This window comes from Pinus tabuliformis, chromosome 3_2 (assembly GCF_031772625.1).
Source record: "Pinus tabuliformis cultivar Carrire ecotype Pingquan chromosome 3_2, CPIR1, whole genome shotgun sequence".
NCBI lineage: Eukaryota > Viridiplantae > Streptophyta > Pinopsida > Pinales > Pinaceae > Pinus > Pinus tabuliformis.
The window spans coordinates 1,074,043,292-1,074,115,380 of NC_142302.1; positions in this window are offsets into that span (position 1 = coordinate 1,074,043,292).

The following is a 72,089-nucleotide window of genomic DNA, read 5'->3' on the forward strand; positions in this document are numbered from 1 at the left end:
CAGGTTGATAGGGTATTATCGCAATTTTGTTAAGAATTATGGGAGAATAGCAGCACCTCTAACAAAATTATTGAAGAAAGATGCATTTTCATGGACTCCGGAAGCAACAAAGGCCTTCGAACATCTTAAAGAGGCAGCGTGCGAAGAACCGGCCTTAGCTACACTAGACTTGACCAAAACCTTTATTGTGGAATGTGATGCTTCAGGAAATGGAATTGGTGTTGTTCTAATGCAAGATGAAAGACCCATTGCTTTTGAAAGTCGTCGAATCAAGGGAAAGTTTTTACACAAATCTATTTATGAGAAGGAAATGTTGGCAATACTCCATGCACTTAAGAAATGGCGACCCTACCTAATAGGAAGACACTTCAAGGTAAAAATGGATCATGATAGCCTTAAATACTTTTTAGAACAAAGATTATCCTTTGAAGGGCAACAAAAGTGGGTCACAAAGATGTTGGGTTATGACTTTGAAATCATCTACAAAAAAGGGAAGCAAAATGTGGTGGCAGATGCACTTTCAAGAGAGGATGAGGACGTGGACGCACTGTTGTGTGCCATTTCTATTATCCAACCAGATTGGATAAACGAAGCAAGGGAGGAATGGAAGAATGATGAAGAAGTGTGGGAACTTATTCGAAAGTTACAACAAGATTCCAGTACGTCTGATACATTTAGCTAGCAAAATGATTCATTATGGTACAAAGATTGCTTATACCTCTGTAAGAATTCTCATTTAAAACAAAAGATTCTTATGGAATTGCACACTTCTCCCTTAGGAGGGCACTCAAGATTTTTAAAAACTTACCACAGGGTTAAGAAGGAATTTTTTTGGGATGGCCTTAAATCAGATATTCAAAAGCTTGTGGTGGAATGTTTGGTTTTCCAACAAAATAAAGTTGAAACAATTAAGACACCGGGTCTATTACAACCTTTATCCATTCCAAGCCAATGTTGGGAGGAGGTTTCAATGGATTTTATCATAGGTTTACCCAAGTCTGAGGGAAAGAGTGTCATCATGGTGTTAGTTGACAAATTTACCAAGTATGCACACTTTTGTGCATTATCACATCCATTTAAAACCAGTACAGTTTCTACTGCATTTATGGAAACAATTCAAAAGCTACATGGAAACCCAAAGATTATTGTAAGTGATAGAGATCCCATTTTCACTGGAAATTTTTGGACAGAATTATTTTCTTGTCTTGGTACTCAGTTAGCTCATAGCTCATCTTATCATCCTCAATCTGATGGGCAAACTGAGATAGTAAACAAATGTTTGGAAGGATATCTTCATTGCTTTGTATCTGATAAACAGACACAATGGGTCAAATGGTTGCCTTTGGCTGAATGGTGGTATAACACTTCCTTCCATACAGCAACAAAAATGACCCCATTAATGGCACTTTATGGGTATCATCCACCATCCATCACATCATATTTAAGAGAAAATTCTAAGGTTCAGGCAGTGGAACATCACATCGAACATCAACAACAAGTCTTCCAACTCTTAAAGGATAACCTCGTGTTGGCACATAATAGAATGAAACAATAGGCAGATCAACATCACAGCGAAAGAAGTTTTGAAGTAGGTGATTGGGTATTCCTACGGCTACAACCATATAACCAAATGTCCCTCAAGCAAGCTAAGAAGGATAATAAATTATCACCAAAGTATTATTGTCGATACAAGGTGTTGCAAAAGATTGGTACTATGGCATACAAATTGGAGCTTCCTGTAGCTTCTCGATTGCACCCAGTTTTCCATGTTTCATATTTAAAGAAGGTTATAGGCGACAAGCATCCAGTTCAAACAATATTTCCAGAACTTGAAGAGGAAGGAAAAATTATATTGGAACCGGAAGCAGTCACAGAAACAAGAACTCGACAGCTACGAAATCAATCAATTTCAAAGTATCTTATCAAGTGGAAGAACTTATTCGCTGAAGATTCCACATGAGAGGATGAGAATTTTATACAGAAGTATCCAGAACTACTCAAGCATTGAGGAAAACACTCTTTTGGAGGAGAGGGGCATGTTGGGTCCCTATAATACTAGTGATTAGCCCATTACTATTGTAATTGTACCCCTTATTAATATTGTTGTGTCCCTATTATCCCCATGTTTTTATTACTGTGCCCCACAGAATCCCTCTATTGTTATTTTTGTGGCTTTATATTATTATTGTTAGGTTGGTTGGGTTATATTGTGACTCCTTAGACTCCTATATATAGAAAGGAGGTTTTGTCACTTGTATCATCCAAGAATTGTTCATTTATGTAATGTAAAGGAGGTTGCCCCCTCGAAGAGGCTAAATTCTAAGGCGTTGATCTATCTTTTCTATCTCTTCTTGAGCTGGGTTCATAACATGATGCTTCACCTCCCTTGTGACTCTTTGACTACCGTCATGATTGTTTGACTTCCTATGACTTTAAAATTTACATGACTCTTCATATTCCATACATGTGATTTGAACTTCCACTTTACAATATATTTTGAAAAAGAATTTACATATTCCACAAAAGTGATGTGGCACATGGTGACTCATGACATGACTTGACATGACATTGATGAGATGGACTGCATGATGACATGGAAATGTCAATTCCTCTTTCTTCTTCGTTCTATGTGTCTTCTTGAGAATGCTCTTCTATCCACCTCCATATGGCTTGGAGATGAGGAGTCTTCAGTGTTATCTAATATTGAGTAGTGATCACACATTGGTGTCCCTTTGCTTTCTTCTCAATGATCAACTTTCATATTCAGCTACAAAGGTATCTTTTTGTATGTTCCCCTTCTCCATATCCTTCTTCCTCATCCTGTGATGGTATGATAGAGTACTTACATCTGCAATTCACTCATGACATGACGACATCATTTTTATGAACCCCTAGTCAAACATGTTATATGACAATTCACTGATTGAGATGAACCTAGGTGGAAAACTGAGGGAGAGGCTTAGTGTTTACAAAATTGTTCAACTTAGGAAGTCATGGATCAAGCTTGATCCTTGAGATTGTGTAATGTGAAGTCTGGGTTGGACTAAGAAAGAAAATTGTGTAGTACGGGACCTAAGGGAGTTAAGATGAGGGATTGAGCTCTAATTTTTCCCATTGCGTAACTACAAAAGGAAGAGGAGGCTAGGTGATTGTAGATTTTCATAGTTCAAGGGCTCAGGGTTGAGTCTTGAGCCTCCTTCTTGCTCAATGCATACTACTGACTGGGCAAGAGAGAGAAATTGCATATTTTTTCGGGTCAAGGGTTAAGCTTGAGTACTGTGATGATGCAGTGCACAATTCTGGGAGGAATGAACTATACATTCTACAATGCCAAGATACGGGGTTGTAGCTTGAGGGTTTAGACTATGCAATGTGAAGTTCAGGAGGGTTGGAGGAGTCTAATTTGCTTGGTGATAATTTTTCCCGAATTTGGCTAAGTGTGGTATTGATGAACTTGATGTGAATAGTGATAAGAATTGACTATGATCACACACTTAGAACAGTTGAACACACAACATATATCATCCATAAAACATGAACAAGAAACTTCCCTTAATGTGACAACTTTGCAATGACAAGTGAGACACTAAGGATGCACTTTGCGACGACCATGATGACACTTGTGCAACATTTCTTAAAACTGTGGGAATGAGTGCAACATGTGTTTACATAGTAAGCACAACTCATTTACACAAATATATCCCCTTGAAACCCCTGAAATAAGAGCTCATATACCATACAACACTTAACATGTAAAAAGATGACACCTTGATTTTCTTCCAAATGGGACCAAAACACTCAGAGAAAAAACACGCAATGAGTCACAGTGCTTGCAATGATAGTATGCAAGATCAAGGTAGGCTCTAAAATTTGCGTGCGTGCCAAACTTTTGGAGGATGTTGTAGCAGCGACAACACTTGGCGACACACTGGTAGAATTCTAGCTTCTCTATCAGGGTTTATTTTTTTGTGCAGGGTATTAGTTCTTCAGGGAGTATTGATTCTTCATGCAAATTGCTTGGGCTTTCCCACTTACCCGGTGAATAAACATGGTCCTCATATTTTACATCTCGGTTAAAAACAAACATAAGATGAACCATATCAAAATGTTTTGAATTGGAAGGGTAGTATAGTTCATGAGCTTTAGATTTTCAAAGTATTATTTTTCATCTCTTATATTGCTCCACTATCAGCAGGCCTGAAATGTAGCTTGGCAAAGTCACTACAAGAGCACAAACATTTCTCTAGTGTCAGTGATCTTGGATAGTACCCCACAAAATTTTCTTGCTTCACCTCTCTGTGAAGGAATCCTTTCTCTTATTTTGCCCTTATTTATATATTTATATAGGATTGTGCATATGAAATTATTCATTCTATGTGCAGAAGAGGGATCTTAACCTATTGATATCATAAGAGGTTTCGCCTTTAGAGAACCATATAGAGACCTACGATTTAGGTTTTCTCATTTGGTTTTTTCACCTTTTCATCCTTTATTGATTGGATAAGCATGAAAATACCAAAACATAAGGAACTTAGTATGGGTATAAGGTTTCCATAATAAGCACAGGTATCATGGTTTGACACAAAACTCTCCTTACGGATGCATCATATATTTTTCCAAAACGTGATTGGCCAAAAAATGTAACCAACACAGTGAAGGAGGATGAGAAGTAAACCAAATGTTGTAGTGTCACAAGACTCTTTTCAACTTAGCGACGCGTGAGGAAACCAAAAAACATGTTCACACTTGACACTTATTTACAAAATGAAAACAAGAACAAGACCAAATAAACAAAGAAGAAAAGAAACTATGTACATAAGGCAGGGCACAACCCCAGGTATTCATTGAAAATATTGTTTAAAGTCTTGGCCATTCACATGAAGAGAGTCAATATGCTAACTTACCATTTAAGATGATATGTATGTTGGTAAAACTTTTAGCGGGTAGTGAATGGTTTGATGTAGGGGGATTGAAAATTAGTGTGTTTACCTTTGTCCTGATGGGATTTCTCCCACATTGAATTCATTCTTTTCTAAAGACTTCTTGCTGAGCCACCTCTTGATATGTCTCTGGTGAAGAGATGACTTTTCTTTTTCTTTCAATCTTTCTTCTTATAGATTGTGGAGAGTGTTTGTCCTACTTTGAACCAATAAGCACAACTTTCTCTGGGGTTATTGTAAATGTTGAAGGGAAGGCATAAATATGTTCGAGGGTTGGATGGATTATTTTGCACACACCAAGAAGTAAGTAGACATATTCAAAGAAGGTTTTGGCATCACTGACTTAACCCATAAAAAATTCACCAAAGCGGAGTGGAAATTCCTCTATTGAGAGAAAACACTGTTCTTGATAAAATGGATAAGGTTCTTATTAGTGGACTCAACAAGACCACTTTCCTGTGAATAGTAGTTAAATGATTTTTTCAATACAATTGCATTTTCCAATGAAAAATCATATAATGTTAACGATGAAAAGTATCTGGCATTGTAGAAAACAAGTGAAGTCAGAACTCTAAACCTGGAAATGATATTCTTCTTAAGGAAATTGATGACTTCTTGATCACTCACCTAATTGAGTGACACTGCTTCTTCCCACCACATGAAGTAGTCTATAGAAGTGAGGATATAGCATTGTTCTTTGATGTGTGGAAAAATTATCACCAATAACATCTACGCCCCATTGCTGAAATGCTTCTTCCACAAAGATAGGCTCCAATAGGGAGACTGGAGTCTTTCATCAGTCGAGACATTTATGACAGATCAAATTCCTATGGGCATATGTGTGATCATCTTTGAATAATGTGGTCCCATAAAAGCCCACCTGCATAGACTTGTGCATATTGATATCACACAATACCTTCTCGGAATCATGTGCTTCCAAGCACCTGAGTAGTATTTCATTATGCAAATTATGAAAATCACCCCATGCACCAATTGGTAAGATAATTCCTTTAATATAGATTCCCTCTTCTATTGTGTGGACAAGTGAGAGGGAAATGTGTCATGCTCAAGATATTGGCACATATGCGTACCAAGAATTTGCAATGGTAGTAGGGGAAACTCACACGACATTATACATTTCAATTTCTTACTCCTCTGGATGGATTTTTTTCTTTCACATCATTTGCTTCGACTGCTAGCTAACATAGACCATGGCCTTTGATCATGTAAAATAGTTTAAATTGTAAGTCATAGTCTTGCTAACTAGGTATCGAGTTCTCTCTTGTCTCACCCAAATCCTGTTGAACAAACAATGATATGACTGCTAGGTGCAAAAGAAAGATAATGTAATGATTCTTCAAGAGAAGGGGTTAGAATGGCTTCACCACCTTTTATATTGCATACACATGTTTATAAATGGTGGGATAGTTATTTTCAGATCCTTGTAGGATTAAACTCATGAAAGATGTTAGTCACTCATTGTTCTGATCATTTTTTTCTGTAAGCATAATGCCAAGAAGTATCAAAAGAGAAAATATAGAGCATAAAATCTTTATTGAAATCTGGGCTATACAAGGCTAGTGCTTCTGTGATAGCTTGCTTGATAGAGAAAAATGTGTCCTTTTCCCTTTCACCCCACCTGTATATTTGATCCTTCTTTACCATCTCCTGTATAGATTTGATGATCTGAGCATAATCGAAGATCCACATGCAGAGAAAGTTAATCTTCCATAGGAAGTAATGCATAGATTTATTACTCACTAGGAAGGGAATCTATGTAATAGTTCTAGCCCTTTCACAGTATACTTTAATCGCACTTTTCACGATAATATGGCCCAAGATATTATTCTCATACACTGAAAAAGTACTCTTCTTTGGATTAAGGGATATCCCGTATTTTTGACATCACTCAAAGATTTTCTTCAAATGGGGTAAGTGGTTGGATCTCTTCTTAGAAAACACCGTGACATTGTCATGACATACCACTATTCTTTGCCCAATCAGTCTACGAAATTCGATGTCCATTGCACATTGAAATGTCACATCGACATTGACTAGCCCAAATGGCATTCTTTTGAATGCAAATGTGCCCCACTTCATTCTTAATGTATTCTTTTATTCTATCAGACTTTGAGACTAGAACCTAGTTGTAGTTTCAATAACCATCCAACAAAGAGAAAATATTTAAATCCAATACTATCTGCAGTATCTATTAGATAGAATAAATAGGGTAGTTTTGTTTGTTTGAGGTGCGATTCAAGTTTCAAAAATCAATACAAAAGCGTATTTTTCGAACGTCTTCATTATTGGGACTAGATTTGATACCCAGGTTGAATGTCACACTTTATAAATGATCCAAGCATCCAACAAATTTATCAATTCTTTTTTAATCATGAGCTCAAGCATCGAATGTACCTATCGTAGCTTCTGCTGAAAAGGCTTGGCCACTTCGTTAATCGGGATAACATGCTATATTATTCACATGTCATAAGTTTTGATCTCATCATATGTCCATGTGAAAACATCATGGTACTACTTGAATAAGTAGATGAAGGGCTATTGCTCTTTGTGGTGTGCAACAAGTATGGAGATTGATAAAATTTAGATCTTTCTTTGTTCCAATATTTCTCTGTTCATGCGATAGCATTGAACTATGGATTTTTCGTTGAATGGGCCTCTAAAGAAATTACGTAAATCATACAAATTTTCTATTGATACCATGCCCTTAAGCATGGGGTTCTGTTTATTTTCATGAGTTGCATCTTGCAACTCTCTTTTGTGCTTGTCTTCATCGATAACTGCATCTTTAAATACATCAACATTTTCCATGAAGTGTAGTATCTACTAGTCATCATTAAAAACATGTAAATTAGTGATATTATTAGGGAAAAATGGTTTATAAATAATTTCAATAGAAAAATCATCCATAAGCGGTGACAACCTAGCAACATCATTTGCTAATGCATCTGCAAATGCGTTATGCATTCTATGAACACTTGTGATTTTAAAATCTTCGAAATGAGAAATCAAACGCCATACCTCTTGTTGATAACCTTTCAAATGAGGTCACACAGTGTATAGTATTACAGACCTATCATACGATGATTTTAGAGTCACATACTGCTTTGAGGACCCTAACATTGAGGTTGATGGCCTTCTATAAGCCTAGGATGAGTGCCTCATATTCCATCATGTTATTCACACACTCAGATACCAAGTGGCTTGTGATCAGGTGTTTTCTCTCTCATGGGTCTACTAAAGAAAAACTAGCTCTAGAGCCCTCCTATATCTTGGAACCATCAAAACACAAAATCCAAACATCATATTTACAATAACTATGCCTTACACTACTACTATCTACTGTACAAATTTCATTTCTGCCAGTTGGGCTAGGAACGAGTTCCAGCTATGTGTCTGGTGTGACTGTGGAAGGTTGAGCAAGGTAGCACCTTGATTCAGTCTCCAAGAAGCAATTACCAAATATTAGATCTACAAAAACAACCAGCTCATTTTCCCCCTCGATGGATGTGATAGTATGCCTCATGGAAGGCTTTGAATTCACCTAAATTTGGTTATTTCTATCCTCATATGAAAGCCATAAATGTGAAGAGTCTGTAGAAAAATATCCCTGTAATTTTTCGAACCATTCTATACTTAATAATAGACTATATGCTTCTAGAATGTACACAATTACTATATTTCTACATTGGTTAACTCCTTGATCATATGATAGTCGAATAAGCACATGACTAAGTTCACCAAAAACATGGAAAAGAGTCTTGTCTAGTTGAATGACTTGTGCATTTGGTTTGTACGATTTTGTATTGATTTTCTTAGCTACATATAGAGGCATCACGGTCACCAATGCACCAAAATTGACTAGGAAATTATGTACATTATAATTAAAAATTACAAATATTAACAAAAATGGAGGGTAAAGTGTGTTAGCTTCTAATGTTAATGCCTTGAGAATTAATTCCAGGGGACCAGAAGACTTACCAGATCCATTCTATGAAGAGGTGTTGTTACCCGAGGCAGGTTTTTCAATAGCACTGACAAGAAGTTACCACTGGCTCTTGATCCTTGTAAGCTCGAAGAGTGAAATGTTAGCGCGAATTTTATTCATGTCTTTGACTATGTTATAATCAAGCATAGTGGGCATCACTGAAGTGTCTGGAGGAGTAACTTGATCTGATACTTCCGAAGCGATGGGCCTATATTTTCCATTGGTGCATTCTTCATTGTAGCATTGTATCCAAACTTTCTCTAAGTGTTACATGCTCAGTTAGCAAGCAGTGCAATCCTTCTTAAAAAATGTTATTTCAGTTTAGACTATCTTGTTAACTCTAGGTTAGGAACTGGAGCTTGAATTCTCAAGTTATATTGGTCATTCTTCTTTTGAGTCGGGTCCTGACTCAGTGGATGTTTTTTGGCAATTTTATTTTTAGCTGTGTATACACAACTAAGTGTATTTACTGCAATCCCACCACTTGCAGTTTCTTCAGTTGTAGCAGCTTCTTCCTTTTCTTCCGCAATTTTGGTTTGCTCATCAGAATGTAATGTATCAATGAAATGTGTAGTTAGAGCATTCATGATGTTAATCCATTGTGGGAATGTTTTTTTTGAGTGATATTCTTGATGAAACAAATAATATTGATCCATCCCCATGCTTTCAACATTCAACATGACATTCGAGATATGCACAAAATTGGTTGACTGATTTTGGGTGCTACCATAGTTGGGAGCCCTTTATAGAAAGTTTAATTTACGAGTCTTGCTACTTACAATGGTCTTTCTTGACCTCTATTTTAACTCTGCCACCTCATTCGATAGAGACTTTATGGTGCAGTTCAAGCTCTCAACATTGGCAGATTTCTTTTCTTTGGCCTTACCTAAGGAGGCCTGAGACCTTTTTCCCATACCTTTGGATTCCTTTGATGATTCATCATCAATGACAAGTCGAATAACATGGAATTCATTTTCAACTGTGATTACTTGTTCGTAATTCTCTACAAAATTTTCTTTCGTAGTTCTTTTCATGAACTACATGATTCTTGTGAGTAAGGAAAACATATAATAATCAATAGTTATGGAGTCATGAGGTTTTTCATCTATAAGAAATCCATTCAATACATCATTTAAACTTTCATTAAAATCTTTAACATTTTCATTTTTCTCCATCTTCAGATTACCCAATTTGTTCAATAACATGGTAGCGGTTTTTCCATCACTATTATTTTTCAAGAAGAAACTTCTAAATTCCCTTCCAATTCTAGATAAAGTTTGGAGGGATACTATGATACCACATAGCTACTCTTCCATCTAAGTTACAAGGGAAAATAATACATTCAAAATCATGATAATATACTTCAAGCACTTGCGGATGCAGGTAGAAGTTTTTCAAATGGTCATCTACTTTCACTAGTTTGTTTGAGTCATACATTGTTAACAACTTTTCTTCGTGTGTTGATATATTATGTAAGACACGCGATAAAGAAAGTGGGCCCTGAGTAATCCAATCCAATCCAAATATTAGTCTACCATCTCTTCATCTGTGTGCTCCTTCTCTTCATTAGAATCAGATGGATCTTCATTTTCTTCTCCGGAATCTTATGGATCTTCTTCCTCTTCATATTCACCACTTGACTTGTAGAAACTATCATGTGAGATTACAACATTGTCTCTATCACCTTTGTTAAAAGAAGAAGGCTTCTCTGGTTTCTCTGTGCTTTTTTGTTCAGTTATGGTATGTTCTATGCTTATAACAGTTTACTTATTTTTCTTATTATATTGCACCGATTAGCAATCACATGTACATAAAGTAAAGTGCAGATAGAACATTAAACGATCGACAGAAAACAAGCCAAGACAAGAGACACAAGATGTGGCGGCTAGCCAGGGACAAACCCCACAATGTGTGGGGAAACCATTTGATCAAATCTTCTTTTATCTTCAATAATTCAGCAGAGATAAATAGTACAGTAAATCTGATTCATATCAGCAGTAGCAAACCCTAGATCAGTAGCATCAGCATTAGTGGCTTCATTATCAAACTAGGGCAGACCATATCTCACAAACCGACAGTCGGATTGACTTCATTCCACCACAAAAAGTTTTGGCTTTCAAAGGAGGTTCGGATGAACCTACAACATAGTTCCAAAGAGGAGATCTTCTAGGCTACGCAAGTCAATCTTTACTTCTGCAGTTGCAGCTTCAGTTTCAGCAGTTTCCGACTTCAAACTAGGGCAGTCGATATCTTGCAAACCATTCGTCGGATTGACTTCATTCCACCACCAAAAGTTGTGGCTTTCAAAGGAGGTTCAGATGAACCTACAACATAGTTCCAAAGAGGAGATCTTCTAGGCCACGCAAGTCAATCTTTACTTCTGCAGTTGCAGCTTCTGGCTTCACATGTGAGAGAGAGAGAGACCCATTTCAGCGCAGTAGAGAAGAGAATCATATCTGCGCAGTAGAGAGAGAGAGATGTGATGAGATGAGTGAGTCCAAATGAGGAAAAGTCCTCTTATATTTATACACAACGTTGGTGGGTGAATAGATGCGATTGTTGGGCTTCTGAGCCTACATGAGTTGTAGGTCGGCTTGATAATAATTCCATAATCAAAATAAATTCATATCTCCATGAATACTTATCGGAATTGGATGATCTTTATATCAATCCTACACCTCTCGACAAGAGGAATCTAATAAAAATATTATTAGCCATGAATAAGATGACCCACATGAATTTTTGCACTGCTTACCAATTTTAACACTCACTCTCAACCATGGAGAACTTCATCTGCAATCTGTCTATTGGTCGTTACTATTCATCCATCAAATGCACTGCCTTGTACAGCTTGACCCTTGCCCTACTCTGCTCTATTTTTCCTGTTCTGCTTTGTCTTGTTCTGCCCTACACTGATCTGTATTGTTTTGTTCTGTTCTGCTCTGCTCTTGCATTGTTCTGTTCTACTCTGCTTTTGTCCGAATTATGAAGAAGAAGAAATGATCGAGGATGTATTATACTGACTCAAAGTCAGTCTCAGAGTATGTACTACTGGTCCCAGACCAGTCTCAACCAACCCAAATTCAGCGTCATAGTGAGTACAACTCCAATGGTCCCAGACCAATATCATCCTCCACTGACTCAAAGTCAGTCTCAGAGTATGTAGAACTGATCCCAAACCAGTCTCAACCGACCCGAAGTCAGCGTCATAGTATGGTACAACTCCTACCACTGGTCCCAGACCAGTATCATTTATCCCAAATCAATGGAGGTCATCCTAGCGTAAGGAGTACGGTAGTTACAACGATGCGTCCGTCGGTACTACTATGGTCCCTAACTTCATTTCCCTGCTCATTGATCAGATGAGAGGTACTTCCCATGAGTCCCAGACTGCATGGGTAGGATGCCTCGACAGGAGAACTAATCAATCCTGTCCTCACAGGAGAACACACTAATCCTGCTACAATCGCCATGGAGAACACATCAATCCAGGCCGTCATGGAGAACACATCAATCTAGGCCTCACTGGAGAACGCATCAATCCTGCTACAATCGCCATGGAGAACACATCAATCCAGGCCTCACAGGAGAACTAATCATCCTGCTACACAGGAGAGCGAATCATCCTGTTCCACAAGAGAGTGAATCATCTTGTCCCACAAGAGAGCGAATCATCTTGTTGCATAAGAGAGCGAATCATCTTGTTCCACAAGAGAGCGAATCATCTTGTTCCAGTGCGCACCACCAGGGGAGGGTGAGTCACCTTGTGGTCATATGTTTCTCCAGTAAGAACCACAAGCCCTCAGAGCTCCCAGAGCTCAATGTATGCAACATGCAGGACCCTTGTACAAGGGTTTCTTGATGACTCCAAGTCGTTTGGGAAAATCACAAATTAGATCTTTCCTCAGGGCTTTGACAAGGTGTATCAACCTGTACATCATCTTAATGCGATGGAGCCTCCTTGCTCATCAACTTACCATATCCCAGATGATGTCTATCTGCTGGAGCAATCGACGAATACGAGATTCCTCAATAATCGAATCCCACCTCTGGTTGTTATAGAGAATCACAATGGTATCCAAACAGCTCACTGAAGAGCTTTTGCAACTAGACTGCCTCAGACGAGGTCATGCTAGCAACAGTATATCCTGCTTCAGCAGTGCTCAAAGTCACCGACTTCTGCTTCCTGCTCATCCAGGATATCGAAGCAGATCCCAAGGTGAAACAACACTCGGAAGTGCTCTTACGGTCCACCACACTGCCTGCCCAATCAGCATCAGTATATCCAAGTAGTCTCACATCTTCGACAGTGTATCTTAACCCATTGTGCGACGAAGATATCTCAGAAGATTCTTGGCACCAAGCCAGTGTATGTGGTGGGGTTCAACCATATGCTGGCTCAACGTGTTTACTGCAAAGCATATATCTGGACGGGAGTTCACTAAGAACATTAATGCTCCGACGAGTTGCCAATACTCGGTAGCATTTCATAAAATAGGTCCAGCAGCACTACCGCTTAACTTCTTGAAGTCAAGCTCCATCGGAGTAGTTACAGGCTTGTAGTCCACCATTCCGAATCTTTCCAATATCTTCACCACATATTTTCCTTGAGATAGGAAAATTTCTCCTGGCTTTTGCCACACTTCAAGTCCTTGGTCCTTCATTTCAAATTCAGAAGCCATCTCCCTCTTACATTTGTGAATGAGAGGGTTTGCACCTGTAGAAAGAGATCATCCACATGCAACACCAGTATGATAGGCTTTTCATCTTCAACCTTAAATTAAAGGTTAGGATCGGCTTCACTCCTAGTGAATCCCAACTTCATCTAGTAGCTATCGATCCTGTCATACCATGCTCGGGGTGCTTGCTTCAGCCCATAGAGAGCCTTCTTCAACCTTCATACATGAGATTTTCAATCATAAATCTCAAATCCTTCAGGTTGCTCCACGTAGACCTCTGCTTTGATCAAACCATGCAAGAACGCAGTCTTGACATCCATCTGATGTAGGTTCCATCCTTGTGAAGTGGCAAGGGCTATGATCGAGCGGATGGTCGTATATCTGGCAACAGGTGCAAATATCTCATCATAGTCTATACCTTCCTCGAGCCTTATACTTTTCCGTGCTTCCATCTGTTGCATGCTTTATCTTGTAAAGCCATTTGGAAGTAGCAACAGTCTTGTACTGGGGTCTGGGAACTGCTTCCCAAACATCATTCTTTATGATAGACTCATATTCTTCGGTCATAACATCCTTCCATACTTGATGCTTGACGGCATCTGAGAGTGACGAAGGCTCATTTTGTATGATCGTGCTTATGATGGTCAGGTATCCTTGATACCTATTAAGTTTCTTACTTTCACAAAAGGTTCCTCGGGGTGCAGCATGTCCTTCAGCATCATCAAGTAACCTCTTAAGCCATGAAGGCCTCTTCCTAGAAGAGGAAAGCTCATATGGAGGAGGATCAATCGGATCCATGGGTTCTTCTGCATCAGGCATTGATTCATCATCCTTTTCTTTCGGTTCCCTGGTGTCGGTTTCTTGAGAGCTCCTCAAAGTTGGAAGATTGATCACCTTGCTGAGAGCCATATCTTCGTCAAAGGTGACATCATGACTAATTATGACTTCCCTTTGACCGGCTACATAGATTCTATAGCCTTTAGTATCATAGCCCATGAAAATTCCCTTCTTTCCAGATGCTCCCAATTTATTTCTTTTCTCTTTCGACACATGAAAGTATACAGGGCTTCCAAAAATTTTAAAATGAGAAACATCAGTTTCTTACCGGTGAATTTTTCTTCAGGAGTCTTGGAACCCAATGCTTGATGAGGGCATCGATTTTGTACATACACGGTGGTGATTGTAGTTTCAGCCCATAGAAACTTCAGAAGTCTTTGATCATGTAGCATGGCCCGGATAGCTTCCATCATCGTGCAGTTCTTCCTTCCCACCACACCATTCTGCTCAGGAGTATGTGGTGTAGTAGTCTCCCTCTTAAGGCAAACCTCAGGTATGCCTGAGTGAACCAACTGTAATATATCGGAGGTCTTGCTTTGGCTTGAGGGGAATGGTCCCATTTTGAGCTTTCCTTCGGCACATCCCGGACATACACCTTCTTTCTCTACTTGGAATTTGGGCATCCCTATTACCATCTGTCCTACATCAGGTAGAGCTTTGTAATGAAGGTGGGAAAACTTCTGATGCCAAATTTCGGACTGAAGTTTTGTGTCACAAGACATGACACCTAGCGTACTTCCACCGACTTGATATAAAGAATCAACTCGAAACCCAAGAGTGAAAGCATCTTTAACATTAGTTTTCCATATGCGTACCTTACCATTCCTGAAGGTTACCTTATAACCTTTGTCTTCCATTTCCGAGATGGATACCAGGTTCCTTTTTAGATCAGGTACATATAATACATCTTGTAAGTGAATCGTATTACCTTGATTCAGTTTAAGAGAAACATTGCCTACACCTTTCACTGGGTATTTCATGTCATCTCCAAAGATAATTTCCAGGTTAGTATCTTTCTCTACCAGATTATAGAGTACTTCTTTGTAACCAGCGAAGTGTCTTGAGGCACCACTATCAATGAGCCAAATTCCCATTGAGTCCGAAGGAGCGGAGGTAGATAGAGAAGCTGGTAGATAATATTCAGCCTGCTTATCGTCAACTGTGTTAGATTCCTACCTGGAATTTCTAGCCTTCTTGAATGGTTTCCCTCTTCCTTGATTTCTCGCATTCCTTTTTCCTTTGTTTTTGAATTTTCCATTCCTTTGATTACCATGAGAGGGATTTTGATCATCGTCACGGTGAGAGTCCTTTCTATCAGGGCATTCCCTTGCATAGTGACCTGCTTTATTGCAAATGAAACATCGTCCTTTTCTTCCACCCTTAAATCCAGCCTTTCTTTTCGATTTAGACCCAGAATTATTCCTTTTCTTAGCATGAGAAGAAAAAGCAGCAGGAGGACCTTTAGGCAAGGGCATTTCCTGCTCTTCTACCCTTGTTTGTTCTTGAATGCATCTAGCCATTAATTCCTCAAAACTAGGAATTACATTATTGTTCAGAAGAGTAGTCCTAAACACATACCATTCAGATGGTAGTCCTCCGAGAGTTGTGAGTGCCATTTCTCTGTCAGTAATGGTTTCCCCAATAGATAGGAGATCGTTCTTGATCTCAGTGATTCTTAAGAAGTATGCTTGCATACTTTCATCTTTACCCTTCTTGATTTCACTCAACTTATTTCTAAGAAACAAAACTTGATTTGCATCATTAGCTTTAAATAAACTCACCAGTTTGTCGTAGATTTCCTTGGAGGTGTTTAGATCAGAGATGTAGGCCACCAAGTGCTTGTCGATAGAGTCCCAGATGATCTTCTTTGTTTTGACTTCTCCATTTTTCCATTTGTTCCAGGCAGCAACAAATGCATTTGATGAAGGCTCAACAATATTGCCTCTTACATGGTCCAACACTCCTTGATCTTCAAGGGTTAGATCGATAGACATCTTTCATACGTGATAGTCAGCTTTCTCACGGAGCTTGTCTTCGGCAGGAAAGAGTGTTGAGGACCCCATACTTCTTTTAGGATAGCCTTGCCAATCATCTCTTCAATGATAGCTCTTGCTCTTGCTCGAGCTTTGTCTTCACCTCAGCTCCGATACCATGTTAAGTTATGGTATGTTCTATGCTTATAACAGTTTACTTATTTTTCTTATTATATTCCACCGATTAGCCGTCACATGTACATAAAGTAAAGTGCAGATAGAACATTAAACGATCGACAGAAAACAAGCCAAGACAAGAGACACAAGATGTAGCGGCTAGCTAGGGACAAACCCCACAATGTGTGGGGAAACCCTTTGATCAAATCTTCTTTTATCTTCAATAATTCAGCAGAGAGAAATAGTACAATAAATCTGATTCATATCAGCAGTAGCAAACCCTAGATCAGTAGCATCAGCACTAGCGGCTTCATTATCAAACTAGGGCAGACCATATCTCACAAACCGACAGTCGGATTGACTTCATTCCACCACCAAAAGTTTCGGCTTTCAAAAGAGGTTTAGATGAACCTACAACGCAGTTCCAAGGAGGAGATCTTCTAGGCTACGCAAGTCAACATTTACTTCTGTAGTTGCAGCTTCAGTTTCAACAGTTTCCGTCTTCAAACTAGGGCAGTTGATATCTTGCAAACCGTTCGTCGGATTGACTTCATTCCACCATCAAAAGTTGCGGCTTTCAAAGGAGGTTGAGATGAACCTACAGCATAGTTCCAAAGAGGAGATCTTCTAGGCCATGCAAGTCAATCTTTACTTCTGCAGTTGCAGCTTCAAATTCAAGAGCTTCCGGCTTCACATGTGTGAGAGAGAGAGACCCATTTCAGCGCAGTAGAGAAGAGACTCATATCTGCGCAGTAGAGAGAGAGAGATGTGATGAGATGAGTGAGTCCAAATGAGGAAAAGTCCTCTTATATTTATACACAATGTTGGTGGGTGAATAGATGCGACTGTTGGGCTTCTGTGCCTACATGAGTTGTAGGTCGACTTGATAATAATTTCATAATCAAAATAAATTCATATCTCCATGAATACTTATCGGAATTCGATGATCTTTATATCAATCCTACACCTCTCGATGAGAGGAATCTAATAAAAATATTATTAGCCATGAATAATATGACCCAGATGAAGTTTTGCCCTGGTTGCCAATTTTAACATTTTTGGAGTCTGTGCTGGCTCTTCAAGAGTGGCTAGAACCATATCTTCGACTATCAAAACCACTATCCCAGTAGCAGTGGTTATGTTCTTCTTTGGAAAATGAGGAATATCGTATACTACAGGAATCAATCTAATAGAATTTTCAAACTTACAGGCTATAGGTCCGATGGCCTGGATGTGTTCGTAATATAATTCAGAGGTTTGTTCAAGACTTAGCTCAGAAGATTCGCCAACTTCAGGAATATGAGCAAGGGAGGTACTCGAAATATTGCTTCCTGGACTGGAAGAAGTAAGGTGAGGGTGTGTGAGGTTATCAGCCATAAAAAAATGGTGGCTCGCCTTCTAGCACCAGAAATTTTAATAGTGTTGGACCTGCCAACATTCAAGGGGTCTCCCAGATATGTGGTCCTAGTTAGACCTCATAGCATTTGTTATAGGAGCTTGTTAGGTCCCTATACTACTAGTGTAACCCCTTATTGTTATTAGTAAAACACCCTTCTTATATTGTTGTGCCCATGTAATCCCCATATTGTTATTATTATGCCCCATAGAAGCCCACTATTGTTATTATTGTGCCATCATATTATTATTGTGATGTCAGCTCTGATTATATTATGACCCGTTAGACTCCTATATATGGAAATGAGGTCTTGTCATTTGTGTCATTTAAGAATTGTTCATTTATGTAATGTAAAGTAGGTCATCCCCTCGAATATGCTTATTTTGAAGGCGTTGATCTCTCTTTTCTCTCTTTTTGTGAGCTGGTTTCATAACATTTTGTATCATAGCTTTGGATTTTCGGGTCTTGCTCCTCCAAATAGGCCATCGTGGAATTTTCGCTATAACTTTTTTTTATGCCTTGTTTCAGAAGCTAAAGAAAAAAACATTTGAGCCAAAATAGTTGTGAACTTTGTGTCTAAATTTCAGAGGTTTTCTCACTATAGTTTCGGAGATATGATCTGAGGAAGTTAGGGTTTTGGCAGACTCCCAAATTACATTCCAAATAGGTGACCTCGGGAAAATCATCATAACTTTTTTTCTGAGCATCAGATTGAAATTTCATAAGAAGTTTCAGAAAGAGGATGGTCTGTAGTTTTTTGTATATCAGTTTCAGGTACTAAGGTTGAAACAATGACACTTAGAATGTTGTACAAGTTCGCTCTACTGTATTAGTCTATAATCATGTCACTGTGGCGGATTTGGCAAACTCTTCCTTGGAGAATCCAATATTGATCAGAATTATGGGGTTAAAAAGAGGACTCAAAGGGATATTGCAAGATGCAATTTCATATATTCGATATCCGCAATTATAGAGATCCAACAGGTTCAATATCGAGCTCTTACAAAGTGAAATAATTGTGTGTATTTTTTTTAAATTTTGCATAAGATTGGTTTGAAAAATTAGTTTGAAGGAATTCAAAGGGAATAGTGAAGAATTATTAACATTAATTGACTCCCCAAAGAAATAAAATGGAAACACCTAGTAAGCACCCTAAAATCTCTAGCATGACTCGTGAATAAGAGGAAGAAATGCAACATGATATATCAAAATTACAAGACCAAGTAGAACAAATTTCACTCCCAGAAAATGTAACTGAACCCAAGATGAATGGCGTGGAAGCTAATATGAATGGCGTGCAAGTTAAGATGGATGGAGTGGAAGCTAAGATGGATGGCATGGAAGCTAATATGAATGGCATGGATGTTAAGATGAATGGCATGGACGCTAAGATGGAAGAATTGAAGATAAATTTGAATAAGTTGCTACAAGAAATGGTTACTAATGGTGAAAGGGTAGTAACGGAAACTCATGATGAGAACAAAAGAAATCTTAATTATGATTTCATAGACTCTAATGTTGGATTAGAGACCCACCATGTTCCAAAAATCAATATGTGGAAGTTTGATGGCAAGGATCCTGAAACATGGATACTACAGATGGAGAAATTTTTTGATCTCTGTAATGTGAAAAACACACAAAAGGCATGTATTGCAACTTTATATTTGGAACCAAATCAATTTGTATGCTATCGATGGCTTTTCTCTCATAAACAAATTGTGACTTGGGCAACTTTTACAGAAGAAACGATAGCACATTATGAGGATACAAAAAGCAACAACTTTTTTAGCCAATCGATAAATCTCAAACAAAAAGGTTCAATGATGGAGCACATTGAGGACTTCCAAAAATTGAACATAAGGGTAAAAGATATTCCAGAGGAGCATAGGATTGATATGTTCATGGGGACTTTAAAGGATAATACCCAACATGAGGTTCACTTTTGGGAACATGATCCATTTGAGAAGGCATGCAAGTTAGCAAGAAAAATGGAAAGAAAAATTATGGCGACCAAGAAGCCTACCACTCACAACTATAAATATGGAAGTGTTGTTTCCCCTACCCTTCCACAACCTACAAGGTTGACACCACAACAATTGGAAGAAAAAAGAGGAAAAGGTCTTTGTTACAGTTCTGATAGTAAATACACTGAAGGTCGTAATTGTGCTGAGAAGAAATTATTCTACATAGATTGTGAAAAGGAAAAAGAAAAGGAAAAAGAAATGTCAAAAGAAGAGGATATACTCCAGGAAAAAACCCCAGATAAAGAAGAAATGAATCCTACCATATCTTCTAATGCATTGGCTAGAATTAACACTCCTCAAACTATCAAGATAGAAGGACATATCAAGAAGAAAAAGGTAATAGTTTTGATTGATTCAGGAAGCACCCATAATTTTATTCATTGTAAGATAGCCATGGAATTGAATTGCTTCCTATATCCAGCACCAAATGTCAAGTAATGGTTCCAAGTGGAGGAACCATAAATTGCTTTGGAAAGTGCCCTAATATCAAGCTATCCATGGGAGAATATGTATTGAATAGCCCAATGATTTCCATTCCAATGGGTGTTGTTGATGTTGTACTAGGAGTCTAATGGCTACAATCCTTTGGTACAATATCTTTTAATTCTCAAGAACTTTTCATGAAATTTTGTGTAGAAGGAAAGGAAGTTGAATTAGGGGGTATTGCAAGGAAATTGGAAAAGATAATCAGCTGTAACGATATAGCAAAGCTTCTAAAGAAGGGAAAACGAGGCGTAATTGAACAATTATGTTCGCTAGAGGTTCCCACATCGAAATCATTTGTTTCTCCAGATCTCCAAAATGTCTTGGACAATCATTCCAAGGTATTTGAGACTCCCAAAGGCCTCCCACCTATTCATGATCATGATCATGCTATTCATGTGATTCCAGGAAGTGTTCTTCCAAACATCAAGCCTTACAGATATCCCTATGCCAAAAAGAGTGAAATTGAATATATGGTTATAGAAATGCTAGAGGCTGGTATAATTCAACCTAGTCAAAGTCCTTTCTCTTCTCTAGTAGTATTGGTGCACAAGAAGGATGAATCATGGCGCATGTGTCTAGATTATAGGGAGCTCAACAAGCTCACTATTACAGATAAATTTCCCATTCCTGTCACTAATGAATTATTGGATGAATTGCAGGGATCAATTTATTTCACCGAGTTGGATCTTCGTTCAGGATATCATCAAATGAGAATAAAGACTGAAGACATTTCGAAAACAACATTTATAACTCATAAGGGTCATTATGAATTTTTGGTCATTCCTTTTGGCCTTACCCATGCACCTTCCACATTTCAAGGTTTGATGAATTCCATGTTCAAACCCTTAGAAAATTTGTGTTAGTATTTTTTTTAATGATATACTAATCTACAACAAGTGTTGGAAGGATCATGTTCAACATATTAACATGGTGCTCAAACTATTGGAGGAGAAAGAATTATATACAAAAAGATCCAAATGTTTCTTTGGAGTACAAGAGGTGGAATAGCTTGGTCATATTGTATCTCATGAAGGTGTTAAAGTAGACCCTAGCAAAATTAAAGCCATTAAGGAATGGAAAATCCCCACAACCATAAAGCATCTTCGATGATTTCTCAAGTTGACAGGGTACTATTGCAAGTTTGTTAAGAATTATGGGAGAATAACAACACCTCTAACAACATTATTGAAGAAAGGTGCATTTCCATGGACTCCAGAAGCAACAAAGGCCTTCGAACATATTAAAGAGGCAATATGCCAAGCACCGGTCTTAGCTATGCCAGACTTCACAAAAACCTTTATTGTGGAATGTGATGCTTGAGGAAATGGAATTGGTGTTGTTTTAATGCAATATGAAAGACCGATTGCTTTCGAAATTCATCCAATCAAAGGAAAGTATTTACACAAAGCTATTTATGAGAAGGAAATGTTGGAAATACTACATGCACTTAAGAAATGGTGACCCTACCTAATGGGAAGATGCTTCAGGGTAAAAACAAATCATGATAGTCTCAAATACTTTTTAGAACAAATATTATCCTCTAAAGAGAAACAAAAATGGGTCACAAAGATGTTGGGTTATGACTTTGAATCATCTACAAAAAAGGGAAGCAAAATGTTGTGGCAGATGCACTCTTAAGAAAGGATGAGGATGTGGAAGCATTGCTTTGTGCTATTTCTATTATCCAACCACATTGGATAAATGAAGCAAGGGACGAATGGAAGAAGGACAAAGAAGTGTGGTCACTCATTCAAAAGTTGCAGAAGATTCTAGTTCAAACAATATTGCTAGAACTTGACGAGGAAGGAAAAATCATATTGGAACCAGGAGCAGTCATACAAACAAGAACCTGACAGCTATGAAATCGATCAATTTCAAAGCATCTCATCAAGTGGAAGAACTTACCCACTGAAGATTCCATATGGGAGGACAAGAATTTTATAGAGAAGCATCAAGAACTACTCAAGCATTGAGGACAACACCTTTTGAAGGAGAGGGGAATGTTAGGTCCCTATACTACTAGTGTAACCCCTTATTGTTATTAATACAACACCCTTATTATATTCTTGTGCCCATGTAGTCCCCATATTGTTATTATTGTGCCCCATAGAAGCCCAATATTGTTATTATTATGCCCTTACATTATTATTGTTATGTCGGCTCTGATTATATTATGGCCCCTTAGACTCCTATATATAGAAAGGAGGTATTTTCATTTGTATCATCCAAGATATGTTCATTTATGTAATGTAAAGGAGGTTTCCCCCTTAAAGAGGCTTATTTTGAAGGCATTGATCTCTCTTTTCTACCTTTTTGTGAGCTTGTTTTAAGAGAGCCCCGTCTAGAATATGACTATGTTACCATTTTCTTAAAGATTTTCCTTGGCTATAATTGTCTAGAAGGGAGAAGAACACATGTGTGACTTCAGAAAGTAAGTAAGTATGGATGGTGAGTTTACAAAAGATTTTTCGACGAAGATCACATGAGACATCATTTGTCGATGCGTTTCGAACCAACCACGGTGAGTGTTCGATTGTAGGTGTGTCAAGTTTCTTCTACAGCGAGGCAAAAAGGAAGTGAGCCTCTAAGAGAGTGGTAATAGTACCACCCTGGTAGAAACCCATAGAACAAAAGATATTCATCTAACATCCAACAGAATATTCCTCTAAGATGTGACAGACATTGCAACCACTATAACACATTCTCAATATGATAAACACTTAAATAATCGAAATAGGTCAACTACTTTAGGACATGTGAAAACAAACATGAATCATAAAAATTCACATAATAGTCTTACAAACATTCACAATCCATGCATGAAGAACATGGTGCTCATCATGCTTCATATATTAAGAAAAAGTCCCAAGACAGATGTATACAACAAACAATACTGGCACCAATAGTGCAGCGTTGGAGGCACTACTTGCTCCCAAAAAGAACTAGCTTGTCTCTTTGATGTCTTGTGAGAGGAGCCAACCAAATTATACAAATAACAAGATATACAACTCATATATCATTAACACAACTGAATTATATAAACAGAAAGTTTTACAATTATTTAATAACATAGCTAAATTATATAAATAAAAAAATATATATTTTCATATATTAAATATAAATTGAAAATTTTACAATTAGTTTTTAAATATAAATAATTAATATTAACACAACTGAATTATATAAATAATTTAAATAAAAACAAAATAGAGTCAAATGAATTATATTTTCTTGAAAATTAAATATATTGAAGATAAATCAAACTCAATTGGAATAATCATCATAAACATTCATTCACACTACATTTTCACCATTGGAAAACAAAAATAATGGAAAAAATTCCTTAAACTTATACATAATTTAAAAAAAAAACAAAATTGTAAATATTTATTTTATGTTAACATTTTTTTTTTTTTCCTAAGAATACAAATTAATCAATATTTTGATTTTTAACCTTGCAACAAAAGTTATGAAATTTCTTTTATAACGTATTTTATTAAATATTAAAAATTAATTAAAATTTTAATTTAGATATAAAATATATTTTTATATAAATATGTAAATAATAATTATTTTTATATTTAAAAATTTGTAATTTTATTAATTTTTGGTATTTTAAAGAAATTCAAATTCCTTAAAATTAGAGATAAGGAAATTTGAATTTTGGATCTCTCATTTTTTAAGACACACAGTATTTGATCACCAATCAAATAATCCGAAAAATATAATTTATTTATTTTTAAAAATATTAAAGTTTATACTTTTACATATTTTCTTCAACATTTTGTATAAATTCACCCTTAAATTTACCCCTAGCTTTACCCATAGCTGTGGCATTGCAAAACTAAAAAAGGTTATAATCTTTTCCAACTTCATGAGTTCTACTATATCATGAAAAAACTAAACTTATCCTTTTCATGTTGTAGAAGTTAAATATCTCAGAATATAATAAATAGTGTGATCGCGACAAACGAGGTTCCCTGATATTAACGTCATGTAATTTGAGAATCACGACAAACCACGTTCCCCGCTATTTCTCAGCCATGTCATATGCTGTTGCGCTCACACTGCCCGGCAAGGACACACGATATCCTTTATCGGGTGGCACAACATATGCAGCTCTGTGTTTGTTTCAGAACCGATCATAACTCTGGCTGATGCGCTTCGGATAACGCGGTGGGCCTCGAGAGCACAGCCGAAAATCCTCATTCCCCGCCCGCTCTTATTTCCATGCCATGTCAGAACACTGCTGTCCTCTCTCCAATATCTATGCCGAATCGGAAAGTTTGTCCTAACCTACAGTCCAACAAAGACAGATCTGAATTTCTTTCTTTTACAGTACTCTCCATTACCTCTGCTACAGAGTACCCTCTTTTCTACACCGGCTTTCTTTAAGGGAATTGACACCTGAACCCTGATATGGAGATTACCCATTCATTCAAACTTTTCGTCGTTACCCATTTTCTGTAGGCATAACAGAGCTAATTATAGCTAAGCACCAGAGCTGTGAGCATATTATGCAATATATCACCCTCCTCAAGTATACACCGCAGAATTATTTAATATTTTGATATGAAACATTAAGACTGAAATTTTGACGATGTCCTCCTTCCGTTGGACGTTTCTGTCTCTGGAATTTTACTGTACGTTGAAATATCTTACCACTCGTAGTTTAACGGCCTGCGCGGCAGCCAAGGACAAGAAGCACAACAATGAACTCGCGATTGCGGCAGGGCGATTCAGGGAGACAGAGTCAAGACAGTATGCACTACAATGCCTTTGGCTCTTTATATGTTGTACTGCCAAACTGAATCTAACATGTGTAGCAATCTTGAAAGCCCCTGGTTAAGGAACCTGAATGAGTTCCTTCCCTGAGACTTATGCTTACTAATTTGATTTTAAAAAATTAAGAAAATTGTTGAATATTTGATTAGTTTTACTTAATAAATATATATATGTTGAGTAGTTTTACTTGAAATTAAAATTATTATGTTTGGTTATTTTTATTTAAAATTATTATAAAACATATTTTTTTTTAATGTTACAATTTAATATGAATGAGATATACTAAAAGTATTTCATTTTTATTCTCCATTATAAACAAAATATTTTCATATCTATAAGGTAATTTTATAGCAACTTTAAAATTTATTTACAGATTGATAAAAAACAAAACAGAAATTGACATTATATACAATAAGAGGAAGGTATATAGTTCATTCAATCCTTAATATATAATTAATATGTCACTCTAAACAATATTAATCGTAATTAAAAAAGTTAATATGCATCATATTTCAGTATGTAAAATTAAATAACATTGAAATGTATTTAAAATTATATTAATGAAAAAGATCCATAAGTATTTATATATTATACAAAGATAAAAAAAGTAAAAATTGTTATTGTTATTGCATCTTAAGTATAGTAAATGTTTTTGATCCTTTTATAAAGGTTAATTTTAAATTTGGAATTGCATGTTTAAGCTATGTTGTTTACACAATCAAGATATCCAAGGGTTTAGAGAGTAAGAGCACTTGTCTAGCTTCATCTTAACTATGATATATCAAGTGTTAACAAGGACAAAATCTATGTTTTGTCATGTATCTCAAGAGATTTGATCACCTAGACACTTGCAAGATTATTTGTTAAAATTGATCTATACTAATTTATATCTTCTCGAGATAAGAGATTTTAATTCACTAAACACTTTTGAGTCGTATTATTTTGAGAATAAGAAATGTGATGTTATTAAAAATTAATAAAAGTTGTCTAGTGTTATCTATAAAAATAGTCAAAGAATTATGAAATAGTTGTAAGAAGTTACATCCTCTGGTTTAAAAAATTATTATTTATAAAAATAAAGAAAATAATTAAATATTAAAATAAAAATAATTAATGATTATGAAAAATACTACTTTATAAAATAAATAAGCAAAATATAATTTAATAATTATATCTAAAAACTTTATATAAATAAATATTAAAATATATTTCAATGGGGGTAATAGTTGCAAAGCAACTAGTCCCTACAAAGTAGTCAGTCCTTGCCTTTATACCATGGTTTGTAATTTTGCTTTGACATTAGATAAGAGAAATGAAAAAAATTACATTACATTGCATTTATTATCATTGAATCATTGTATTGCATAGACAACTAGCTATAATCTATGTTGCACTTATCATCAATGAATCATAATATTGCACAAAAAACTAGCTATAAGAAAAAATTTGATGAGCTTTGAATATACAACATGCATATAAATCAACAATATCTATAAAACTTGAAGTATATGATTGGTTGCATTTAGCTAACTAACCTATTTGAACACAGTGTTTTTTTAGTTAATATTTTACTTGCTATTGTTCTTATTTTTATATTTATTCCAAATAAGTATTCGACAAGAGAGAATCAACAAAAACCATATTCACACTAAACTATTTCTAGAGGACTATAAAAAGGGATGAGCTAAAAAGATACTAAAAAGGATGAAACAATAACCTACTAAATAATAAACCAGCTAAAAGAGCTAGAAACATACAGCTAATTGAAGAGATGTACACATATTTCATATGAAATTCATTTAAAAAAAGTGTTCCACGTGAACTTTAAATATACAAAGTATATGTCATGTAAGAAAATAAGCTTTAAAAAAAAACTATTTCTAGTTTTACGTCATGATTTCAAAACACGACATTATACAAGTGCAGCAATTGTGTTTATTAGCTATGCATAATTCTTAAAGATAGTAGATTTAAAAATTCCACATGTTAGTATTTTTTTGTTCCCGTTTGATTAGTAAATAAATGAAAAAAAATACACAAGGAAAGAAAAAAAATTAATAATTAGAAGAAACATGTGCAAAGGGAAAAAATAGAAAATAAAATCTGTTTTATTTTTTTTTGCTTTTCTTTCAATATCTTCAATATACGTACCATAAATGGCAACATGTGTCATACAAGTAGTTAATAGCATTGAGTAGGAAAGCTTGCGAGAAAGGACAAGTGCGGGAAAGAAATTGTGTTGAGCACTGTGTCTGTTGAAGAAGTGTCGTGTGGGACGGAGGTGTGCAGAATGTTGGAGGTACTACACTCGTAGGACCTTCATTACTGGCACATGCAGATACTTAGTTAGAGCATTCACTGACTTGTAAGGGTTCAACATTGGAATCTTCACCAGATTGGCACCTTTGACTATCCATGCATGCTGTGGGACTACATGCAATATCCTTTCTGCATGATTTACTCCCTGATTTTCTCCTCCTTTCACTCCACAACTGGCTAGTTCTCTCCAGACATTTTTGTGGGACTACATGCAATATCCTTTCTGCATGATTTACTCCTTGATTTGCTCCTCCTTTCACTCCGCAACTGGCTAGTTCTCTACGAAACATACTGTAGGTGTTGAGTCCTCTCATTCGTCACCACTATGGTGCATTACCTTGGGATCTTCACCTAGTAATGCTATATCATGATCATTGTAACCTATTTTCTGAATCAATAATTCTTTTTGTTCTTTTGATTTTCTTTTTAGTATTTTGTCTCTGCAAAGTTGTGTGCTCAACCTTTACTAGCGAGATTCATCTATTCAGGTTCTCTAACACATTTACATGGTATCAGAGCACATAGGTTGCTAGATAAAAGGTGCACCAGTACTTTATTTTTCAGGTATTACAGCTTGGAGATCGAAGATCGACAGAAAAATGGAGTTTCCCAAACCAGCAATCCTAACACCACACAACTATCATGAATGGAAGGACAAAATGGCTTGATACCTTCATCAAAAAGGGTTGTACAAGATTACCATGGCTACAGAAGTGGAACCCACTTCAAGCATAAAGAAATCCAAGCACCTCAACTGCATGGATGAGGCCCATGGATCCATATGCATGTGCATCTCCCTAGAGTTACAGTTTCATATATCTTCCTGCAATACTCCCAATGAGATTTTGAAAAAGGTTGAAGAACTCTATGGGAAACAGGATGAGATGAAAGGACATCTGCTCGAAGTGGACCTGCTCTCATTGGATGCACATAACTGTGAAAAAATTCAAGCCTTCTTCACCAAATATAATGATCTATTGCTACAACTCAAGGGTTGTGGAATTGACAAATCCGAGGAGTGTCGCCAAGTTCTCTCTATTATGTCGAAGTTCGAACCACAATACTCCGGCTTTGTGTCTACATTTCATTTAGTAAGGCTCGCAATAGGTAAATCCTACACTATGCCTTCTCTCAAAGAATTCATGGAGTCCCTCACTTTTGAGCACGATAAACTCATTGGCATGGGGAAAATCAAACCTCCAAAATTGCCTGCACTTGCTATGCATGATGGCAGCCACAATAAAAATGACAGATCCAGTTCAAATTAGAAAAATCAGCAGTAAAAAGACGAGGGAAAAGTGCATTCCCATCCAAAGAAGGAAGGTTACATCAAGCCCTTCAATGACTCCTTCGGCTCCATAAATGAGAAAGCGAAGAAAGGAGGAAAATGCACCTACTTTCACCAAGGATTCCATCCAAAACCCTCTTGCATGAAGAAACAAATTGATCAAATGACAGAAATCCTTCAGAAGTGCAACCTTGGGGACCAAATCCCTCAGGGTGCCAAGAAGAAAACTGAGTATCCGCCACATAGGAAAGGTAACAATTTTCATGCTTTAGTTGCAATTAACTCTTCCCCTGATGCATGGATTATAGATTCTAGTACATCACATCATATGGCTGCTACAAAGGAAGTCTATTCCTCTTTGGATGCATGCAAAGGACCTCCCATCCTCATGGGAGATGACTCACCTATTGAGGTCACCGGAAAAGATAGAGTGGAACTTTTACATGGAAGCTTTGAGGATGTGCTTCATGTTCCAAAGCTTTTGGTAAATATGCTTTTAGTTTATCAGATCACTCATTTCGACACCAGAAAGAGAGTGGAATTCAATCCAGATGTAGTGAACATTTATGACCTACATAGCAGCTCCAAAATTGCAACCGGTCAGGTAAACAATGGAACTGGACTGTATACATTTTCTAAATTTATTGAATTTGAATCGTCCTTATTGCTTACAAATCTTGATGATAGTAGTATGCTTTGGCATGAGAGGTTTGGTCACATAAATTACAAGTATATGCAGCATCTAAGCAAGCATGAAATGGTGGAAGGCTTGCCAAATATCAATTTCTCCAAAGGAGTTTGTGAAGGGTGTGTCCTTCGCAAACATCCTAGAGAAAAGTTTGACACCTGCAAGAGTCACAGATCATCCTCTCCTCTAGATCTGATTCATAGTGATCTCATGGGGCCTTTTCCTCATCCTTTCATCAAAAATGCAAGGTATTTGCTTACATTTATTGATGATTTCTCATAGTATACTTGGGTGTATCTTCTCAAGGTGAAATATGAAGTTTTTGCGCACTTTGAATATTTCAAAGCATTAGTTGAGACACAGTCAGAGAGAAAGATCAAAGCCTTCCATACAGAGAATGGGGGAAATATGTTAACACAACACTTCAAAACCTTTGCCTTGAGTCTCGCATATAGTTTCAGTACACAGTTCCATACACTCCGCGGCAAAATGGAGATGCTAAGAGAAAGAACCAATCTCTCAAAGAGATGGCTTCCTGCATGATACAAGCTAAGTCACTACCTCGTAAGCTATGGGCTGAAGCACTTAATTGTGCTAACTACATACAGAATAGATCTCCTCATAGATCTGTCAAGGATTAGACCCCCTTTCAGGCTTCGAGCGGCACTAAACTGAAGGTCACCCACTTCAATGTTTTCGGCTCCCGAGCATGGGCCAGGATCCCCTCTGAAAAGAGGAAAGCCCTTGATCCATAGAGTATTAAGTGCATCTTTGTTGGATACCCTGATGGTATGAAGGGATACCGACTCCTGGTTTCCTCTATAGACAAGCTCATCATTCATCAAAGTGTCCAATTTGAGGAAAGTCTCTCGCATACACCTCAACTTCCACATGCAGACACCTTTTATCTACCTCATGACCAAGATGATGACTCAATACACTCAGATGCATATACAGAGCATGTAGATGCCGAGGTAGACCATGCAGATGCAGAGACATAGTCTTCAGATACAAATCGAGTGCATGCATATGATGATCCACATCCAAACCCAGATTGGGCTTCTAGCAGTGAATCAACTTCCCCTGTCATAAATCAGAGAACAGGGAGCTTAAGTGAGATATATGCACAAGACCAGCTAGCTATTAGAAATGGTCTTATGGAGGACAATTCTCATCCGCGGAGGACTAGCTCAGACTTTATTGAGCCTCCTCTTTCCCTCACTGCAACTGAACCAACGTCATCCCATCATTGTCATTTGGTTCAGTCTTCTGATCTGCAGTATTATGTTGAGGCTACTAGGCATCCCTCTTGGGAGTCCGCCATGGAGGAGTAGTACAACTCCCTCCTCGAGAACCAGACGTGGGATCTGGTCCCCCTTCCTTCAAGAAGAAAACTTGTCTGATGCAAATCGGTCTACAGGGCAAAGAGTGTTGCAGATGGGAAAATCACCAGACAGAAAGCTAGGCTAGTGGCCAAAGGCTTCCAACAAGTGCATGGTATTGATTATGATGAGACCTTTCCTCCAGTAGCAAAGATGGATTCCATATGCCTTGCACTTTCCATTGTGGCTGCCCAGGGGTGGGGAGTACATCAGATGGATGTGAACAATGCATTTCTTCACGGAGACCTATCTGAGGAGATCTACATGAATCAGCCACATGGTTTCATTCAAGATTCTTGTTTGGTCTATAGATTGAAGAAGTCTCTTTATGGCCTTAAGTAGGCCTCGAGAACTTGGTAAGTGAAGATGGATTCTTTTCTCTTATCACAAAACTTTGAAAGATGTAAGTTTGATCTGAATGTTTGCATGCTCAGGACACATGATTCTCTTCTTATCTTAGTTTTGTATGTGTATGATCTCCTAATCATTGGAAGCTTGGCTTCAACCATTATTGTAGTCAAGAGGACCTTGCATGATAGGTTCTTAATGATGGACATGGGTCCATTACACTTTTTTCTTGGTCTTGAGATCAACCATGATGCCATAGGCATCAAACTCTATCAGGCTATGTATGCACGGGATCTCCTCGAGAGATTTCCGATCACTAATTGTAAGCCAGCATCAACTCCTTTTCTGTCTGGGGAAAACCATGGAAAATTTTAGGGGTGAATGTTCGCCCTTAGGCGAAATTAAGGGGTTTTAAATTTTTAGTGGGCGAATATTTTGTATCATAGTACATTTTTACAAATCGCCTCAAATAGCCCACCTTATTTTAAGGGAGAGGGTAAAAAAGGTAAATTTAGCCCTTGAAATTAGGAGTTACAACCTTCCATTCGCCCTAATTTTCAAGAATAGGTTTTATTTAAGTGAATCCTATGGGCCAAATACCATATTTATAAAAGAGGTATGGTAAATTAATAAAAATATAAATAAATGAGATGTATGGTAAATAAATAAAGCTTTTTTTATATTTATTCCATAAGTCACCTTATATACATGCAAGGGTGTAAACAAATAAAAATATAAATAAAGTGGTGGTATGGTAAATAAATAAAAATATAAATAAACTAGACGTATGTTAAATAAATAAAACCTCTTTTTATATTTAGTCCATAACCCTTTTTCTATTTATGAAGGCTCAAAAAAGAGGTTTTATTTAAGTGAATCGTATGGGCCAAATACCATATTTGTAAAAGAGGTATGGTAAATTAATAAAAATATAAATAAACAAGAGGTATGGTAAACAAATAAAACATTTTTTATATTTACTCCATAAGTCACCTTATATTTACGAACACCCAAAAAATTCGTTATATTTAGGTGAAACCTATGGGAAAAATACTGTGGCCAAATACCATGGGCTAGATTATTATTAATACCATGCAAAAAAACATTATTAACCCTAATATTAGTATTAATAAAAATAAAAATGGCACATTGACACATGGTATTCATGTGGAATGTAGCCTATTTAAATGGGGGAATTAAACCAACATAGATCCATATTTACTCTGGATCTACTAAGCCCCAAGAGGGATCAAATATCATGATATGAAAACTAGCATAGAGTGAAAAAATATTTGATCCCTCTCGGGGCTTGGTGGATCAAGAGTAAAAATGGATGTTGTAATTTAATGTATGTTAGACATTTTAACTTCGTTAAAATAAAAAATAAAATAAAAATCAATTGTTAATTTTATTAATCTTTATAAATTACTAATAGTAATTTTTAAGCTCCATGTTTATGATAACCCATGGTACAAGAGGGATCAAATATCATCATATGCAAACTAGCATAGAGTGAAAAAATATTTGATCCCTCTCGGGGCTTGGTGGATCAAGAGTAAAATGGATGTTGTAATTTAATGTATGTTAAACATTTTAACTTGGTTAAAATAAAAAATAAAATAAAAATCAATTATTAATTTTATTAATTTTTATAAATTACTAATAGTAATTTTTAAGCTCCAAGTTTATGATAACCCATGGTATTGACCCATGGTAATACAATGGTATTCATGTGAGCATAATCTATTTAAAGGGGAAATTCTATCATCCTAGATCCATCTTAATTTTGGGTCTACCAAGTGCTTAGAGGGATAAATAGATTTCATCCCCCCAAGAGTGTGGTAGATGTGGAGTTAAGATGGATATAGGTTGGTTGGTGTGGTAGATGTGGAGTTAAGATGGATATAGGTTGGTTTTTATGATAATGAAGATATTAAATAGACTTAGGAAATTATATTGTAAAAACATCTTAAGGTGAATGGTTAAAGCTACATTTAGTCACAAAATTTAGTAAAAAATACCAATATCCCCATTAATATTGGTTTTTAACTTTTTCTGATTTAACAAAAAAAATTCAAAACAATGAAACCTTATCACTCTTTCAGCATCACCCTTGCAGAAGATTTCTCACCACTTTCCAAACATTCTCAATATGATATCTTCATGAAAAAGTTTAGGTACTGATGTTGGATTAGTTGTTTGAAAAATAAGTTGGTTTTTACATCGTTTCGTCTTCTGTGCTATTCTTAGTTTTTCCTAATGATCTGTAGGGGTTGGAGCCACTGCACCATATTTTCCTAAAAGGTGGAGATTGTTCACCAAAAAGGAAATTAATCTACATGTTACAACGCCGTTAAAAAATGCGAGACCTATGAGCGTAGTGAATTAGGCTAATAAGCAATTTAGATTGTGGGAGAGGTAATTCAATTTTATTATTTAACTGAAGATTTCCAATTAAAATAATTATAAATCTACATTTATGTACTGATATATTGATTGGAAGGATTCTCACTTCATTCAAATCGATCCCATTCAAACCTTTAGGATACCTAATACTTATATAATATAGTTGGGGCTTGCTACTTGTTGGCGTGTTGGGATAAACAAACTTGATGTCTTTTTTTTTTTATCTCGCAGTTGGAGTCTATGGAATAAGAAATAAATTTGATAACTTGAAAAAAGTGGTAGCTTGAGAAAAGTTGTAGAGAAAAGATTAATCTCTCCTTGTCGTGGCGGAAAAAGTCGTTTGCGCGGACACAACTGACCTCCCTAGGAGTCTAAACTCTCTAGCGACAAACAAGACAAAATGGAGTGATCTTTCTCTAAATATACCTTTTAAAACATGAAAACTACAAGTGTTTAGGCTTACCTTATTCCAAAACGCTGTTGTTGTAGTCCGTCCTTGCCGATCCGGATGAGCTCCTCCTTCACATCAATTCCTGCAACCACAAACAATCGAACAATTACCAAGCACTTGCATTTCATATAATAAAACATATATTCAACATGCAGACCAAGGAACACATGAAATAACTCATTAACACAAGCTATTGAGAAAAATAAACCAGTTTGTATTAATAACGAAACAAAGAAACTCTTACAACCTGGCCTTGGTGTTGTGTAAGTTCCTCCCAGGGTCCATCAAGGGTTTTCCTCTACTTTGACAAAGCTCACCCACTTCCAAGTAGAATCAAGCAAAGACAATCTCTCCTCACAAGGTTCTAAATGGGAGTCCTAATTCCTGCAGCATTTACCCAAAGAAAATGTATAGCTTCAACCTTTCCTCCTTCTGGCTCAATGCCTTTATTTATAGTGCTGTAAAGAGGTTATTCAGGTCCACCATCAATGGGATAATCCCCCTCTTTGGGTGGGATAGCTCCCTTATTGATGGGATAAGTTCCTCCTTAATAGGGATACATGAACCAACTGGAGGCGCATCCATTTCATCAAACCGACCTCTAGAAAGTTCTAGAAGTAACCACAAGTAACTTTTTTAAGATGAAACTTGCGCATTTTGCCTTTTACAGAAGGACGCACCTGTCCCTTAACATACAGAGCGTCCAAGGACGCAGTCTTTGTGAACATTGTGAGCGTCCCCACAGGTAAGGCTTGAGAGAACCTGCGTCCCCAGAGATAAACACATTTTTTACAAGACTTTCTCTCTTTTTTGAGTTTGATATGGATAACAGAGGCATAAGACTTGCCTAAGAGGGTAGCATGACTGTTAATTGAGCCATACTAACTGTAAGTAGTCATGGTGACATTTTTTAGTGTAACAGATTGCCCCCTAAAGTGCGAAGCCTGGAATAGATTAGGGTTTGTAATTCTAGGAAGGGTGAAGCGCTTTATCATTTCAAGGATTGTCTTGTGGATGACCTGGTTGGAACCTGCAATTTTTAACACAAAATACATGTATAAGATTATATCATCACTGAGGTAGGCATTCCCATACTCAGATTCAAAACTTTAACTAAAGGACTAACTACTCTGATACAGGAATGATCTTGCAGTACATCATTTTTATAGACTTTTGTAGACACAGTATGGACGCAGCCATCTGTTTATGATTATTCTACATAGATAATGAATACAAAACTCCTCGCAGCCTGGATGGTAGAAACTAGATCCAGGGTCTTCACTTCTACTTCCCGAATTGGTACGATTCTAGCCATGTGATTAAATGATTTGATGTCGAACATGGTAGAAACCACTTGATTACCAGTCGATGATGTAAACTGTTAACAAGCGTGAGAGAGACCACCAGTAATGTCAATGGTTCTCAAAGTACCAAGCACAACCCGTGAAATGTGAATAGATGTTTTGATGTCGAACACTTCACGGAATCCTTTGATCGAAAGTCAATGATGTAAACTGACGTCAAAGGCGAGAAACCTGCCATTGATGCATGCAGACTTCAAGGTACTGTCGATTCCTAAGTCATCTTTCTAGATAATGTGTCGATGTCGATAGAAAGCGACCCGTTGCAGGCAAGCCCACAACACGAAATCATTGTTCAAGTTGAAGAAATGTTGCTGTAAGGACTGACTCAGGGATGGTCAAATGGATGACAAGTATTTTGCAGATGAAAGTTTTGCTTGCAGACCTCTTGAACACATAACGACACGACAGATGGCTTGGTGACGAATAACTCAAAGTTAATTCCCGGAACCCGGTTAAAGACTTTCAAAGTGGTTTGGTCAACTGTGAGGTAAAAGATTTCCCAACCCAGGTGAATGAAAAGTGTCGTGTTCAAGAGTGGTAATAAAGTTTCTTTTGAGACAAAAGGTGACAAATAGGTTCATTCTTCTCTCTTTTCCCCCACCATTTCTGGCAAGTACCTCTTTATTTTTAACAAGCTTGAGGAGGATAACATATGCTTGATTGTAAGCTCATCCTTCGGACGAGTCCAACCTAGTTTAAATTCGAACCCTAGGAAGGAGTGGTTCGTTCCTGTTTGTAATTGAACAGGTCCTCTACTGTAAAAGTTTAACGAGCCCAGTATAGGAGAAACTCGGCGTTTTTCAATTTTAGAGAGTCTGAAAAAACAAAAGGAGACTCCACGTTGAACTTTTTCGTATATTTGTGTCCCTCAAGCCCGAAAAAGTATAAAATAATACCTGGGGGAACCGCTTGATCTTGCGACCAAGGAGTACTTTCATAATAGTGTCGTTGACCTGAAAAGTAAAAAGCGATCAAGGACACGTCGTTTTATTTCCTTATCGAGTTTGAAACGACAAAAACCCGGCAATCTTTTCCTGATTTTGCGGTCAGAAAAGAGCTAAAAGGGGACCGTCTTTTAATTCCGTTTTAACGAGTGTAAAAGAAACGCTCGGCGATCTTTTCATGTTTTAGGAGTCAGAAAAGGGCTTAAAAGATGACTCTGATATTTTTGTTTGTGAAAAAATGACAATTTCCCTCGAAATCCCTTTGTCCTGCACAAAAGCAACACATTACTCATACCTGTTTAAAATAGGCAAAAATACATCGAAAAACATCTTTTCATGGTAAAAAATGAACTAATTCATCCAAAAAACCTATAAAAAGACTTTTTACCATGTCATTTTTACCGTTTGACTGTTGAGGTTGAAAAAGGAGCTTTTGACAAGAAACTTCCCGTGGTCGCTGCGGAAAATCCGACCGTCGGAATCGAACGCCGTCTTATCCAGGTATTTTACACATCCTACTCTGCATTTCTATCCGTTTAGAATTAATTTTTAGGTCTTAGTTTCATTTTTTGGGGGGGTTTTGGTTTTGGAATGCGCCTCTCGGCGGACGCGGGTGCCCTTCGGGTGACCCGCGTCCCCCGACTTTTTCCTACACAGGAAAACGGTCGGAAGACGCAGCCCGCCTTCAGGGCAGCCGCGTCCGGGCGCCCTGTGCTGTAAAGTCGGGGTGCGTCTTCCATGAAACGCGCATTTCAAAACCCCAACCCCCTCAAAAAACTATCTAAAAATTCCCAAATCAATTTCTAATGACTATTTCTGATGTGCAGGGCATTAACCATGTTAGATTGGAGAGAAAGAGAGCATGTAGAGGATGATGAAGCTGCAATAAATCATCAACCTTCCCTGGATGCCCTAAGAGCATGCGGATTATACAAATATTGGACCATACCGGGCATGAGGGGCCAGGTAAGATTCTTGGAATGGCTGGTTGAGCGATGGAACGTTCAAGAACAATGCTTTTACATAGGAGGGCACCAGCTCGAGATAGAGCCCTCGGATGTATACTTTCTCACTGGCTTGCCGAACAGAGGCGAGCAACTCAGTCTTGCGGGGACTAGGCCGGGTGGCCAATCCCTTGATAGTCTCCGCGATGAGTGGTGCACACCTGGGGCTCACCATTCGAAAGGCATAGAGATAAAACACATCACTCTGCGTGAACTCAAAGTCATAGCGTTCACGGTTACCAGAATTTGCGGCGCGGCCGCTTTACACATTGCTTCCGGATCCCAAATGCGGATGGCAATTGACTGTTACCAAGGCACCATTTTCAACTGGTGTGAAGCTGTGTCGGCTCATATGAAGAGCCAACTGACCAAGGCAAAGAACGGACGACTAAAGACTTTTGGATATGGGCCTCTAGTCGTGAGCTTTGCCTTGGAGAGAGTTCCAATGCTGATCCCTCAGCAACTCACTGTTGATATCTTGGGTCCTCGGGAGCCAAAGCTGATACGATGGGTTGCGGTGATGGCCCGGCATCCTGACGAGGGCGCGACAGTGGTTCGATTCTCAGATAGTTACTTTCACTGGTTAGAGGACCAGGTTTTTTCGATACAGGACTTTCCGTATGCCGGAGTGGATTTCGAGGTGATCCGGACATGGTTCTTCCACAGGGAGAACAATGGGATGACAGAGGTACTTTATTTTTCACAAGTTTTCTAATTATGTATTTTTTTTATTTTTCATATATATCGTCTCAAAACTAACAGTAAAACTTTCAAAATGCAGATGTTGGTCCACAGCGTCCAGCCAACCTCCGGCCTTTTGATAGACTACATCCAGCTGCACCGGTACCGGCCCCACAGGACGCGGCTGCAGAAGTACTAGCTGAGTTGGAGCATGATCTAGAGCGTCTCACGGCAGATATACCTGAGACTACTATGGACGACATTCCTACCAGGCTTCAGCGCTTCGTAGTCGCGGTCCCTGGACCGTTTAGGAGATTTTTGCGTAAGGTAGCCCGCGCAGTGGTGTCATACAGAGAGCACCACCAGTGATTGACTAGTCACTTTTGTAGTCACATGTGACATTTTGACTTTTTGTACTATCATTTTGCCGATCATAAGGTGTTTTCAACCTATGATCGAAGACGATGTATATATTTTTTGACACACTTCTATCTATATATATCACTATTACCGGCTTATCTTGTTTAACATATGTGATGAAATGTTTTTTAAATTTACTTGCATGATTATCGTAAATGTCTGTCCAACATTCGAGAAGCAATTGCATCTGCTAATGTATTCAAAGACCTTGGAATATGTTGATATTCAATGTAATCAAATTCACGTTCCAAGAGACGCACTCTCAAAAACAACCTTAATAACACAGGATTTCTAATGGCATAAACTCTATTAAGCTGTAATACAACAAGTTCAGAATCTAACCTCACTATCAAACGTCGAATTCCAAATGAAATAGATTCGGATAATAATTCAATCACTGCACTGTATTCTGCAATGTTGTTCGTTGTTTGACCGAGGCTTACCCCATGCATAGAAACTAACTCGTCAGAGGGCGAATAGATAACCCAAGCTGCGGAAGAGATATTCCGTGTACTACGACAAGCACCATCAGCAAATCCAATGTATGTTTGGAGAGGCGTCGACATCTGCAATATCAAGAGTAAAACCAAGATAAGCCAGAATAACGACGAAAAACCACACTCTCTAAGCTAAGCACACTGACTAAACTAACACACTAAGCTAAGCACACTGACTAAACTAACACACTCGCTAGCTAGAAAGAAAATCTAACCTATCTAAAAATTTCTCCATACCCATCATTTAAGCATAATACCTCTTTAGGTAAAGTCCATTTCTGGGTTTACCCAAAGAGTCCCCATCAAAGTCAACTAGCTCATAAGCCCCTTTTGCTAGCTTTCGCTTTACAATGTAGGGCCCATGCCACATGGGAACGAATTTTCCAGCACCTAGCTTATCGTTAGCTTGATCATATAATAGTACTAGGTCTCCTTCCGAAAAACTTCGAGGGGTTACATTTCTATCATACTGAGCTTTCATTCGTTTCGCGTGAGTCTCGATTGCCAATGTAGCGTCACGTCGAGTCTCATCTAATTTAGCCAAGTACAATAAACGTTTCTCCTCTTCGGAAGTAGCTGGAAGTAATTCGACAGCCATTTGAAGTGATGGGATTTCGCATTCAATGGGTAACACAGCTTCTAAGCCATAAACTAGCTGGAAAGGAGTGAACCCTGTTGAATTTTTCACTGAGGTTCGGTATGCCCATAGCGCTGAAAATAACATGTTGTGCCAATTCGACCGATGAACACCAATGGTTCGTCGGATCATGATAACTAGAACTTTGTTGATAGACTCAACCAAACCGTTGGCTTGCGGATAATAAGGAGTAGAGCTATCGTGGCGCAAACCAAGCTGGCTTGTAAGCTCAGTCATCATGACGTTTCGAAAATGGCTCCCATGGTCAGTAATGATTGCTTGTGGGACACCAAACCTAGTTATGATATGATTGAATACGAAAACTGCAGCTGTTTTGCCGCTTGCGTCGAATGTAGGCATCGCCTCGGCCCACTTAGTAAAATAATCAACCGCAAGGATGATATACGCATGCCCCCCGCCGAGTGAGGGTTACAAGTAATAAAGTCGATACCCCATTTGGCGAATGGACCAACGGCAATTATAGGGTGGAGAGGAGCAGGTGGAGCGCGCATCTTGCGATCAAACACTTGACAGTTGTGGCACTTCCTGACTGCAATGATACAATCTTTAAACATAGACGGCCAGAAATAGCCAGCGCGCAACACCTTCTGAGCTGTGGCATACCCAGACATATGACCGCCACATGCTCCAGAGTGACAATCATTCAAAACCCTCTCAGCCTCTTCGTGAGTTAAACAACGTCGAAAAACTAAGTCTGCCCCCCGGCGATAAAGTGTATCTCCAATAATTTTGTATGGCTGGGATTGAAACCGAATTTTTCGACGTTCCGCTTTGGAAGCTTCAGGCCGAAAGGTTTGGGTTTGGAGATAGATGATTATATCCCCGTACCACGGATCTACAGTACTGATAAGAAACAAAGATTCGTCCGCAATGGACTCCTCTGCCACAGTCTCTGTGTCAGCACTCGGGAAATCACACATCAATTCCGCAAAAACTAAGGATTTCTTAGACTTGGACTTCTCGAACTCCAAGTCGAACTCTTGCAGGATAACAATCCATTTAGAGTACTTGCCCCCTAGCAGTTGTTTTGTCAAAATATAAATCATAGGGTTGCAATCCGAAATAACTGTAGTTTTGCGGAGAAGAATGTAGTGACGAAAACGCTGGACAGCTTGAACGGCTGCCAGGGCCAATTTCTCCACATGCGAATATTTTAGCTCAGTGGGATTCAAGGTCCTACTAAGATAATATATCACATGCTCCGCTCCGAATTCATCTTCTTGAACTAACACCATTCCAATGGTGGAATGCGAAGCTGCGAGGTATAAGAAGTAGTCCTGGTTGTAGTTGGGAGGATGCAATAACGGTGCATGGGTCAACGCGTGTTTAAGTGCATCAAAAGATTGTTGGGCAATCTCGTCCCAAAAGAATTGTGCGTTCTGTTTCAACAACCGTGTAAAACCTTTAGTGACCTCGGCGTAGTTTGGGATGAATCGGCGTAAAAAGTTCGCTTTCCCTTGCAAACTTTGGAGTTGGCGCAAACTCGAAGGAGGAGGCAATTTGATGATAGCCTCGACTTTCGAGGGATCGACGCGAATGCCGGCTTTTGAAACAACAAATCCCAGCAATCGACCTGTTTCTATACAGAAAACACACTTGTGGGGATTCAACCGAATTCGATAATGCCTACACCTCATAAAGATTGCTCGTAGGTGGACAAGGTGATCAGCTCGATGTAAAGAATGAGCAGGCAAATCATCGAGATAGGGTTGCACAATGTGCTTGATGTCATGAAATGCATAAGACATCGCCCGTTGAAAAGTGGCCCCGGCATTCTTAAGCCCAAAAGGTAATTTGCAATAAGCAAATGTCCCCCATGGACAAATGAATGCCGTTTTTGGTTGGTCGGCAGGTAGAATATTGATTTGATTATAGCCTGAAAACCATCCATGAAGGAAAACATTTCACTTCCGGCACAATCATCAATAATTTGATCGATATAAGGCGTAGGATAGTTGTCTTTTGGACAAGCTCGATTTATATCCCTATAGTCGATACAGATTCTTATTGTTCCTTGTTTCTTATTGACCGGAACAATATTCGATACCCAATCCGTTAACGGGATCGGATAAATGAAACCTGCTTTCAACAGCTTTTCGACTTCTGCTTTAATCGCAGCCGCTTTTCGAGGGTGAATTTGACGCAACCGTTGCCGGACGGGTTTAGCATCCGGGTAGGTCTTTATTTCATGAACAACAATGGCAGGATCAATTCCCGGCATTTCCTCGTAAGACCAGGCAAACACGTCGCGGAATTCTTGGAATAGGGCCTTGTAAGTTTGGATTTCTTCTTCTGTACATGCGGCACCTATATGAATGTTTTCCTCGATTCCGGGCTTCACTGAAATATCAATGGGAATAGTACGAGAAATATTCCCTAAATTCAACTCTGAATCAGAATGTTTCGTTGGATCCTGAGCGTCTTTGACATATTCAGCGGTAAAGATAGATGAAAAATCATTTTCAAATGCATCATCCTTAGGTAAAAACGAAGATCTGTGATGGAGATCCTCCCATGGTAGATCGTCTACACTTAGGATTTCGCGAAGTTGTTCGTCAGATGACACGACTTCGGGAAACGTTATCCGTTCTAAGGGTGAGGTGAAAAGTGACTCTTCACTGACCACATTCATTTGGTCGACTTCGGTTGAATGAAAGTCGGTAAAAGACATGAGAGCTTCATAAGCAATTTCATACGGACTCAAAGGCATAGCATCACCGAGTGAGTCTATCTCAGAGTCAGATGGGACGAACCAAGGATCATCATAAATAATGTTTTCTGATGTAATCATATGAATTGTTGCAAACGAAGGATCTGCGCTGAGTGGAGGGAGAGGAAAAGTTCCCAGTAAACCGGAATCCTTAACTAAACCTACACCAACGTCCCTATAAGGGATTGTCGTCTTACCGACATGCTGGATACTCTCTGAAGAGGCTGGGTCGGATGAAAAGTATGTCAGCTGATCAATAGTCACGATCTTACCGTTATGTGGAAACTTAATTACTCTGAAGACCGATGAAACGACCGCTGTCATAGCATATGACCAACTTCGACCCAAAAGAAGGTTGTAGTCTAGAGGGGCATCAACCACTTCCACATCCAGACTAACGGTTTTACCTTCAACCCCTATAGGCAATTCTTGTAGAATACCAAACGGACGGAACCCACGGCCATCAAAGGCCTTAAGGATGGTGGGGGATTGGTTCAACGAAGGAGAACCAAGCGATCTCCAACATTGAATCGACATAATACACGTAGAAGCTCCCTCATCAATCACAGTCCGATGAATAGGCCTGTTTTTGACTATCACTGGAATTTGGAAAGCCATTTGATGGGGGAGACGTGGCGTACTATTTTCTAGATCAAAGATCATTAGGTTCGGGTCCTGAACATCGACAGCTCCGATAGCCGACAAAAGCAATTTCCGTTGTGCTGGGCATGATTGCAGCACTTCGAGTGCCGACATTGCTGAAGGTGAAACAGCTAAGTCCTCAACAATGTTGTAATTCTGGGCTGCTCTCGCATGTGGATTGAAAGCAGACCTTCGAAGTACACCCTTGGCGGGCGGCTTAATCACTAAGTCTGGGTTAGGTTTTTCGATCTGTAGTGGATCGGAACCAGGAGCTGAGGTTGATGGGTTAGAGTGAGAAGATTCTGCTTCCTTACCATCAACAGGAGCCTTACTACCATAATCTTGCGATCGAGTCGCAATCCTCACATGAGACATCATCAAAATGGGTTCTTCACTGGCATTCGAAGAAGAACCTATCATCTTATTCTCCTGCTCTGGAAATGGATTCTTTAACACAGCAGGAGTGGGAGAACCTTTGACTATTTTCACAACCTCGGCCCGATGAGGGCAATCTCTCGTAAAATGATCCTCTTCACAAATAAGACAAGGATATCGAGGTTTGCGTTTTTCGTCATTGGTTTCCGACTTTTCAGTTTTCTCCTTTGGAGCCTTGTCTGCTTTAGCCTTCTTCTTTCCTTTCTTCTTTCCACCGTTTTTTGATTTGGCCGTAGATGACTCTACAGCGTGAATGTCGGCGGTGAGTTCAGGAGAAGACTCTCCTGTCGGAGAATCAGGCAAAGTGATAATTGGAGTAGTTGAAGCCTTGGAAGACTTCTTCTTGCTCTTCGTAGTCACGATACCAATCATACCATCAGCGGCATGAGATCCCGAAGGAGCAGCAGCGATTTGATTCGACTTTGGAAGATCCGGAATCTTCTCGTGTAACGTACCCGACTGAGTGTAAACTAAGTCAAGGTATTGTGCCTGAGCAATGACTTGCTCCTCAGTAACTACTCCGGCCTTAGCTACATCTTCAGTAATCTTCGGTAATAATGATTTGACAAACCATTCAGCTAAGATTTGGTCCGGGATAAAAACTTTCACTAATCTCCTTCGACGTCTCCACTCATGAATGTGATCAGAAATATACGTGGACGTCGATTGTTTTAGTGAAGTTAATAACTCCGTGCCGTTATCGTATCTGACCGGCAACTGAAAGTGAGTTAAGAACGAGGTAGCTAACTGGCTAAAGTTGTAAAAAGAGGCCCGTGGTAACTCAATGTACCACTTGGCCGCGAGACCAATGAGTGTACGCTGGAAAAGACGTAAGCGGATGGAATCATCTGAGATAGAATTTGAAGCACACCAGAGGTGGTAAGTCATCACATGATTGGACGGATCCTCTCCAGACTTACCTTCGAACTTGGGTATATCGCTGGGCAACTTATTTGGCATTGGCGGCCAGAACTGAAGATATTGAATTGGATCGTTCGTTAGGCGCGTCAAGTCGGGTAAATCCAAAGTTGCAATAAACGGTAACTGCCGGTTAGGATCTCTAAAACTCTGGGTCACAATACCAGCCCCAGGAGGAGGATATCCAGGATAACTAGGAACAGGAGTCGCATTTGGGATATTATATCCTCCTGGAAAACCAGGATTAACCGGACCGTACTGGGGTTGTTGAGGTTGTTGATAAGTGTACCCAGGATACGGTTGATACTGGTAAACCGGTTGTTGGACAGCTTGCCCATGTTGGTACTGTCCCTGGTACGGAGGTTGAACAAATTGAGGTTGAGTAGTGACAACCGTACTTATACCAGGCTGACCTACAGGCATCTGGACCGTGGTTTGAATCGTAGATCCAGACAACGGTAAAGATGTCTGAGGTGTGGTAACAGGGACAGTAGAAACTGGAGCCGTCGATACTCCAGAAGTAAGTATGGTAGATGTAGCGGTAGTTGCAGCAGCCGTTTGAGATGGAGTACTAGGTGCAATTGACGGCTGAGTAACTACCGAAGTTACAGAAGTTTGAACATTTGGCTGGACAGGTTGCGGTTGCTGGGTTGGACCAGAAACTACGGGTTGTCCAGCTTGAGGAACCATCTGTACACTTGGCTGCAACACCTGTTGACCCTGTGATGGATCCCACACTAACATTCCAGGGTATTGACCCGTAACAGGTTGAGGATACTGAGATCCATAACCAGATTGAGGGTAGGATTGATAATTGTAAGGTGCAGTTCCCATACTTGGAACATATGACTGACCTTGAGGCGGTTGATAACCTTGACTTGAGTATTGACCTTGAGGTTGATAACCTTGAGGTAAATACTGATACTGGGGTTGACCTTGACCTTGAGGTTGGTACCCTTGAGGTTGATAACCTTGGGGTTGATACCCTTGAGGTTGCCATCCTTGGGGTTGCCATCCTTGAGGTTGATATTGATACTGAGGTTGACCTTGGGGTACATATTGAGGCTGAGGTTGACCTTGAGGCACGTATTGCACCATAGGTACATACTGACTTTGAGGTTGCCCCCCAGACACGATTTGTGTACCTTGAGGTTGCCCCCCAGGCGTTAACTGCGGTTGCCCCCCAGGCGGTAATTGGCCACCTTGAGGTTGGGAAATGGGAACTGAACCTGACATCATGTAAATGTCTCCTACACCCAATGGTATATTACCACTGTTTCCAGCAAATAACCCATGATCAACGGGTTGAGGAGATGCCCCCGCAAAGGTACCAGAAAGTGACTGATACCCAGTGGGAACAGAAGGACCGCCGTGTAAAAAAGATTCAGGACTTTGAGTAAACACGGATGACTGACCAGACATATTTACAGGAGTATAAATACCTCCAGGTGGAAAAGGAGTACGAGGTGTAGAAAAACCTACTGAGTTGTCTAAAAAATTGGTTAATGCAAGGTACCAAGAAGTACTTCTAGGAGGACTGTAAAAGATGGATTCACGCTCCCTTAGATCAATAGTAAGTTGACCTTCAAGGTGAGAGACACCTATATCCTCTTCTGGAGCAAGTTCTTCTATAGCAATCAAACCAGAAGGAAGATTTTCGGTGATAATTCTTTCTATTCTCGGTGAATCAGGGACACTAGAAGTTGGAGTAACAGGTTCGGAAATTTCAGGTTCTTCGCCTGTTTCACTGGCAGATGAAAAACTACCAGCAAGCTCGGAAACTGTAACAGTTTCGGGATTGTAACCTGTTTCTAAACTTTGGTAATCTGGATGGACTACCAAGGAAGATTCTCCTTCTTCAGGTGAACCTACTCTACTGTCACTAGGAGGAGTTACAAGGACCTTTAACCCTTCGTACTGACCCGGAATGTCTTCAGGAGATTCACCCCGTGATTTACGGAGTTTTCTTAACAAATCTATTCCGGTAACAATCTCAGGAGACTTGCCCCGAAGTCGACGGGACTGTCTCGGTAATTCCGCCACAATTAAAGATTTTTAACTACAACACACGAAAACAAAGTAAAAATTTCAAATCAAACCACCTAAAGTCTTCTAAAGAAGCAAACAAATTTGAAGCACACGCCTAAAGAATCTAGAGCGTCAAACCAAACACAAACAGTAGTCTTCCGGACCAAAAGCGCTAGTTGGTGATTAGGCCCAACCTCGCAGGATTCAGTACAGAAATGGCGGGTGGAACAGTTACCCCGGCAACCTGCTTAATGAATAGACCAGCACAAGTTCCTCCACTTTAACCGTCTCGAAGTGAAGTGAACCCCCCGGAAAATCCAAGTGAGTATAACCGACGTCTGCTCCAGGTACAGTGGGACCTTCCCTCCACCGTCACCTCGGTAGAACCCTAAAGATTATGGTCACTAAAGTTACCAATCACAACAATTACACCTGGGGGAACAGTCTAAACTCCGACAGCACGCAAGGGCAGAGTAACAAGCTCAATCCCCTTACCGACTCCTTGACAATAATCCAAGGTTTACCGATAAGTGACCCCTGGCTCCTCGACAATGGTTAATCCGAGGTTTACCGTTTGTAATACGTACTGTCTGGCGTCGTTCCCAACGAGGGGGGAATGATCCCCTCACTGGTTCGGACACGAGCTCGTGCTTCTCCTTTAACAGGAGCTTTCCCAGAGTGCAACTGAAACAATTGGATTTATTCTACTCAAGATAAACTATTTGTTTGGTTTTGTAGTCTTGGAGAGTTAAGTACTCACCTACTCCAAGACCCTAGCCTAAGCTATGTTGGTGTTTCAGAGCCCTAGAAAAATAAAAATTACTAGATTGATTTTAATTTAAGCGTTACTTTTAAGGTTGTTTCTTAAGTCAAAAGGTGATGGAAGTGAAACCAGTGGTGTGTTGACTCGACTCGAAACCACTACAAAATGCACCTAGGATGATTTACCCACTACTTTACTTTTTCGATGAATTGCTTAACTAAAAAGTTGAGAGAATGCAATCTTTATAAAAGCAACTTCTTAATTGAAGACAATCAAAGAAACAATTCGTTTGTCTTTTCCAAGCATAAAAACATGACCGCTCTTTACATACACGAAAAAACTCTTTTCTCTTTCAAAAACAAAAAGCTACTTGAAACAAGACTTTTAAAGAAGATGTTTTTGTATTTTTCTTTTAATAAAGCAAATAAATCTAAGGTAACAAAAATCAATCTTAACAACTATTAAAATCTACGAAAATTCACTCATAAGCAAACTAAAAGGTAAATTTACTCTAAGCAATCTTAACGAGGCCAAAACCAACAATGATTATTCTAAGGTGTTTTACTTGATCACAATCAAATCAAGGACTAGCTTATTGCAGAACCAAAAACTAGCCAAAACAAAACTCTAATCTTTTTGTTCTTTTGTAAAATGGAAATCAACACTTTATAAACAAGTAATTCGAAATTTGACCCAAAACAACTTAAATAGTAAGTTGCTCACACAAGGAGACTTTACTACAGGCCCGACTTCTAAGAAGGCTGACAAACCAGAGAGATCTAAGGCTGGACAACTTTCTACCGTCAAAGTCAGTACAGGACCTATTCAAAAATCAAACCCTAGGCCTAAACTTCGTTGAAATCCACTAAAACACTCAAATCTCACAAAACAAGTTCAGGTGAAATTTTTTGACAGGGTACTAAAGGATCTGGGCAGAAAATACTAAGAAAAAACAAAATCTAAAAGCAATTAAAGCAAAAATGGAGTTTTCTTAAATTTTTACAGGAAGACGCAGGCAACCCGTTAGAACAGGCGCGGGCCCGCTCTGTGCAAACGGCAACAGCGCGTCCAAAGACGCACTGTGCAGTACTCAGAGGGTGCGTCCTTCTGGAAAAGTTAAGAAAAACCAAATCTAACTAAATCTAAAGCTAAGCCACCCAAATACTAATTCTCACAGTCAAAAACCAGAAAATAAAAATGATTTTCTCAGAGCAAAGTTCACACAAAGGAAAAGACCTTCTCATTAATGGATTCCCCAGTGGAGTCGCCAATTTGTCGTAGCGGAAAAAGTCGTTTGTGCGGACACAACTGACCTCCCTAGGAGTCTAAACTCTCTAGCGACAAACAAGACGAAATGGAGTGATCTTTCTCTAAATATACCTTTTAAAACATGAAAACTACAAGTGTTTAGGCTTACCTTATTCCAAAACGCTGTTGTTGTAGTCCGTCCTTGCCGATCCGGATGAGCTCCTCCTTCACATCAATTCCTGCAACCACAAACAATCGAACAATTACCAAGCACTTGCATTTCATATAATAAAACATATATTCAACATGCAGACCAAGGAACACATGAAATAACTCATTAACACAAGCTATTGAGAAAAATAAACCAGTTTGTATTAATAACGAAACAAGGAAACTCTTACAACCTGGCCTTGGTGTTGTGCAAGTTCCTCCCAGGGTCCATCAAGGGTTTTCCTCTACTTTGACAAAGCTCACCCACTTCCAAGTAGAATCAAGCAAAGACAATCTCTCGTCACAAGGTTCTAAATGGGAGTCCTAATTCCTGCAGCATTTACCCAAAGAAAATGTATAGCTTCAACCTTTCCTCCTTCTGGCTCAATGCCTTTATTTATAGTGCTGTAAAGAGGTTATTCAGGTCCACCATCAATGGGATAATCCCCCTCTTTGGGTGGGATAGCTCCCTTATTGATGGGATAAGTTCCTCCTTAATAGAGATACATGAACCAACTGGAGGCGCATCCATTTCATCAAACCGACCTCTAGAAAGTTCTAGAAGTAACCACAAGTAACTTTTTTAAGATGAAACTTGCGCATTTTGCCTTTTACAGAAGGACGCACCTGTCCCTTAACATACAGAGCGTCGAAGGACGCAGTCTTTGTGAACATTGTGAGCGTCCCCGCAGGTAAGGCTTGAGAGAACCTGCGTCCCCAGAGATAAACACATTTTTTACAAGATTTTCTCTCTTTTTTGAGTTTGAGATGGATAGAAGAGGCATAAGACTTGCCTAAGAGGGTAGCATGACTGTTAATTGAGCCATACTAACTGTAAGTAGTCATGGTGACAATTTTTAGTGTAACACTCCTACCTTGACAGAACTCATTGTCAATATCAACACCTACAAGAACTTTGTTGTGGAATATTATCAAAACTAATAGAAGGATATGAAAGAGTGTGTTGTAAGAACCTTGACAAACACGACCATTGAAACTTGGAACATTGTTTGTAGGAAGAGAAAAATATGATTCTTTTTTCCAAACATGTATGTTAGTATATTACATTTTAATGAATATGTTTTCCTATTATCATATATGGTCTCATACTTTACCAAAACATTCGCCAAGACTTCACAATGTTTTATTATTCAGTAAAAGATTTGCCAAGATCTTACAAGATTTTATAATTCAATGAAAGATTCTCCATCACTGTACAAGATAATATAATCTGGTGAGATATTCGCCAAAAAAATAAAATATACATATTATATTATTGATAAAATCACCTCCCATTTTTCCTATGTATCATGGGGATTAGCCCATTTATTATACATATAAATTTATGATGGTTCTTAAAATTTCCCTGAGGAAAAATGTTGATTATAAGTAGCAGTGATGCGAATGTTTACAAGAGGAGGATTGTAACTATGAACAAGTGAATTTATTGAAGAAATATGGTAAATAACATTTGCAGGTTTTATTTTATATTAGAATAAGGAGGACAAGTGAATGTTCTCAGATAAAGTGAAAATTTGTAGAAGCCTAAGAGCATTAGAGAAGCTAAAGTGGTTTTAGAAGAGAAAAAAAGGATACGAAAAGGCCAGGTTATGTTGTAGTATTCAACAACCCCACATTTAGTTTGACTTAGTTACTAATAAATAATGGGGACCCCTCTTCTATTTTAATAAAATTCTTCAAATTCTAATAAAGTTAGAATATTTTTGGATCTCCATTCATTGGAAGTTCCCAATATCATAACTTTTAAACATATCCCTCTGATTCATTTCTTTGATATTTTACTTCCGATATGATAATTTGGAAAGCCCACATGAATTTATGTTTCTGCACTTAATGTTTGAGAGTGGTGAAGCTATTGTTTCAAAGTCATAAACACTTTCATTCATTTCAGTTCGATTCTGTAACAATTTTCTTGAAAGAAGAAGATTTTTGTTGTAAAGACTCTTTATTTGCATTAAGTCCTCTATGAGGAAAAGTTTATCACTCATCCCTATGTTTTCTTCTATAGGCTAGTCACAACCATCGTAATAGTGAAGAAATGTCTAAATCAAGGAAAGGAAAGAAGAAAATCTCTATGCAGTAGTAATCTGCCACACCTCCAATCGAAAGCATTGAGGACAAAATGTTATGCCAGGGTTATTTTCTAACACAGTTCTCCCTAAAGAATCTTGACAATCCTCATGGGAATCCATGTATAAACCCTTTGAAGATGAAGGACCTAGGGTTATGCAAAGGATAGTGACTGTTGATGATTCTACCTTGGTCTGAAATAGTACCTACAGTAATGTGGTTAATGCATTATTTCACAAGATTCTAGTCTGACCTCAAATTCTTCCTTATACAAACATGGTTCGCTGGGTGGTAGAAAATTTGAGAATTTCCAACAAGAAGATTATGAAAATGAAGAATACGACCATCAAATCCTTGAGCAACAAATATTTAAGCAGGATGTGACATCAGCCTGAGCCATAGTGTAAATATGATAAGACATTTGTGGAAGCATTCATGAAAGAACACGACCATGCATCGGAACCAATTATAGGGTGGAGGATGGATCCAAACAAGCACAAGCAAGGGGAAATGGGTAAGTACATTGTTGACTCCCTTGCTAGTCCCTATTTTGAGGTAGATGGTATGATGTGTATACTTTTTTCTTACGCTAATACACAAAAGTTTATTGATCAATGGACATCACTTATTGATGGGGCTTTAGAGGTTTTTATATTTTATTGGGGTAATATACTCTTAGATAACTTGGAAACCCACATCTTTTGTTTTAGAAGCAAGAAAAAAATATTTGAGAATATAATTCCTCCCTTTTACATGAGCGCTTATATCATGGATGCCATATGTTTCACCATGGACTTTTCCTCTATGGGTTGGAAGTTGACTATGGGAGACCCCAACCCCTATTCACATCTACCATGATATTATTTTGGATTCAAAATATCTATCAAATTTCTACAAAATCCATCATGGAGTTATATTGCCCATCTACCAGATTATTTTTTATAAAAGGACCCCATGGGTACCTCCAGAAGCTTAAATTGACTTGCTCTGAGTAGGAAACTGATTTAGTGAAGAGTTATTTATCTATTTAGGCTTATTTATTAGCCTATCTCACGCTCATGTGTTACCTCTATTCATTCCTAACAAGCTTCTTTCCAGGAGATAGCCTATCAGACTGTAGGAACGGTACTTCAAAATGTTTAAATGAATCAAATAAAAAGGTGTGGCCTATTTTTCCTACCTAGTGTGGTATATATACCTTGGATAAATTCAAGAATGTAGTCATTTAAAATAACTCTATTCAAGACATCGATTTCCCCCTTATTCCTAATAGACAGTATGACCCTCATCAAACTGTCAAAACTATTACAGCAACATTGAGCATCAAACAAGTTGCCCATGAGACAGATAAGTTTAATGATTTGTTTGAGAGGGTTTCTACTTATTCAATGGTTTTGAAACATGAAGAGAAACAACTAACTCCATAAGATATGATTCAGCTCACCCAGTACAGGGCCTCAAGGCTAGAAACATTGCCTATGGATTCACTACAGATTCCTCAAGGGAGGACAATCCCTGAAGATGATGTAGTTGTTGGTTCTACATAATCTGATGATGTTTCTAATTAAGAGAAACAGACACATCATCTTCTTCGTAAGAATATGATCTTGTGCCTAATGCCAGGCTAGAAGAGATATCAAAACAATATAATCATGCTCTAAATTTTAAGGCCGATGAACCTCAGGTTGTTAAAACTCCTCTACAAGAGAATGTCCCAAGACACTTCCAAAATCCTTGAATATAAAACTATAATAATAAAGGCCTCTGAGTAGCCTTTGGGGGATGAATATATTGAAATTATATTGGCTTTCCCTTCATATGAAGTTGTGTTAAGAGTTGAAGAAATTCCTCTCTTTGACATATTTTAAATCCCTCATCACAACGTTGTGTTCAAAAGAGAGAGGAAGAAAAGTAAAATTGATTAGTACCAAGATTTGGTCCCTAGAAATGCATCTTTTGAGTTATTGTGGAGAGGCTCTTTGGGAACTCCTTCAGAGGAGCTGGGTAGGCTTACCCAAGTCACAGGTGCATATGCTTCATCTACAATGGATAAAGCTATAGAAGTGAAACAGTTGTTAAAGGAGAAAGAAGAAAGGATTATGCTTTTGGAACAGAGCACTGACGTTAAGAAACAAAAGACTATTGAACAATAGAAAGGACATATCACTAAACTCCAGAACAATTTTAATGCCCTTGAAGTTAAATATGATATTGATTTACAGGCTCGAGACTCTAAGATCTAGGAGCTATAGAGAAATATTCAACAAATGAGTGTTTATCTTGAAATAATTGAGTTTAAGATGCAGAAATTCCGACTGTACATCAACAAATTATGCAATATACTAAAACAAAATACAAGATTTAATTCTACAATAAACTTTGCGGAAGCTTAATCACATATGAGAGGTATCAACCAAGAACAGATATAACTGAGAATGAGAAAAAATCACACATAATAGAGAAGGAATAACATGGGGAAAGCCTCAACCTAAAACCCCAACTCTGCATTATCATACAAGTGGAAATATAGTCTGGATTAAAAAAGAATCAGCTCACAAGCTATCCTTCCCTCTCTGTAATCCCTCTACTGCTCATAGATAGTCAAAGGCCTCTCTCAAACCTTCTCCTCTACCCTCCAAGCCTCCTATTTCTTTGTGCAATTTTTGTTGGGTTCCAATGAAACCACATGTGTGAATTGGCCTCTTCACACACTCACTAACCTCTAATCTAACTGCGCAGTCCTGCAAAAGATAAATCCTTCTCCGTGGATGAGCTTCCTTTATAGGAAAAATCCATCCAACTAATAGTACATTGTCCCTCCTCTGATCTCAACTGGGTCTCTGTCTGAACTGACATGCATGAGTTATTCATGAGAGAATACTCAGTTATCTGAAGAACAATAGTTACATGCATGCAAGCATTAACTAACTGAACTCAAATTAATTTAAACAAACTGTTTAAATCAATCTAACTGGACTTGTCTTAGTTAACTGAGGCAACTAATTGCAACTCAAATTGGAACTCATCCTTATCTCTTTAACTGATGGATAAATTCCTCAATTAATAGAGAAACGGTTGCATGTCCTCACATGTACTTCATGTTTGATTTTTCACAACTAATTAACTCATGGTGAATTAATTAATTTACTTTCAAACAATTGTTAAGTTCAAATTCGAATTTTACTTCCTATTTTAGTCTAGGGACTGACTAAAAATAGGAATCCATCCCGAACTGCTAAAACTAGAATGTTATTTTTAGCACTTCCATTTTTCATTTCCCGTTGCTCAATCCAGCACTGGTACCCAAACTTCTATGTATAGCAATGCTATTTTTAGCACTTTTATTTTTAGCATTTCTTGTTGCTATTTTCAACACTCCCTCTCAACAATAAAGGAATTCAACTTGAACTTGATCCAGTACCTTTGGAATGTTCTACATGCAACACTTCTACCAAGTGTGATTGCTTCAACAACTCTAGAAACAAAAAAACTCCCCACTGACCTCTCTGTTGGGCTAGAAACATACTTTGATGCTGAAGCTCTACCTGCTGCTGACAAGTACTCCCTCTCTTACCTCTGAGCTACTGCAACACTCCATGCATCTCGTACCATTGCACACCTCTCTGTGCCATCCTGCACTAGTGCAACACTGTTGTTCCTCTCGCATTGTTGTAGCCTTCTACCTCTACATAGTCCTGGGACTCCTGCACTATAGTTCTCTTTGCCGCTCCATCTGCATCTATCTCTACCCACTCAGCCAGTCTTGCTACTCCTTGTCAGGGCTCCTGTAGCAAAGTCGAATAAAAGAGGTTGGGTACCTCAAGGATCTTGCCCCTCTTCCAACCTTCTTGGGATGATCACTCCACATTGTCCCACCTCCTACTAGGAGGTATGGGTGCATGTGATCTGTCTGCCCACTTGGCTTGAAATTTCCCCCTACTGGAGGTCTCTGCATGAGTCGATGCCTTCACTCGGTCTCCTCTCGGCTTTACTAGTTGTGGCTGTGCGTCAACCTCCTAACGTTGCTTCACCAATCGTGGCTCCTTCATAATCGTTTGAGACGTCCCTTGGGGCTGCATGTTAAGAGGTAATGTACTCTCCCTCTCAACCACCAAGTCTCCATCAATTGCCTTGCTCCTCAAGGCTTTGCATGCATCTTGAACCTCAAGAACATATACGTTCTTGACCCATGAACATATCTGCTTCACCTGTCTAGTGATGATGTGTCTAAGGAAAACCTTTCCTTTACTGAAGACTACATCATAGCCTTTGTCTTCCAGCATCGCGTTCGACACCAAATTTTTCTTCAGTCCTGGTACATACTTGACATCGATCAAGGTAGTACTAGCTCTATGCTCCCTCTAAAAAACAACCATGCCTACACCTGAGACACTATACTTTTCATCATTACCCATCGCTATGAGTATTTGGAGATCTTTCTCCTCCAAAGTACCAAACAAACTCTTGTTTCCAGTCATGTGGAAAGAAGCTCCATTATCAAGAAACTAACCACTCCCCACCACGGATGAAACCATACATGCGAACAATGTGAAATGCAACTCGAACTGTGAGGCCAGTGCCTCACCTTCTGATCCTTCCATAGATCCCTTCCTGGATTTACTCAGTGGACAATTTGTATCAAAATGGCTCACCTCATGACAATGAAAGCATCACACTTTCGATTTGTCAAACTTCTTCCCACTTTGGGAAGAACTAGATCGGGAAAGGGAATCCTTCTCCTTCCCCTTCTTCACCTTACTCGCTAAGGCACAGTTTTCTTCATTCTCCATGAATGAAGAACCATCTCTAGTGCTTCTACTTATCTCCTCCTGCATCAGATCCAACCAAAGTCATTCAGAATCTGGCAGTTTCTCTCTTCCATTAACTAAGTGCTGGTAGCTATGCCAGCTCTTAGGAAGACCAAGGAATTCAAGACTCGCCATGTCATCATTAGCTGTTGCGATCCCTACACTTCCAATCTCATCCCTTCATGTGGTGACCTTGTTCAGATACGTAGAGATCATGTCGCCCTTTTCACACTTGATCTTCCAAAGCTTGTCTTTCAGCACCAACTTCCTATAATCACTGCTATTATGATATATATCTTTCAATGTTTTCCACATTTAAAACGGTGTCTCATTCCCATGGAGACTCGAAACTATGTGATCTCTAACTCCCTCCAAAAGGATTCTCCTTGCTCTGGCCATAGATTTCTTCCATTCTACCAATTTTTGGGCACTAGATGTTGCAGGCTTGGGGTCTTCTTGATCAATGACGTCCTTTAACCAATTATCCTCTAATACTACTTCCATGCGATCCTTCCAGGCTATATAGTTTGAACTGCCACCAAGTGCATACTCAAGCCTCAGACCATTGAACACCATTGGTGGACATGAGATGTGATAAGAACTCGATTTCTATATTTAGGAACCAAAAACTTTGAACTTCTCCCTTCTTGTATAAATTTCTCTCTTTTATAACCTTTTCTTTGATACCATGTAGAAATTCCCACGGTAGATCAACAGATTATGCAATATACTAAAACAAAATACAATATCTACTTCTACCATAAGCTTTGTGGAATCTTAATCACATATGAGCAATATCAACCAAGAACAGATATAACTGAAAATGAGAAACAATCACACATAACATAGAAGAAATAAACTAGGGAAAGCCTTAGCCTAAAACCCCAACTTTGTATTATCATACAAGTGGAAATATAATCTAGATTACAAAAAGAATCAACTCACAAGCTATCTTTCTCTCTTTGCAATCCCTCTGCTGCTCGTAGATAGTCAAAGGCCTCTCTCAAACTTTCTCCTCTGCCCTCCAAGCCTCCTATTTCTTTGCACAATTTTTCTTGGGGTCCAGTGAAGCCACATGTGTGAATTGGCCTCTTCACACACTCACTAACCTCTGATCTAACTCTCCAATCCTAAAGGAGATAAATCCTTCTCCATGGATGAGTTTCCTTTATAGGAAGAAATCCATCCAACTGATAGTACATTGTCCCTCCTCTAATCTGAACTGGGTCGCTATCTGAACTGACATGCATGAGTTATTCATGGGAGAATATTCAGTTATCTGAAGAACAACAGTTACATGCATGCAAGAATTAACTAACTGAACTCTCATTAATTTAAACAAATTGTTTAAATCAATCTAACTGGACTTGACTCAGTTAACTAAGCCAATTAATTACAACTCAAATTAGAACTCATCCTTATATCTTTAACTGATGGATAAATTCCTCAATTAATAGAGAAACTATTGCATGTCCTCACATAGACTTCATGTTTGATTTTTCACAACTAATTAACTCATGGTGAATTAATTAACTTATTTTCAAATAGATGTTAATTTCAAATTCGAATTTTACTTCCTATTTTAGTCCAGGGACTGACTAAAAATAAGAATCCATCCCGAACTGCTGAAAATAGAATGCTATTTTTAGCACTTCCATTTTTCATTCCATGTTGCTCAATCCTACATTAGTACCCAAATTGCTATTTATAGCAGTGATATTGTTAGCACTTCTATTTTTAGCATTTCTTGTTTCTATTTTGAACATAAGAAGGAGGTAAAAGAGTTGAACACTCTTCTTTCCCAACAACAAATTGTCTTTTGCCAGAAATTGGAAACTTTTCATGATCTATGCAACACAACTAGTTCCAAGGTAGACCAATTATTAGATGTCAAGACTTACCTTGAGGACCTAGAGGAGAATATTTTTGGCTTCCTGACATGGAAAGAAAGAACAGATGGAAGATTAGCTAATCTTCCTAGAATTGAAGAATCACACAAAGAAATGGTCTTTCAGAGAATGGGAAGTTCACCTCAACAAATGAAACCAACAATATTTCACACAATGGATATTTCAAATAATTGCATTGAAGGAGTTAGCGATAACTTGTTTCAATCCAATCTCATATCAAGTTTCCCCATAGGAAAATTTCCAAATGTCAAACTTCTTACCAAAATGTGGCAATAATCCTCCAAGAAGAGAGAAAAAGTTACCGATCAGCTAACCAAGATCAACTTTGAAAGGTATTGGAAATTTTTAGTCAAAACACACAGTCAATGGTTGATGATCCAATGTTTATCAAATATCACCACACAAATGCCACGAGTGTTAAGGGACACAATATTCATCATCCAAATGTGAATACAAGCATGTTCTCAAACTGAGTTAAAAAACATGGTAGATATCTATGGGCTGCAACAACGGATCAGAGGACAATGTTCCTCCTAGGATTAGAAAATTTGTTGCAAAAAATTCTAAATTTGTCCCTTATTTTTTACTTTGGATACATTTGTTGAAACCACCTAAAGTTGTTACTATATTTTCTATATATGTATTTTACAGTGAAGCTATAAATCTTGTCCTTTTGTCATGAGAAGGGGTTCTAAATTTTTGAAAGAAGGCTTAATCTTGCAATATTGTAACTCAAGTTTTTTCTTGATATATAGATGAACCATCGCCATTTTTCTCATCAGCAGAGAAATTATAGATCAGCTACTTTTATCCTCGTGTTATTATTTTATTTAGAGTTGAATGGAAAAATAATTTTGTTCATTATATATGTGTTATAGCAATTGTGCACGATCACTATTGATATGTTGGATTGGAATCATAAATTATATGTATGAACAACGAGATCTCATATATGTGACAAATTTATAGGCTAATTTAATTAAATTTTTCAATAAATTAGTTATATTTCTTTACTTTAAGTTCATAGTTACATGATAATCTACATTGTCATGTTAATTATGAAATCTCTATAATCACGTATACAAATAACATTCCCATGATATATATTAAGTTTATTAATATTTGTTTTCAATTTTAGTTACATCAGAGCTTTATAATTTTATTTAATCTTTCTCTTATAATTTCATATAAAGGGAAATTGGTCCCATAATTCCTTGCCTCATAGTCTTTCTATCAATTTCGCTTCTTCATATTCTCCTTTACATTCCTCTTATCATTCTTTGACCCCTTCCATTCACATTCCTCAATCACAATCAACTACTTATATTGTAATTAGTAGTGCTACAGGGGAAACCTCTTCAACTATCCAATCTCCTACACCATCTACGCCATATGCAGCTTCCTCTGTTCGTAGTACTCCCAGAATGGAAAACAAACCATGGAACAACCCAAGGGAAGTTCAAATGACACGACCATTACATCCTCTTCCTAAACATCCACAGAGATGGTTACCCAAGTGTAATCCATATGATGGTTTTCCTGTAGAGGAACACCTTCATAATTTTATTTTGGCCATCAACCTCAATGGAGTTACAAAAGAATATATAGTTTGTAGAATTTTTCCTTACGCATTTGAAGGATATGTAGGGTCTTGGTATCTATCCCTACCTGTCGGATCAATGACATATTGTGATATGTTTGAAGAACATTTTTTTTGAAATTTGGGGATGATCAAACAACAACTACTTTAATCAATGATTTTTCACACCTCAAAACCAACCCAAATAAGAAAATTGAGGATTGTAACTCAAGATTTAACACATTGTTGAATAAAATACCAGATACTTCCTGACCTGGTGCCGATGTGAAAATTGAATGGTACATTATTGCTCTTCCTTCAAATATCACGATGTTCATAGATAGAGCTCAAAAAATAGTACTTCTTGATGACATGAAAGAAGCTTTATCTTTGGAAAAGATATTTTAGGCTATTAAGAAAAAATATGCCATTGAAGAAAGAAAGAAAACCAAGAAAGTGACTTTTAAAGAAAGTTTTGATATGGAAGGATTATAGAAAGTTTTGAAAACAATGTCAAATGACATGTTTGAAATCAAGAAACAAGTTGTTGAATATTCTAGGAAGTCCTTTCGACTTTTCAAAAGGAATCAACCATCACAATCACAACCTCCTACTAATATATCAAATGCAGAATCTAATGAATATGATGAATAAGACAAAAAATCTCTATCTACTAATGAAGAACATGAAGAGCAAATATTTGAAGCTCCTGGCTTATGTGACTTCATCTTGACCCCTTCAGATAATGAAGAAGAAGAAGAAGCTTTGGTAGTAAGTATTATAAGCAAGCGAACTATTGTTACTACTTCATCAAGTAAAAATCAAAAGTCCCCAACTCCTTCTACTAAATATAAAGCTACGATAGAAAATAATTCTTCTCAATCTTCTAATTTTGCGGAAACTAATTGCAATTCTCCCTCTTCATCTAAAACTTTGATAGTTTCGGATAGCATTGAATATAATATTGTAGAATTCATGAAAAAGATCAAAGCTAACATTTCCTTATATGAGGTCAATAAATTAAAATAGAAGAAAAAATTGCTACTGAATGAATTAAATGTTGTCCCTGCATCTCCATTACCTCCAACTGTTGTTACTTTGAAAGCCTCAAAAGGGAAAGAAAACCGCCAAATGTCCCTACAGATAACGTTGAATCTTCCGATGCTAGTTTGATTGGAGATAGATCAAATTCTCACACTCTTTTTCTCTTGACTTTTGAAATATTTAACAAGAATGTTCATAACTGTTTAGTAGATTCTGGTGCATCGTCAAATATAATGTCTTATTCAGTTTGCCTCAATTGATTTTTACAACTTAGAAATATATTGTTCAAGTTATCCACTTAGATCGAACAAAATTCATATTATTAGAAGATATAAATGTTTTCCCAATTAGACTATCTTCAAATCAAAAAGTTTATTAAGCAATCAATATATTGGTTGTAGAGGGCCCCAAATTTTATGGCATTATTTTAAGCAGTGACTGGTCTACGAAACTACATGGTTACTTTGCAATGGATTCGTCACATCTTTGGCTCCCCTACAATGTAAAACCTAATCAAATTCATGTTGATAGGAAAAGGTGTATGACATACTATGTGACGGATTTAGATGACGATAATGAACCAGTGGTGTTTAAAAACAATGTTATGGGAAATTATTCTATAGAATCTTTCTTTCGCAATTTCCCAACCCAAAACTCTCCATTTCCTGTTGGTTATGTTTTATCCCATATAGAAATTTTTTCACAAACAGATGCATCAAGAAGTATCAAGATTGTAGATAACGCTGGAAATAAGTGTGATGAATTGATTTGGACTCTTTACTTTGATGGATGAAAATCTAATGATGGTGCAGGAGTAGGATGCATCTTATTAAACCCAAATGGAGAAAAAGCTATTCTTGCATGCAAATTGGAATTTGAGTGTGCCAACAATATTGCAGAATATGAAGCATTGGTACAAGGCTTACAGAAGGCTATATGCCTGGATGTCAAGTATCTAAAGTTTTGGGTGATTTAGATATTTTCATTAAGAAGGTGAGAAATAATATTTATTATGTCTCTAATCACCTCAAACATTATCAATCCTTGATCCAATATTTAACTACTTATTTCACTTCATTTAGTAGAATTTTAATTCCAGGATTACAGAATGCTAGAGCTGATCTCCTAGCTAATGTTGATTAAAACCTTATTCCTCCTAAAAAAATTAGTCCTAATATATATTTGATTGAGTTGATTTTTTTCCCTTCCTGTTATCAGGAAAACTAATGTCTATTCAGAACTGCTAGTCCCACTAAGATGGGTAGCTATCTTCGAAGCAAACAAACTAAAGTCACTTGTGCTTTCCTTTACGAGAGATAGATGAGAAAGAAGCAGAGAGTACGAACCTCAGTCTTTCGCTTGGTTCCTTGCTTGTTTCCTTTCCACTTTGACAGAATCTCGCCACTCCTTCCTTAGCTATCCCACTTCAAAGAGCACCTGTAGAGTCACAACAACATAATACCATTGAAGTATAGAGATCTATCACTCTAAAAAATATAGGATCAGATATATATTGACCATACAAATGCATATATCAACACAATATTTAGAGATACACAAGAATATGGAGGAAAACTCAAATAGCTTTATTGATAGAAGTAGTAGAAGAGAGGATTACAACCACTTGGTCTGACCCAGCGCCATCCTCCCAGCTTGAAAGGCCTCTTCACCTCATACAAAGCAAGATCACCCAACAATGTCTTGAAAGAGAAACCAACAACACTTCTTTGCAAATTTCAAAATTCCAGCCTTTAGATCTCTGGGATGAGGGATCCATATATAGATGTTTGCAGGGGGGTGAGTCAGCTTCTGGGATTTTGATTAGTGTTGTCTCTCTGATAGTTATTGGTTCCACTTGGAGATTTCATGATCTCTTACTCATCCTTGGGCGAATTCAGAGAGTCAAGTGTCAAATGAGCAACTTCTAGAAGATTCTTAGGGTCTCCACCTAGAGAACTGCTTGTGCCATTTGAATGCTCTCACTCATCACATCCTATAAAAGGGATTTCCAGTATGCATCGCACTTTTTGCGTGTGGCAGGTGAGATGCATCAAACCCTTAGCACTCGGTAGTCTGTATGGTCCTTCTCTGACCAATTCTGAGTAGTTTTTCATGGAGAACTTCTGGGAGATGATGTAATCAGTTGACTTTGCTCCTTTAGGGTATGAAACAACACTTTTAGGGACTTAGAAGCCCTTGGTTTATGGACATATGTGATTGGGGTTACAGTGCCCAAATATGTTTATAACAGTTTCTCCCTAAAGCATGAGGTCGTAAATCTTTCTGATGTCGGGTGAAATGCTTTATAATGAGGATCCGAGGTTTTTCGAAATGGAAGGTTTTTCATGTACATAGGATAGACAATTATCTGTGTGCAGACTGATGATTTTGGTAGAGCCATCATCCCTTAGTTTGGATGATTATCCTTGCAGCAATGATGTACATTTGATGTCATTATTTTCCTGAATATATCGCAGCTCGAATGGATGAAACTAGATCCAGGGTCTTCAAAACGCGTTCAATCTTCGCCCGAAAGTACCAGTCGGTCCATGTGAAAAGATGTTCTAATGTCGAACATGGAAAGAGATCGCCTGATTACCAGCCAATGATTTAAGTTGTTAAAAGGCGCAAGAGGAATCACCGATGATTATGATGACCCTTAGGGTACTTCAGTACAATTCAAGTGGTGTGAATACATGAGTCGATGTCGAACACCACGTAAAATATTTCGGTTGAAGGCCATTAATGTAAACTTGTCACCAAAAGTGAGAAACTTGCCATCGAGGCATGCAAGATTCAAAGTACTGAAAGGGTTGTTCCTAGGTCGACTTCTTGGATAATGAGCTGATGTCGACAAGAAATGACCCGTCGTAGGAGGGCATTAATGAATCCCACATCTATGACACAGAACGGAGCAAATTATTTTGTGGAGGTGAAAATGATCTGATGATACAAGGTTCAGGGTGGCGGTCATGAAAGAATGAAGCGTGAAGGTATTGTAGTGGATGAGACATAAGCTGGGTAGGTGAATTCTCTTAGTGACTTGTTTTGAACATATCGGCGACACTGAAATGGATTGGTAGCATTAACCCCAAAAGTGGATGGTACGGTGGACCAATGGTGATATGACCGGTGAACGAAATAACCCAACCTGACTTAATCATGTTGATGGGGTGAAAGTGTCATATTCAAGAGTGACCTGCTACCAATAAAGTTTCTTAAAGTTTTATTCCCAATTTTCCCCGGTCATTTCTGACCAGTACTTCTTTATTTTTGTCAAGATTGAGGAGGATAACATATGCATTTTCTATAATTTTCCCTTCGGGCAAACCCGTCGCTATGTTTTAACGACCCTAGCGACAGTGAAACTCGCTCTTGTCTGAATGGACATGTTTTTCGCTATTGCTTTAACAAGTTTAATGACAAGGATAATTCGATCCTTTTCAATTTTATAGATTCTGAAAAGAGACGGAAAGGAAACTCCAATATTCCTCTTTCGTAGTATAATCCCTTAAGTCCGAAAAAGTATAAAACAATGCGAAAAGGATGACTTTTCGATAGTTTTAATGAGCTGAACAAGAAAAACGATCGATCTTTTTGTGTAATAATCCCTCTGGTCCAAAAAGATTAAAATCTAGAGGAGGAATGGCACTTCCAATCACTTTAACAAGCTAGAGAGGCCAATTGCTCAGCAATATTTTCATATTTACGAGTTAGATAAAAAGATATTAAAGGAGACTCGTTTTTTGAGGAATGAGTGGTATTTTCAGGTAGAAGCTGGTTCTAGGTAAGGGTTGGAACTTTCCAATCATGGTAGTGTTAAGAAGATGGCTAACAGAGTCACTCGTCGTAGCTGTTCCTCAAAAGGGGTAAACAATAAAATGGATGTATATGATCGGCTAAAACAAAGTGGAGGTGATAGCAAGAACACGACCAAGGCTCAAAAGCTGATAATAATGCGTTCGCAATGGTTATTTACCAAAGGTGGGTTCATTTTTTAATGAGCTTAAACTCTTGTGGAACATATGCTCATTGCTAGGTTTAATTTTTAATGAGGTTGAACTTTCTGTAAAACTGCTCATGCCAGTTGTATAATAAGGATGTCTCATTGATAGGTTCATTTTTTAGGGAGCTTGCACCATTCAAAACTTTGCTCTGGTGCCTTTCGCATGCAAGCTAGGAATGACCAACTACTGTCCTAGGGGTTAATTAACTACTGGGGTTAGGTAGGAAAACTCTTCCTTTACTTTGCTGGTGCCATTTGGCCCCTGCAAAGGTGAACAGTCGATCTGACCAATCACCTAACTTAAGCAGTTGAAGTTAGCAGAACTATGGGGTTAGCATTACACTGGTCACTTTTCACTTGCGTGTAAAAGGTTTGCATGCCCCCAGGTATAGCGAAGTAGGGTTTCCAGGTTACCCTTCAATTTGCAAACAAAACATTTGTTCTATCGGGAAAGGAATACCTTGTAACAGAGGTATCTTATTCCAGTCTAAACCCATTTTCCTAAATGGATGGGTGTGTCAGACTAGTGATATATCCTCCAAGGAAACCTACCCTATAACTGAGGTTTTCTTTTCAAAGCAGACTAGGGTGCATGCCCCCTGGGTTTTAGTCACAATCACCGAATCACTCACACTCGTCAGGTGGACGGACTAGATACTGATGAGACATTCCTTGCGTAAAATGACTAGTTATGGATGGCATTTGACTATTAGCTATGTGTGAGCCAGGGAATGAAAGCTGGTCTATGAGCTAGACCACTCTACCTTCATGCGGAAAACACATCACTCAAAAGAGTGAGGAGACAAGGGCTCCCATGCTATAAATGCAGTCACGCCCAAGGAGTAGATTGTAATCTAAAGGTCCTTGGACTACCATTATGGTCATATACACAGTTTTCCCTCTCAAAGTTATAAGCAAGTTTGGAAGGATCCCTAACGGTCGACTGGTTCCTTTGTCAAAGCCTGTCATATTTCGCATCTCAAGCAGAAGCGATGGCGAACCAAGCGCTTTCCAAGAAGTTGAGGAAAGGATACTCCCAGAAGCGCCTTCATGTATGATAGTACCGACCATGACCATTCTGTAAGCTTGTACTATGATTCAGAATGGTACATTAGATGGTAGGCGGGGTCTGCCTAGTAGATTCTAGTCGAAGGAGACGACTAGGCTGCTTGGAGGTGCGACCGAATAAATGTTTGGATACATTTCTGACGAACTTCTTTCCTACGGTGAAGGAATGGATAGATTGGCCCCTTGCTCATCGGATTCTGTGTTTACGAAAAGAATTTGAAAGGTGTTGTTCTCATTCTCTTTGGTGACTGTATCATATGAAGGTAGATCCTCTGAAGACAAGATGGGGTTGACTGCTGTCTCGACCTGTTGACTTTGGTTTGATGTGGACTCAGAGGGTTTATCTTCAATGATAGGTGCTCTGACCGACAACTAAGGTGTGTTAGTCAGATTTTCAACTAGAAATAGACTCGGCAAGAGTTTCTTGTATCTAGGAGGAAGTCACTGTGGTGATGCAGGACGGTTATCCAAGACTCTTTTAGCTTCGTCCAGGAAGGGAAAACGATGGAGGGCATGATCGTCTTCAAACACAGTCTACAAGGATATTTATATCTTACTTTTTGTGTGGTGACTTCATTTTCACTATTTGATGGTGTACTCTCAACATGATCATTAGAGGTTGACGACACCGGATTGTGCAAGTGGGGGGACCAGTCCCTTAAGATCCATGGAATGCAAGGACAATCTCAATGAGAGTGGTCCCCTTTGCAGATGACACATGGAGATTTAGGTTTTGATGGTACAGTGTGTGGATTTTCACTAGACGATGTACGGTTGCCCCTTTTTGTCATTGGCTCCTTCTTCTTCTTCTCCTTCCCTTTCTTCTTCTTCTCAGTTACTTGCTTTTTAGTTTTACTATCTTCACCAAGTGCAGAGGAAGAAGGAGAGGGAGAAACAAATGAAGTAGAAGGTTGGGGGGTAACTCTAGTATCATCCAGTCGCTGATTTGATTGGTCAGGAATCACGGTGCTTTGAACGATAGAGGTCGAGAAAAGCCATACTGGGAGACCAATTGTCAGTCCTGGAAGGGACAATGTGGCCATATGAGGTGCACCAACATCTCCCCAAGAGGAGAAAGGACTAGGATCTCCCCCAAGGGGAAATCCTTGATTGGTGGACTCCATTTTCTCAACCTAAGATCAACAAAGGAACAATGGCGTTATTCCGATTAAAATAAATTTTAGACGCTTTGACACAACTTGCTTTTACAATTTGTAAGAGTCGAGGAAAAGCTAAAGATGACTCTAATCGTCTTCAATTTTTAATGAGCCTGAAGTGACAAGCTCTCAGATGGACCTTTTCCTTTAAGGAGTCTGAAAAGGAGCAAAGGAGACTACTCTAGAAATCTAGATAGAGGGATTACCAAACCAGTCGCAAAACTATAGAATACTTTTTACGGTACGACAGTCAATCTTCCCAAATGTTGTGTTAAGTGAATTTCGATCGATAGGGCAGCAGACATGGCTTCCTAAGGATAAAGGATATAGTCTATTGTGGTCTCCCAATATATACTCGACGGTACGTGGGAGCACAAGTCGGTACTGGCACTTATCGTCTTAAAGAGGAGGAATCACCCAACCTACGATGAAAGCAACAGTTACCAGGCTTTACGACTCCGGAATACGTCTCTAGCCTAGACTTCTAGATGCTATGCGTTAGGTTCCAAAGTGTTTTTATGTTCATTGAATTTATTCTACAATTGATCTTTCTTAAGAAGTTTGCCTTTAAGGTTCACCACGTGATGTAGATATACAACTCCTAAATATGCAATCTAAGATGATAAATAGTTGTTTACTCTTCTTTTTTCAATGAAAATCCTGGCTACTAAGGAAAGAGAAGTGAAATCCTTTCAACATAGAGCAGAGAGCACACACTAGATGCACTGTCCTAAATCAAAACCAACAAGAAGTCTAAATGCAAATGCACATGCATGTATTTATTTTCCGCTTTCTTAATGTGTGAATGACAAAAAGAATGCTAAATACAAATCTGAATTATTTCTTCTTTCACAGCGATAGTACTAACGATTTTCTTTTCAAAAAACAAAAGGAAGACAAGACAACACTTTGTGATTTTGAATTGAAAACTACTTTCGACACTTGAAATACTATTAATTCAGATCAAATACAAGAGTAATAGTGTAATCGACTATAAAAAATAGGAGGATTATTTTCTTTGACTGAAAACGACACTTGCGACACTTTCAAATCAAAAAACGACAGTTCGATTAAGCTACTATTTGGTAAAGGAGAATTGTAAATGGCAAAAAATACATAAAAACATTCACAAATCTTTGTACAATGGAGGTTGAATGATGCAAAGGAAGGGGGTTAACACAGTGGTCTACTAATAATAGACAGCAAAACTCCTGAATAAAGCTGAAGATAGTGAAGAAAAGACAAAAATCTGGAGGTAGAAACAGTCTTACCTAATCATAACACCTATAACACCGGGAAATGGGGATGCATCCCATCTACTACACACAGGAGGTGCGATGTGTCCAGTCTGCCAAAAAGAGACAGTGTGATGGTCCAGGAACGAGACTTTAACTTGGTTTTTGGCCATAGTTTGCAGCTTAGTTCAGGGATTTAGGCTGAGCTAATGATAGTGAGTAAGTACAAAGTATAGGGGATGATCTAATGAGGTTACTTGAGCTACCTCTAGGGCACTTAGGATGTTTGCAAGTCAATTGTTTAGTTCATAAACAAACTCGAAGATTGACTGAAGCAACGTTGATCTACTTTGCACTTGCATAGCAAATGCAGTTCAAAGGCTAGCTGGCTTACCTTCAGTATTTGTCTATGGTTTATGAATCAAACAAATAGAGTCAAGCAATCAAACTATTCATCCCTGGTGGAGTCACCATTTTGTTATCGGGAAAACTAGTGTCTATTCAAAACTGATAGTCCCACTAAGATGGGTAGTTATCTTAGAAACAAACAAACTAAAGTCACTTGTGTTTTCCTTTACGAGAGATAGATGAGAAAGAAGCAGAGAGTACCAACCTCAGTCTTTCGCTTGGTTCCTTGCTTGTTTCCTTTCCCCTTTGACAGAATCTCGCCACTCCTTCCTTAGCTGTCCCGCTTCAAAGAGCACCTATAGAGTCACAGCAGCATAATACCATCAAAGCATAGAGATCTATGACTATAAAAAATATAGGATCAGATATATATTGACCATACAAATGCATATATCAACACAAGAATATGGAGGAAAAATAAAAAAACTTTGTTGATAGAAGTAGTAGAAGAGAGGATTACAACCACTTGGTCTGACCCAGCGCCATCCTCCCAGCTTGAAAGCCCTCTTCACCTCATACTAAGCAAGATCACCCAACAATGTCTTCAAAGAGAAACCAATAGCATTTCTTTGCAAATTACAAAATTCCATCCTTTGGATCTCTGGGATGAGGGATCCATATATAGATGTTTGTAGGGGAGTGAGTCAGCTTCTGGGATTTTGATTAGTGTCATCTCTCTGATAGTTCTTGGTTCCACTTGGAGATTTCGTGATCTCTTACTCATCCTTGGGCGAATTTAGAGAGGCATGTGTCAAATGAGCAGCTTCTAGAAGATTCTCAAGGTCTCCATCTGGCAAATTGCTTGTGCCATTTTTCTTCTCTCGCTCATCGCACCCTATAAAAGGGCTTTCCAGTATGCAAAGCACTTATTGCATGTGGGAAGTGAGATGCATTGCACCCTTAGCACTGGGCAGTCTGTATGGTCCTGCTTTGACCAGTTCTGAGTAGTTTTTCATGGATAACTTCTGGGGGATGACGTAATCAGCTAACCTTGCTCCTTTAGGGTATGAAACAACACTTTTAGGGACTTAGAGGCCCTTGTTTTATGGACATATGTGATTGGGGTTGCGGTGCCCAAATATGTTTATAACACTTCCATTCCAGATAACATAACTAACTGGCATGTATTCAATGATGACAATGACATCCTAAGTATTTTAACTTCTGAAGGATCTTATTCTAACCAAATCATTGATGAAGATGAACACGATAAGAAACTAAATAAGTCTTCTGAAGGTAATTCCTTGCCTAATTTAGTGAAATTAGAAGACTTGTATGATTTGAAAGATAGATTCAGAAAGGTTACCAAATGCAAACTTCATAGTAGTACTTCAAGATTTGAATTGGTTAATATTGGGTTTGATCATAAACCCAAAGAATATCAATTTAGGCCTTGGACTTACACTAGATGAAAGATATGATTTCATGCATCTGTTGAAGAGATTCAACAATGTATTTTCCAAGAGTTATGATTTAAAAATCTATGACACATGTATCATTCAACACACTATACCGATGCTTCCAAATGTAAAAGAAATTCAACAAAAACATAGGAAGATTCACCCTAATCTTAAAGCTAAAATTAAGACTAAGTTAAATAAGCCAATCAAAGAAAAAATGACTTTCCCATTTACACTTTCCATGCGGGTTTTGAATGTTATGCGAATTAGGAAAAAGAATGGAGACATTCGAATTTCCATAGATTTTAGGAATTTAAATAAATCATGTGAAAAGGATAACTTTCCCTTGCCTCTGATGGACCAAATTTTGCAATTTGTTGCAGGGTATTAATTGATGTCATTTTACATGGTTTTCTAGGCTATAACCATATTCTTGTGCATCCTGATGATAGACTAAAGACCACATTCAGAACCAAAGGGGAAACATAAGCTTATCAGAAGATTCATTTTGGATTTATAAATGTTGCAACTACATTCAAAAGAGGCATCGATATCGTTTTCAAAGGCTTGATCAATAAATCATTTGTGGTGTATTTACATGATGTTACAATCTATTCAAAAAATAGGAATAATAATCTTCATGACCTAAGAAAAATCTTTGAAACATGTAGAAAAATTGGAATCTCTTTGAATCCTAAGAAGTCATTATTTACTCTTAGTGAAGGTGAGATTCTAGGTTTTGTTGTTTCCAAGGAAGGAATTTTTAGAGACCCAAAAAAAATTGAGCTTTCAAAAATACCATTGCTTCACAAAAAAATCTATGCAATCCTTTCTTGGTCGGGTCAAATTTGCTAAAAGATTCTCCCCTCACTTTTCACAAACTGTATTTCCTTTACAAACCATGATAAAACATAAGTCAGTATAAAAATGGGGACAAACTGAAAGAAAGTATTTTGAATCAATAAAGCACGCCATCATAGATTCGCCTTCATTATAAACACCCAAATTTTCTAAATAATTTGTTTATATACTTTTTCTTTTTAACAGTCCTATGCAGCAATATTGACCCAACCAAATGAAGAAGAAATTGAAGCTCTCATTTCGTTCTTTAGTTATAATCTACAAGGAGTTGACTTAAACTATTGAAAATTGGAAAAAAAGCATTTGCGGTTTTTAAGTCAATAAAACATTTTAGACCTTTTGTCCTAAAATCACATACGAAAGTAATTGGTCCTTTCCCAGCAGTTAGACAATTTATTATTTAGACAGAATTAGAAAAAAATAGATTTAATTGGGCTATTTCCTTGCAATAATATGCCCTGGAGATAAATCCATCCAAAATAGTCGTAAGTTAAGCTTTTTACAGGTTAATAACTGGAGCTATTGACTGTTGAGCTGAAGATTATTTCAAGTTTCATAGGCATGTCCTATTGACATTGAATCTCATCTTTCTAATTTATTTTTTTATTTGAAAAATGGTTATGGTATAATACAACTAAATTACAAAATAAAAATATCTTTGAGGCTTAAATCTAATCAGTATTGAATTGTCAATAATGTCTTGTTTAGAAGAAATTATGATTTTGACTTACGAAGATGTTTAGAGAAACCTAAAGTAGAAAAAATGTTGCAGGAAATACACGATGGACCAGCTTGTGGATATTATAGTAGGGATATTACTGCTCATAATATCCTTCATGTTGGTTATTAGTCGCTGACTCTATTCGAAGCAGCCCATGCTTATGTAAGAAAATGCAAATTCTGGCAAACAACTTCAGGGAATGAAAACAATCTAGCATTTCCTTTGCAGTCAGTTAATATTGAGAAACCTTTTCGGAAATGGCGATTGGATTTGATAGGAAAAATGTTTCCAAACTCTTCTAAACAACATCAATATATTTTAACTACTAGTAATTATTTCACCAATCGGGTGGAAGCAATACCCCTAAAGGTAGTCAATTTTGAAACCATTATCGATTTTATTGGTTAATATATAACTATGGATTTAAGACTTCTGTGTTTTATTACTTTCGACTTAGTTACCAAAGAATCCACAGTAAGAACCATTTTGTGCCAACGTTTCAAATCCCAACCGGGATCCAGAATATATAATTACCAGGTTTTCCCTTATGACCTCATGTTTCACAATGCATCTTATTTGTCTGGAAATTCTATTACCGATTTCACACTCAAGCGAGGTTTTAAAGTCGAATATTATGTCAATTACTATCCTCAGGGAAATTTATTGGCAGAATCCACCAGTAAAAACCTTATAAGAATCATCAAGAAAATTGTTACTGAGAATCAAAAGAGCTAGCACAAAGCTCTAGTTTTTTCTCTATGGGATAATAGAATTAGTCATAAAACATCTTTATGCACTTCCTCCTATCACTTAGTGTATGGAAAAGAAGTTATATTACCTCCAAATCTAGCTTGTCCTTCGTTGACCCTAGTGCAATCTATAGATGAACAACCTTGCTCTTCTTTACAGTTAAGAATGTCTCAAATTGCAAAGTTAGAGGAAGAAAGAGATATATCCAGACAAACTCATGGTCAACATCAGAAAATGGTCAAGTCTTAGTTTGATGCCAACTCAGTACGTAATAATTTTTTTGAAATCAGTGACCTAGTTTTGAAATGGGGTAACGCACATGAAGAAAAAGATAAACACACAAA